The sequence below is a fragment of the Hippocampus guttulatus genome, chromosome 17 (genome assembly GCF_054856545.1).
Source record: "Hippocampus guttulatus isolate MCC_2025c chromosome 17, RoL_Hgut_1.0, whole genome shotgun sequence".
NCBI classification, from domain to species: domain Eukaryota; kingdom Metazoa; phylum Chordata; class Actinopteri; order Syngnathiformes; family Syngnathidae; genus Hippocampus; species Hippocampus guttulatus.
This window is the reverse complement of record NC_141277.1, coordinates 14,585,045-14,657,133: the sequence shown is the minus strand read 5'-3', so window position 1 is coordinate 14,657,133 and position 72,089 is coordinate 14,585,045. Positions and strand designations below refer to the sequence as shown.

The following is a 72,089-nucleotide window of genomic DNA, read 5'->3' as shown; positions in this document are numbered from 1 at the left end:
GGTGCAATGTGAGCTGGGCAGCAGCCAAAGGCAGGGACCCTGGCGGTCTAATCCTCGGCTGCAAAAGCTAGCTCTAGGGACGTGGAATGTCACCTCTCTGGCAGGGAAGGAGCCCGAGCTGGTGTGCGAGGTAGAGAAGTTCCGAATGGATATAGTCGGACTTGCCTCCACACATAGCCTGGGTTCTGGTACCAGTTCTCTCGAGAGGGGTTGGACTCTCTTCCACTCTGGAGTTGCTCACGGTGAGAGGCGCAGAGCAGGTGTGGGCATACTCATTGCCCCCCGGCTCAGTGCCTGTACATTGGGGTTCACACTGGTAGACGAGAGGGTTGCCTCCCTCCGCCTTCGGCTGGGGGGACGGGTCCTGACCGTTGTTTGTGCATATGCACTAAACAGCAGCTCAGCGTACCCACACTTTTTGGTGTCCTTGGAGGGTGTGCTGGAGAGTACTCCTGCTGGGGACTCCCTTGTTCTGCTGGGGGACTTCAATGCTCACGTAGGCAATGACAGCGAGACCTGGAACGGCGTGATTGGGAGGAACGGCCCCCCCGATCAGAACTCGAGTGGTGTTTTGTTGTTGGACTTCTGTGCTTGTCACGGATTGTCCATAACGAACACCTTGTTCAAACACAAGGGTGTCCATATGTGCCCTTGGCACCAGGACACCCTAGGCCGCAGTTCGATGATTGACTTTGTGGTTGTATCATCGGATTGCGGGCGCATGTTTTGGACACTCGGGTGAAGAGAGGGGCGGAGCTGTCAACTGATCACCACCTGGTGGTGAGTAGGCTCCGATGGTGGGGGAAGATGCCGGTCCGTCCTGGCAGACCCAAACGTATTGTGCGGGTTCGTTGGGAGCATCTGGCGGAATCCCCTGTCAGAAAGAGTTTAAACTCCCACCTCCGGCAGAGCTTTTCCCATGTCCCGGGGGAGGCGGGGGACATTGAGTCCGAATGGTCCATGTTCCGTGCCTCTATTGTTGAGGCGGCCAATCTGAGTTGTGGCCGTAAGGTGGTTGGTGCTTGTCGTGGCGGCAACCGCCGTACTCGCTGGTGGACACCAGCAGTAAGGGATGCCGTCAAGCTGAAGAAGGAGTCCTATCGGGCCTTTATGGCCTGTGGGACCCCAGGGGCAGCTGATGGGTATCAATTGGCGAAGCGGACCGCAGCTTCGGTGATCGCTGAGGCAAAAAGACGGGCGTGGGAAGAGTTCGGTGAGGCCATGGAAGCCGACTTCCGGACGGCTTCGAGGAAATTCTGGTCCACCATCCGACGTCTCAGGAGGGGGAAGCAGTGCACCACTAACACTGTGTACAGTGGGGATGGGGCGCTGCTGACTTCGACTCGGGACGTTGTGAACCGGTGGGCAGAGTACTTCGAAGACCTCCTCAACTCCACCAACACGCCTTCCTCGGAGGAAGCAGAGTCTGAGGACCCTGAGGTGGGCTCTCCTATCTCTGTGGTTGAAGTCACCGATGTGGTTATAAAGCTCCTCGGTGGCAAGGCCCCAGGGGTGGATGAGATCCGCCCGGAGTTCCTCAAGGCTCTAGATGCTGTGGGGCTGTCCTGGTTGACATGCCTCTGCAGCAGCGCGTGGTCATCGGGGAGAGTGCCTCTGGATTGGCAGACCGGGGTGGTGGTCCCTCTTTTTAAAAAGGGGGACCGGAGGGTGTGTTCCAACTACCGAGGGATCACACTCCTCAGCCTCCCTGGTAAGGTCTATTCAGGGGTGCTGGAGAGGAGGGTCCGTCGGGAAGTCGAGCCTCAGATTGAGGAGGAGCAGTGTTGTTTTCGTCCTGGCCGTGGAACTGTGGACCAGCTGTACACCCTTAGCAGGGTCCTCGAGGTTACGTGGGAACTTGCCCAACCAGTCTACATGTGTTTTGTGGACTTGGAGAAGGCGTTTGACCGTGTCCCTTTGGGAGTTCTGTGGGGGGGTGCTTCGTGGGTATGGGGTACCGAACCCCCTGATACAGGCTGTTCGGTCACTATACCACCGATGTCAGAGTTTGGTTCGCATTGCCGGCAGTAAGTCGGAATCGTTTCCAGTGAGGGTAGGACTCCGCCAAGGCTGCCCCCAGTCGCTGTTTCGATTCATAACCTTTATGGACAGAATTTCTAGGCGCAGCCGAAGCGTTGAGGGGGTCCGTTTTGGGGGCCTCAGTATTGCATATCGGCTTTTTGCAGATGATGTGGTACTGTTGGCTCCTTCGAGCAGGGCTCTCCAACTCTCACTGGAGCGTTTCGCAGCCGAGTGTGAAGCAGTTGGGATGAGGATCAGCACCTCCAAATCTGAAACCATTGTCCTCAGTCGGAAAAGGGTGGAGTGCCCTCTCCGGGTCGGGGAGGAGATCTTGCCCCAAGTGGAGAAGTTTAAGTATCTTGGGGTCTTGTTCACGAGTGAGGGCAGGAGGCAACGAGAGATCGACAGGCGGATCGGTGCAGCGTCTGCTGTGATGCGGACGTTGTCTCGGTCTGTCGTGGTAAAGAAGGAGCTGAGCGAAAGGGCGAAGCTCTCAATTTACCGGTTGATCTACGTCCCAACCCTCATCTATGGTCACGAGCTATGGGTCGTGACCGAAAGAACGAGATCCCGGATACAAGCAGCCGAAATGAGTTTTCTCCGCAAGGTGTCCGGGCTCTCCCTTAGAGATAAGGTGAGAAGCTCGGTTATCCGGGAGGGGCTCAGAGTAGAGCCGCTTCTCCTCCACATCGAGAGGAGCCAGATGAGGTGGCTCGGGCATCTAATTAGGATGCCTCCTGGACGCCTCCCTGGTGAGGTGTTCCGGGCATGTCCCACTGGCAGGAGACCCTGAGAACAACCCAGGACACGCTGGAGAGACTATGTCACCCAGCTGGCATGGGAACGCCTCGGGATCCGCCAGGAAGAGCTCGAAGAAGTGGCTGGGGAGAGGGAAGTCTGGGCTTACCTCCTAAAGCTGCTGTCCCCGCGACCCGACCCCGGATAAGCGGTGGAAAATGCATGGATGGATGGATGAATCTTTGTTATCCCGTGATGGCTGTAGGTCTGGGGATAACTACAGCACTCCCGCTATCCAACCCGACCACTTTCGTTCGAATCCGATGTTGCATTTGGGAATAAAAGGCCTCCAAAAAGGCAAAATATGACCTGGGTCCCGACAAGTTGGCCTGAACGCCAAACATGTTGACATCAGTGGCGGATGCTGGTCTGTCAAAGAGGGGAAGCTCAATTTTGGCCGACATCATAAAATGTGTCGTGTGTGTATGTGTGTAAAAATTATTTATACGTGAATTCTACTCTCCATTCCTTTTCAAGAAAATGATCTGTGACCCTGTCATACCAGCAAGGTGTCTTTTCCAGGGACTTAATTAGTGTCCTATAACTACAGGAACTACAATAAAACCCACCAGAAATAAAAGATTAATTTGTCGCTAGTTGTTTACAACAAAGAGTGTCGCTAAAATGATTAGGAGAAGTCTCCAGCTCAACTCAGAAGAGAATGCGATTTGAAAAATTGCTTACACGGATGCCGACACTAAAAGGTCGGTGATTGGCTCATTTCGATGTCAGTCAAACTGGCACACAGGCTCAGACAGATCATCCAATCTGATGCAGAAAAGCCTGGCATCCGGTACCCTCCCACAGCCATCCAGTCCCAGAGATGCCGAGCGTCCGTGGGCGGGACAAAAAACAGCTTGTATCAATGACTTGTCTCCGTTCAACGCATTGGGACAACCTACCCTGAACTCTCGAGACGCTCGGCGTCCGGGCAGTCGATGCTGTGCGGACGCTCAGCGTCCACCGTTTAAAGCACAGCGAAACTGCGGGAATGAATGAGAAGGGAGTCGCGTCGTAACCAGTAAGAAGAAGCTGGTTCAACGATGTAAATACAGCTATGGAAATCAAAACAGATGTCACCAGGGATTTGTATTTTCCGAACACGACCATCCAATCGTCCCAGAAAGAAGTGTCTACTGCCGAGTGTGACTTCATCTCAATTGACAAGGCGCGCACGTTTTGGAGAGTTCGGGTGAGGGAGCCATTGGGTGCAGTGTTGTTAGGAATCACTGTACAACACTGCTCCCCGAACATTGCGCAGAGGCCTCCTTCTTTTGTCAATAGCATGTCTACCGCAATATGTGTTTGCATTGTCATCAGGGAGGTGGCTGCCAATTGGGCATTTACTGCCTCAAATCCATCCCTGGTAAAATTCGTGAGTCGTTGTTGGTTGTAGTGTAGGTAATTTATCCTATCTACATTTTTGTTCTGAGTTATCGGGAATATCGCAGCGATAATGGGAATGTTTTCGAAACCCGCATGGTTGTACCAATGCTAGGTGATGGAACGGAAATGTCTTTATGCGGTGTCAGGGGAACAACCCAAATGGGGTAAATAGTCGACACCAGGGCGCAACGGCCGGTCCAGGCTCCTGGGAGGATGTTGAAAAGTCTGGCGTTGCCGCAGTACCACCACACATCTGCTCCGCCTTTTGTCAGTTGGTTGGAGCCATCTGAGTCGCTCGTGGTCACGACCGATCTGCACATAGAAAGAGGTATCTGGCCTACATTCTTATGTCTCGCCCTTGTGGAACTATCCTTCTGAAAACAAGTGCTGTTGAGCTGAATGTGCCTGGCATTAAATGTCGGTGTGTGTGCTCTGGCGAGTGATAGTGGGTGGATCACGTCCCATATCTGGCACGACTGAAGGGGAACATCTTGTGACATAACAGGTAAAATGCATGAGGCTCCTCGGTCGTCATCTATCGGTGGGGTCACTAGATACATCATTGGTCTGGGCACCATACACACTAAGCAGTCAGTGTCGTTGTACGCCTCACGAGCTGCTACAGCTTTCTCCATCCATGAATTGGAGTTGAGGTCCATCACTTCAATGTGAGCTCAGCTGCTGTTGGATTGCAGTTTTCCTGGGAGGGAGTTGCTCTTGCGTTGTCTGTAGTTGAGTTCAATCTGGAATCGTCTGGCTCTGTTCAGGATTCGTCGAGCGTTGTTTCGAAGTCGTCAGGCGTTGTAGTCGTCCCAGGCTCGTCTCTCTGGCTGTTGATGTGATGGAAGCTGATCCCTGTGGGGCCTCGAGCTGGTCTGGTAGACGTCAAGTGGAACCACGTGTCCCCCTTTCCTTGCAGGCGAATGAAGTCCTCTCCGTCACCTTGTATTGACCCGTCCACCTTGGTTCCGACCACTTCCTTTTCAGAACCTTTAACCACACAAGTTCACAATCATTCATTAGCAGTGGAGCACCGGCCTGTTTTTCGGTCAGGCTGGAGAACGTAAAGGTCAGCTGTTGCAGCCCAGGTGGTCCCTCCACCTGCGATTCCTCCAGTGGAGCTGTTGGTGCCGGAAACGGTCTGTTGGTATGACATTCAAATGGTGTCCACCCTTTGGCTGAATTTAGTGACATCCTTACATTCATTAAGGCAATTGGGAGAGCCTGTACCCAATTTAGCTTAGACGATGCTAATGTTTTTGCTAATTTTTCTTTGATGTTCCTGTTCATTCTTTCAACTTGGCCTTGGGACTGTGGGTGGTACACTCAACCAAAAGAGTGTTTCAAATCCAGGGCCTTTTCTACTTCTTGTAGATGTTTGTTTTTGAAATGAGTTCCGTTATCGGACCTGATTTTCTTTGGGAACCCATGAGTTGGAATGTAATGATTGATCAAGTGTTTAGCCACAGCGTTCGCTGTTTCAGTTTTGCAAGGATAGGCTTCTGGCCATCCTGAAAAGGAATCCACTATTACCAACAAATACCTGTATCCTGACACTGGTTTGATCATGTCAGTGAAATCCATCGAAACCACTTGACCTGGAGCAGTCACGTCCGGATCTTCTTCGTAGGCATGCTGTTGTACCTACTGCAAACACTACAGTCCTGTAGTTCGCTTTTTACAATCGTTCTCATGAAAGGGTGCCACCAGGTGTGGAGTCGTCTTAGTGTTTCATCCACACCTACATGGCACACTCCATGGGCTTCACTTATCAACTGTTTCAACTGTTTTTGTGGTGGGATGCATTTCCCATCCCTTTTCCATATTCCATTATCACTCTTTGTACCCCCTTTCGACTTCCACACACTCCTTTCTTCCGGACTGGCTTGCTCTTGCCACAACTTGACTGTATCCTCATTCACCTCTTCCCTATCGGTTAATTCATTCTCACTGATCATTAGTTGCAATGTGGGAAGATAGCCTGCTGCCTCTTTTGCCGCCTTATCAGCCGAATCATTTCCTTTTGCTACAAAGTCTGAGCGTTTGGAATGTCCTTTGCATTTAATGATGGCCACTGCTTTGGGCAGCATTAAAGCATCTCGCAATGCTAGGATGTCTTGATGATGCCTAATCGGCGTTCCTACAACAGTCACAAAATCATTTCGTTGCCACTCAGCCATAGCCGTGTGTATTACCACGTGCACATATGCTGAGTCAGTGTAAATGTTGGCAGTTATTCCCTGGACTAGCGTTAAAGCTGTTTGAACCGCAATCAGTTCAGCTCTCTGTGCTGATTGAGGACTTGTTAATTATTTTTGCTACTACCGTCGTGAAGTCGTCATCCGTCATTCGTGTCACAGAGAATCCCGACTGGAGTCCTTGTTCTCCTTTGAAGCAACACCCATCTGTAAACAGTATCATGTCTGGATTATTCAATGGTGTCTCGCGTGTTTTCGTCCACTATCCGCTGTGTGCAGCAGTGTGGTTTTCCTTCCATCATTCCTTCCGCCATGTTGACGCCTTCGTGCGTAAACAAGATGTGGGGTTGGGTTAGTATTGTCTCGATTTTTCTTTGTCTCCCTCCTGTCATGGTGAATGCCTGGCTTGTGACGTATTGTACAGTGCTGTGTGATGTGCGGATAGTGAGTGGATAATGTAAAACTATGTGCGATGTTTTCTGAACGAGCCGAGCAAGAGCTGAGGCAAAAGCCGCACATAAAGGATGTCGTTGTTCATATTTGTCAAGTGGAGTGGATGCATACAAGCAAGTGTATCGTTCACTATCTCCCACTTTCTGAAAAAGCACAGCAGACACACTGCTTGATTTTTCAGACACATCAAGAAAGAACATTTTGGTGTAGTCTGGAATGGCCAACGAGGCCGCAGAGGAAAGAAACTGTTTCAAGCTGATGAACGATTGGTCTGCATCAGAAGTCCAGGTAAGAGAGTGAGTCAAGTTTCGCATGCCTTGGTCATTAACCATGGCGCGCAAAGGGCGAGTGAGTTCAGCGGAGTCTGAAACATGGTGTCGAGAATAATTACAAAGTCCCAGGAAGGCAAGCATTTGCTTGACATTGGTGGGTTTGGGATGGTGCAAGATGTCATCCTTGTGTGAAGGTGTGTTATATCGTGAATGCGGAATTTTGCATAGAACACCCGCTTTTAGCAGCCCATTTATTGTGTCTGTTATGCCGAGACGCCCCGATTCTTTAGTTGGATACTGTGGAATATAAATCGGTTCGGGTTTTATTTGAAAAATGACTGGAGTGATGTCGCATCGTCCCACGTTTGTTGAGTCGGTGGCCCACAAGTGCTGTGGAAGTTGTTCGAGCATGGATAGAGCGAGATCACTATCGGTCATTTCTCTGCCATGATGCCTGTCCAAAAGATTATGTTCAAGAACAGAAAAGGGATAAAATGCATCAGATTGGATCCAGTAGGCATCGAGAGATTTGGAATACAACAAGTTTTCGTGTATTGTTTCATACCAATCAGTCGCCGTTGTACATTCCCTCATGAATGGACCAAGATCCTTGGCTGTGTGTTGTGGAGAAACCATCAGCCAGATATGTGGATGGCAGGGTGGCATAGACGGGTCGGACGGATCTGCCATCATGTACCATTTTTGTTGTTCGTCTGTTAGAGAAACCAAAAAGGCTACTCCTGGCTTTCCTACAAACAAATCGCCCATGTTCAATTGCCACGTGTTTCCCTCAACTTCCTTAAATGCTTCACTGTTACACTTCATCACTTTTTCTGTCATAGTAGAGTGTGCAATGCATGCAGTCCGACACCATATCATAAGTGCAAAGGTTGCGAACCCAAGGCGACCATTTCATCCAGAAACTCTCCGCCTTCCTCCAATCAGTCGAATCCGTGTCCATTCTTGCCCAGTAGATGTCAGCTGTGGCACAGGCAATTGCAGGTGAAGTACCGTATTTTCACGACCATTCGACGCACCGTATGGTTGGGCGCAGTCTCATTAATGGGTGCTATTTCTGTATTTTACACATAGACAAAGGCACTGTATTATTGGGCGCGATTTTAAAGTGGTAAAACATACGCCAGCTTAAACATACGGCATGCATGCGCGCACGCTAAAAACACGTTAGCTTGTAGCATACGGTAGCATGCCAAGACATACAGATACAAGCTAAAAACACGTTTTTAAAAAGGCAACGAAGCAAAACGGAGTTCCGTTGTATTTTATTTAGCCATCGTACAATGTACTCACGTTTTTCGATCAATCATCACCCAGAAATCCATCAAAGTCCTCATCCTCTGCATCAGAATTGAACAATTGTGCAAGTACCACGGTAATCCATCAAAAACGCCGTGTTCCCTCTCGTTGTCAGTCACTCTCATTGCCATGTGGCTCCACAGAAAAGATGCCGGCTTTGCCAAAAACCCGAACAACAGTGCAAGCAGACACGTTCGTCCAAGCAGCCACAATCAATTCGCAAATTGTGGCGTAACTCGCCCGGCGCTGCCTCTCACTCTTTGTAAAGTTGTGTTTGCCATCGATCATTCATTGTTCCCATGCCGCTCGCAACTTTACTTTGAACGCCCGGTTGATGCCGATGTCCAGCGGTTGGAGTTCTTTATTCAAGCCTCCGGTAATAACGGCAAGCTCAGAGTTCATTTGCTTGACTTGGTTTTTCACCGCTGCTGTGAGATGGGCACGCATGCCAAAAGCATAACCGATGGCTTGAAGTTTGAACTGAGCTTCGTAGGCGTGTCTCTTTGTAGAATTTATTTTCGGGGGTTCTAAGAAACCAAAACCGAAGTTGTTTTGCAACAATGCACATAGCCACACTTTATACAGGTGTTGGTACCTGCTTGTAGCGTCGCTTTAGCGTCCACTTACACGCCCACCCTTCACTCATTGGCGGCCTGCTTCCCCGCATGCCTGTCACTCACGTCTGCCTTTTCTCTCTCTTTCTCTCCATATATGTATATATACACGCCCACCCTTCACTGATTGGCCGACTTCTTTGCCGCATGCCTGTCCACAGTCACTTCCGCCTTTTCTCTATATAAACAGCGTGTCGGCTGTCAGTCAGGTTTTGGAACTCAGCGCATAGACAAGACGCTCCGCATCATAAGGCGTCCTGTCCATTTTGGAGAAAATTTTAGACTTTTAATGGCGCCTTATAGTCGTGAAAATACGGTAACTTGTCCCTCGAACAGCTGAAGTAGTTGAGCGTCTGTGTAGACAGATTGAGTAGAGCAGTGGTAGGAGATCCCATCAGGGAACTCCAAAGTGAGTCCATCAGGGCTGCATTTTATGATCAGGGCCATCTTGATGAGGAGATCACGACCCAACAAGTTCACTGGACAATTTGGTGCAAAGACAAAAGAGTGCATCAACGTTTGTGAGTAACATTGAGTGCGGATAGGGGTAGTCATGTGCAGGGTGGTTTCTTCTCCCTTGAATCCAACTAATGAGATGCCGCCGGTAGTAAGAGAACTTTCTGGTGGTAAGGTCATGACGGTGGAATGTCGCGCTCCAGTGTCGACCATGAAAGGTAGAGAAGTTCCTCCTACCGTCAAATTGATCATCGGTTCCTGCAGACCGCGGCTAGTGGATCCAAGGCCCCATCATTGCGAATATTGACCGGCAGTCGGTGGCAGGTATTGCTGGTTTGGTGGTTGAGGAGGGCCAGGTTGGAGAGGTGGCATGACAGTCTGTTGTGGTGGCTCGTTGTAGGATTGTTGGTTGTAGTCTGCCCTGCCACGTGACTGTGCGTAGCCTCCTCTGTCGTAGCTTCGTTGTTGTCCTTTGCCTCTGCCCCTCCATCCTTGTCCTTGTGGTCTGGCTCGGCAGTCAGGTGCCCAGTGGCCCATTTTGCCACAGTTAAAACATTGTCCTTGGTCACCAGGGGGCACTCTCTGACCCCTGAATGGTCCCGACTGATACATCATGCACTCGAAAAAGACAGAAGGTGATGAGGTGTTAGCAGCCGGTGGAGTCACGGGCTCCTCCTTTTTCTGCAAGCTTTGGAGCTGCATTATAGTCAATTGGGATTCAACGTTCTTTCGCTTTTCATTTTTGTTTCATTATCTTTACTATGTCTTCGTAGATGGTGCTTCAGGTGAGACAGCCAGCGAGCGTGGTCAGTGCCAGGGAGGTCAGGGTTTGACTCCATGGCCTGGACTACGGATTTGGGAACCCCTTTTAGCACAGCCACCCTAAATACTTGGGAATGAAGAGAGGAGTCAGTGGGTTGATGACCTGTTTTTAGCGCAAAATCAACTTGAGCGCGATCAATAAATACTGCTGCATTCTCATCTGACTTTGGAGCAAACACCAAGTCAGAGATAACGACCTCGGGTATGGGGAACAAAGCGTCTAATGCTGTCAGTACTTTCATAAACTGTGTGCTAGTAAATGCGATGTTGTCCATTATGTCTGGAAGTCCCGATTGTTTCAGGAGAGTCTCCAACTGAGACAGCGGGCACGATTGCGTCATCAATGCTCTTATGTCACCTGCTGTGAGAATTTGACCTGTCGTGGCACGCTGGATGGCTTTCAGCCAGCTCTCTCCACCATTCTACATGGGAGGATGTTTCTGCAACATCAGACTGAGGTCAGAGGGGGTAAATGGTTTATAATACATTGCTTGACATCCCGACACAGGGTCCACCTTGGATATCATGGAAGCTTGGAAAGCAACACCTCCCATAGAACGAGTGTACATGCCTCGCGGACTCTGTGAAGCATCCGCATGTAGTGAGGTGTCAATTTCAGTGTGTCGCGATGTACTCAGTGGTGAGTCTGGATGTGTATCTTTAAAGCTCTGTAACTCGCTTTTCATGTCAGTCATCTCCTTCTGCAGCTGGGACATGTATACGTGTGTATTCACAGTCGCCATATCCTTTCGCCGTTCCTCCTCCTCTATCTCCTTCTGTCTTTTTTCAAAAATAACATCTCTAGCCTCACGGCTGCGTCTCAACTCTTCCTCTTCCTGTCTGTGTGCATTCTCCTCTGCTTCTTTTAAGAGTGCGAGTAGCTTGTCACTAACATTCCTCGGCAATTACTGATGTCTTGTCAACAAACTTTTAAATTTTATAGCTCTGTCTAGCAATTGTCGCGGCTCACGCCTGTATTTCATTAGTTCGTCAAATTCTTTTTGTATCATGTCGATTGAAGCAGTGACTCCTGCAGCCAGTGAGTCCGCAGCTGTCTGTTTGTTTGCGTCAGGAGGTGGTTGACCCGCAGCGCCAACTCCATCCCAGTCCACTTGTAGACTGCCTCCATAAACTGACAAAATAGGGCAAACTGGTACAGATGGATCTTTCAGCATTTGTCTTACGTTTGCATAAGGTGAGTCGGTGAAAGGGTTAATAGGCACGCTCTGTCGCCCCACGGCAGACTCACAATAGGGTGGCGGCGCAGAGGGCAGCTGCTTGACTTCCACATTGCCAGCAGTGTGGCATTTTTCGTCCATTTTTCAACTTTCTTTAGACTTTCTCTCACTTTGCTGCCTCTCGGAGACAACTTGTTTGTTCTTTTCACATCTTCCTCCAATTTTTCCTTTTTAGTCAAACATGCTTTTTCTACTTCATTCATCAGTCACCAAGCACGCAGCCGAAGACATCTGCGGGAACCAGCCCTTGTCACAACATTCTCTTACCCACTCTCTCAGTTCATCCCTTTTTTCTTCTCTACTTTTCTCCGGCAAAGCGCCCACACACACACTACATGCACTTCTCACATGATCACTTAGCAGCACATTACGACCGTGGTTTGGAATAACACGGATATCGAACCACTACAACTCCCTATCGAATTCCCCATCCATCTTTATACTTTAACACCAACAAAATTCAATAACACAAACTGTAACTCCAATTTTTAAGAATTTTTTCAAAACGGTCGAAAATGTCAACATTTGGCATTCAGCCCAACTTGTCGGGACCCAGGTCATATTTTCCTTATTTGGAGGCCTTTTATTCCCAAATGCAACATCGGATTCGAACGAAAGTGGTCGGGTTGGATAGCGGGAGTGCTGTTGTTATCCCCAGACCTACAGCCCTCACGGGATAACAAAGATTCCATTTTTAAGATTTTTTTTTTCTAACGGTCGAAAATGTCAACATGTTAGGCGTTCAGATCAACTTGTCAGAAATCAGGTCAATAAGGAGAGGAGCTCAAAATGTCATATTTAAGAGGCCTTTAAATTGGTAATGGAACATTCGATCTGAATGCCAGTCCTGTGGTTGTATACCTGGCGTGCCCTAGTGTGTCGACAACCTGGTGTGGTTGTCATATGCTATCAACTCTAAACCTACACCGCCCCCTGTTGGCTACATGTATCATAATCACATATCAAGACATCACCTTTTCTTTATAAGAAAAATATACTGTAGTTCCACATACGTATATGCAAACATACAAATGTTTTTTTTAGTTAGCTGAAACTATTTCTTCATTATGAACAACTTTCTCTTTTTTTTTTGAACACCTGTCCATCTACAAAAATAATGTAAATATTTGCGTCTTCACAAATCAAGCCTGACAGGTTTCTTAATATTACGCTTGGACCTCCTTAAAACAGGTGAAGTAGAGGTATCATTCTCTGACGATGGTTCATGACCTTTCTCATTCGGTTCAGTCATTTTGGCTCAGTTGGAGTAGACACAACATCCTCACTTGACGTTTCATCATTAGTCTCTTGGAAGTGTTCTTTGGTCACCTTTATGCACACCTTTTTCTGCTTGTGCATGCAGGGGACTAGATGTTACATGACTAAAGCCATACTGTATTGCGAACTGTTGCCATTCTCTGCAGTTATAACAGGGTCCATTGTCACTAACCACAATGTCTGGTATCCCTTGTCTTGCAAAGAAGGATTTCACATCTGTTATGACATTGGTTGCAGTTGTGCTTGTGAGCAAGGCGATTTCGGGATAGTTGGAATAGTAGTCAATTACCAGCAAGTAATCTTTTCTATTCTAATGAAACAAGTCTGTTCCAACTTTCTTCCAGGGAGCGGTGGGAAGATCTGGAATCAGCATAGGTTCCCTTGCTTGCTTGCTCTGATACTTTTGACATGTTTCACATTTTGCAATTTTTGCAATTTTCAATTTCCTTGTTGATGCCTGGCCAGTATACGGCTTCCCTGGCACTTCTCTTGCATTTCTCGACTCCTAAATGTCCTTCATGTATCCTTTGCAGTATGTCTGTCCTCATACTGTGCGGAATGACAATCCTTTTGTCCCTCAGTAATAGTCCATATGTAACACTGAGCTCTGACCTGATGTGGTAATACTTTATTAATGACCCTCTCAGCCAGCCTTCTCTCATATGTGTCATCATCGTCTGCATTTCTGTGTCTTTCATGGTTTCCTCCCTTATTTGTTTTGATTTTGAATCTAAGTCCGGCAGGGACTCCACAATGAGGTTTACATGAGCCTCGACATCACTTTCAGTGGAGCTTGTGTGGTGTAGCTCATGATGAGGCGCTGGACACTTGGCGACATCTTGCTCAAGTTCTTCTTGATGATGGATATTAATGGGCGATGATCTGTCTCAACTGTGAATGTTGGAAGGCCATACACATAGCAATCGAAAATGTCCGGTCCATAAGCCAATCCCAAACATTCTTTCTCAATTTGTGCGTATTTAGTTTCAGTTCTTGTCATGGATCTAGAAGCAGAAGCTACAGGTTTCCAAATTCTCTTGCTCATGTCGACTTGTCCATTTAAACTCTGTAGCATCATGAAAGTAGCTCTCTCATGGCTGATGTTTTCACTGACAGATTCGGAATAAACTTTCCAATGAAGTTAATCATTTCCATGACTCGTAGTACACCTGTTTTGTCTGTGGGGCGAGGCATGCTGAGGATGGCTTTTATTTTATTTTCATCCGGCTGAATGCCTCTGTTGGACAATTTATTCCCCAGAAACGTTATCTCCTGCACACCAAACTGACATTTCGCACAATTCAGTTTCAATCCATTTTCACGTACTCTTTGTAGCACCTTTGCCAGTCTTTCATTGTGTTCCTGTAAGGTTGTGCCCCATATGACGACATCATCCACATAACAGCGAACCCCTTCAAGTCCTTCTAGCATATTGTCCATGGCTCTGTGAAATATCTCTGACGCTGAGATTATTCCAAATGGCATTCTCAAGAACCTATACCAGCCAAACGGAGTATTAAATGTGCAGTACTTTGAGCTTTTCTCTTCGAGTTTTATTTGCCAGAACCCTTGTGCTGCATCAAGCGTTGAGAAGTACATGGCTCTGCCCATTTCACTCACAATCTCCTCTCGGTTCGGAATCTGGTAATGCTCATGTTTGATGTTTTGATTTAAGTCACCAGGGTCCATGCATATTCTCAGATCTTTGTTTTTATTCCCTTTGTCCATACAAACCATCGAGTTGACCCACTCAGTCGGCTCTTCGACTTTAGTGCTGACTTCAAGTCGACACATCTTGTCCAGCTCCTTTTTAAGCCTTTCTCGGAGTGGTGCCGGAACTCTTCGAGGTGCATTCATCACTGGTGTCGCATCCTCTTTCAGTTGGATTTTGTATTTGTAAGGTAGACATCCAAGTCCTTTAAATACATCCTGATATTGTTCCACAATATTTTCCACTGACTGTATACCTGGTGAGAAGCTGATTTGGTAGACTCTCTTAACTAGGTCTTGTCTTCTTGAAGTTTCACCACTAAGAAGTGACTCACGCCCTTCAGGTACAATTATGAACAATACATTGTAGTCTTTCTTCTTTACGTTAACTTTTAATCTCCACTGACCTTTGCTTTCAATTCTTTGTCCATTGTAGTCTTTTAGTAGCACTTTCTTGTTGGTAATCTTGGGCTTTTCCTTCATGGCACCTATTTCCACCACGCTGATGAGATTTGCTTGTGCCCCGGTGTCAATTCTCAGTGCCACTTGTGCTCCATTAATTGGTAGCGACACTATCCATGTATCTTCATTTTCTTTGCATGTGTTATTTTCTACATTGTCTGTGCCACGATGCACCATGCCTACAAAAATGTCTCACTGAAGTCAGGTTCTTTAACTTGTCTCACAGAACTAGATTTTGCTTTTGATAGACACTGCTTGACAAAGTGATTCTTTCCATTACCTTTTGCACACTTTTTGCCATAAGCAGGGCACTGCCTGGGCTCATGTTTAGAACCACATTTGCATGAAAATGTATTTTCTGAGGTTTTGTCTTTAGTTTTGTTTTTGACAACCGCTATTTTGGCGCCATCTTGAGGATTTGACTCATTGAAGTTCTTGGCATGGTGTTGAGCTAGCTCTGTAGCATGACATATCCTTTCTGCCTCCTCCAAAGTGATCTTAGCCTCTCGAAGTAGCCTTTCTCTTGTCCTCTTCTCGGATATACCATACACGATTTGGTCACGAATCATTGAGTCTTTAAGATCACCAAACTCACATGACTGGGCTTTTAGCTTCAAATCTGTGATAAAACTATAAAAAGTTTCTTCCTGCTGCTGCACACGTGACCTAAACACGTTACTCTCATATACGGTGTTCTTCTGCGGTGAGCAATGAGCATCAAAATTTCCAATAACTTTAGTATAGTCCTTGTTGTCGTCAGCTTGATCAAATTCAAAAGTGTTGAAGACTTCAATGGCTTGAGGACCAGCGACAGTGAGTAGAAGCACAATCTTCCTGGCGTGGGAGCTTCCCTCCAATCCCAAAGCAGCTAGATATAGCTCGAACTGCTGCTTAAAAGACCGCCAGTTAGCATCCACATTACCGACAAGTTTGAGTCCTTCCGGTGGCCTTAGCGTCTCCATCTTGAAAAAAAATGCTGCACGACTTGGTATTCACTACAGATACCATGTGTTGTTCATCTTTATATGATGACCCATCATTGAGTGAACAAATGAGCCTGAGCTCAACTTTATTGTTGCCAGCATGAATGGTGATCTCTGTGAACTGAGTTTACCGGAAGCCTTGTGTTAGAATAGAAAAAGACAATGTTGTCATGTTTTAAAGTTTCATCTTGTTACATGCTTGATTGACCTCGAAATGCTTGTGTTCAGGGCGGCCCGGTAGTCCAGTGGTTAGCACGTCGACTTCACAGTGCAGAGGTACCGGGTTCAATTCCAGCTCCGGCCTCCCTGTGTGGAGTTTGCATGTTCTCCCCAGGCCTGCGTGGGTTTTCTCCGGGTACTCCGGTTTCCTCCCACATTCCAAAAACGGAACGGAAGGGAGTACTCGAACACTCCATCATGAGAAAGGGTCACGAGCCAGATTACAGAAGCCGCTCGTTAAAATGTACACGTGTCTGTTATTTTGGATGTTGGTGCTGGTACCAAGAGAATGCTTTGTCTGAGGGGCGACCCAATGGGGCCGTCCAGAGGTGTGTCATGTTAATGAAGATGGGACTGTTTTTCTGATATATTCCTTGTAATTTACATATACAGTCAATAAAAGGGCCGGCAGAGGTTGCAGGGGTCGGGTGACAGTGGGAAGCGCACACTGAGTGGCTTCATGGAGAACTGCACCTCCTGCCGGCAGCGAAAGTCGATCTGTTCCTGCGTCAAGCCTTTGTCATATGAAATCTTGTCATATGCTATCAACTCTAAACCTACAGCGCCCTCTGTTGGCTACATGTATCACAATCACATATCAAGCCAGTAACGTGTGTTGGTCCACACCTGCTGCGTACCTGCAACCTGGTTAACAGTGTGTGCAAAGCATTCTCACATGCGGACACGTCCCCAGAACTCAGACTTTTCAGGAGCACATGAAAAGCATGTGGAGGGAGGGAGGGGGCATTTTGCCCCAGACCATTGGCTCCTAGGATCAATGGGACGCACAAATCCCCCACGATAAAAGGGAAATTTAAAGTTGTTTTTTTTACTTTACAGTAATACCATACATTCTTTTCCTGACAGATTTATGATGCTGGGGAGGTGTTTGCAATCATCCTAATTCAAGAAAATTATGATGATAGTGGAAAGACTGGTGAGTGCACGGACAAGGACAAGCCTGGAACGATGCGCTCCGAAGGGGTTGTTTCCTGCCAGAGTGGACTGCAAGCTTCACAGCCAAGATATGGCCGAGAAGTCTTGTTAGTTTACAGACTTTACACCACGCCCCAAATTACTATGCAATGAGATCAGCGGGAGAAGAATTCTTGATTTTCATTTTTTCAGTAGGGTTAGTTTTCATCGATAGATCCATCTTCTACCGCTTATCCGGGGCCGGGTCACGGGGGCAGCAGCTTTTACAGGGAAGCCCGGACTTCCCTCTCCCTAGCTACTTCTTCCAGTTCTCCCCAGGGGTTCCCAGGCCAGCTGGGTGACATAGTCTCTCCAGCGTGTCATCCTCGGGTTGGAACACACCCTCCGGTCCCCCTTTTTAAAAAGAGGGACCACCACCCCAGTCTGCCAATTCAGAGGCACTCTCCCCTCTGACCACGCAATGTTGCAGAGGCGTGTCAACCAGGACAACCCCACAACATCCAGAGACTTGAGGAACTCTGGGCGGATCTCATCCACCCCTGGGGCCACCGAGGAGCTTTTTAACCACCTCGGTGACTTTGACCACAGAGATAGGAGAGCCCACCTCAGGGTCCTCAGACTCTGCTTCCTCCGAGGAAGGTGTGCTGGTGGAGTTGTGGAGGTCTTCGAAGTACTCCACCCACCGGCTCACAACGTCGCGAGTCGAGGTCAACAGCGCCCCATCCCCACTAACAGTGTTAGTGGTGCACTGCTTCCCCCTCCTGAGACGTTGGACCAGAATTTCCTCGAAGCCGTCCGGAAGTCGGCTTCCATGGCCTCACCGAACTCTTCCCACGCCCGGATTTTTGCCTCGGCGACCACCGAAGCTGCATTCCACTTAGCCAGTCGATACCCGTCAGCTGCCTCTGGGGTCCCACAGGCCATAAAGACCCGATAGGACTCCTTCTTCAGCTTGATGGCATCCCTTACTTCTGGTGTCCACCAGCGAGTACGGGGGTTGCCGCCACGACATTCCGCCAGACGCTCCCAACATCCATCCATCCATCCATTTTCCGAACCGCTTGATCCTCACTAGGGTCGCGGGGGGTGCTGGAGCCTATCCCAGCCATCTCCGGGCAGTAGGCGGGGGACACCCTGAATCAGTTGCCAGCCAATCGCAGGGCACACAGAGACAAACAACCATCCACGCCCACACTCACACCTAGGGACAATTTAGAGCGTCCAATCAGCCTACCATGCATGATTTTGGAATGTGGGAGGAAACCGGAGCACCCGGAGAAAACCCACGCAGGCCCTGGGAGAACATGCAAACTCCACACAGGGAGGCCAGAGCTGGAATCGAACCCGGTACCTCTGCACTGTGAAGCCGACGTGCTAACCACTGGACAACCGGGCCGCCCACGCTCCCAACAATCCCTCACAATACGTTTGGGAATGCCAGGATGGACCGGCATCTTCCCCCACCATCAGAGCCTACTCGCGACCGGGTGGTGATCAGTTGACAGCTCCGCCCCTCTCTTCACCCGAGTGTCCAAAACATGCGGCCGCAAATCCGATGATACAACCACAAAGTCAATCATCGAACTGCGGCCTAGGGCAGTGGTGTCAAACATACGGCCCGCAGGCCGGAACCGGCCCGCAAGGAGGTATGAAACTACCGTGTGAACGCAAGTGGAGCTGCACCAACGCTGTGCCGGTGCTGACATGCTCAGCGGCTTTGTACGTGTGAACGCTCCAGAAAATTTGCTCCGGTGTAAAAAATATCGCAACAAAATACATCGTTGCAGCGCCAGAGCAAATGTGTGCCGTGTGAACACCCCTTGAGAGCGAACGACGGTAGTTGTCCCGATGATCACACACTCCAAGTCCCTTGTCCTCCTGTCGGACATTTATTGTTAACATATGCAAAGTACAAGAAAACCACTGCCCCCGAGATTTGCATACCGCGCCCCCCGGTCCGGCCCCTCGGTAGTGATCTGATCTACCCGAATACACAAGTCACAGACTTTGCTGATGACAAATGTCCACCTGGGCGCGCCAGCTGTTCCCAAACCGCCTTTTGGTGTTCAACAACTCCTTGTTCCCAATTCGTTTATTCCCACTTTGTGATTGAGTCAAGCCTTTTTCCATCTGTTCGCCCCCTTGCTTTGACGTGATGATTCAAAAAAAGGCCCTCCGCCCAAACGGCCGACACATCTGCGCTGAGTATGTCAGACATGCCCAAATTAACCGAAACTTTAAACATGATACAATTTTGCTCATAGATTTCTCTATCAGTTATTTATAGCAGAGTATGGTATAATTTTTTAATGGTCCGGCCCACTTGACATCTACCGAGGCCGTATGTGGCCCACAATGTGAAATGAGTTTGACACCCCTGGCCTAGGGTGTCCTGGTGCCAAGTGCACATATGGACACCCTTATGTTTGAACAAGTTGTTCATTATGGACAATCCGTGACGAGCACAGAAGTCCAATAACAAAACACCACTCGAGTTCTGATCGGGGGAGCCGTTCCTCCCAATCACGCCCTTCCAGGTCTCACTGTCGTTGCCCACGTCAGCATTGAAGTCCCCCAGCAGAACAAGGGAGTCCCCAGCAGGAGTACTCTCCAGCACACCCTCCAAGGACTCCAAAAAGGGTGGGTACGCTGAGCTGCTGTTTGGTGCATATGCACAAACAACAGTCAGGGCTCGTCCCCCCACCCGAAGGTGGAGGGAGGCAACCCTCTCGTCTACCGGTGTGAACCCCAATGTACAGGCACTGAGCCGGGGGGCAATGAGTATGCCCACACCTACTCTGCGCCTCTAACTGTGAGCAACTCCAGAGTGGAAGAGAGTCCAACCCCTCTCGAGAGAACTGGTACCAGAACCCAGGCTGTGTGTGGAGGCAAGTCAGACTATCTCCAGTTGGAACTTCTCTGCCTCACACACCAGCTTGGGCTCCTTCCCTGCAAGAGTGGTGACATTCTATGTCCCTAGAGCTAGCTTCTGCAGCCGAGGATCGGACCGCCAGGGTCCCCGCCTTTGGCTGCCGCCCAGCTCACATTGCACCCAACCCCTTTGGCCCCTCCCATGGGTGGTAAGCCCGTGAGAAGGGGGACCCACGTTGCCTCTTCGGGCTGACCCCGGCCAGGCCCCATGGGTGTAGGCTCGGCCACCAGGCGCTCGCCAATGAGCCCCACCTCCAGGCCTGGCTCCAGAGGGGGCCCCCGTGACCCGCGTCCGGGCAAGGGAAACCTAGATCCATTAATTTCAATCATCATAAGGCATAGGTGTCAAACTCAGGTCCTGGAGGGCCGCTGTCCTGCATGTTTTCCAAGTCTCCCTGTTGCAACACACCTGATTCAAATGATCAGATCATCAGCAAGCTCTGCGCAAGCCTGACATTGAACCTGTTCATTTGAATCAGGTGTGTTGCAGCAGGGAGACTTGGAAAACATGCAGGACAGCGGCCCTCCAGGACCTGAGTTTGACACCTATGTCATAAGGGGTCTTTGAGCCGTGCTTTGTCTGGTCCCTCACCTAGGACCTGTTTGCCATGGGTGACCCTGCCAGGGGCATAAAGCCCCAGACAACTTAGCTCCTAGGATCATTGGGACACACAAACCCCTCCACCACGGTAAGGTGACGGCGCACGGAGGGGGAATGAATACATATCACAATTAAATTTTTTTAAAAAGAACTGAGGGTACAATAATAGAAACAAATATTGGCAAACATGGTCAAATTTGCAGATGATTTTTATTTTTTACCAATATGACAGCGTTTAGTATGTCTGTGTGTGCGTGTGTGTGTGTGTGTTTTTAATCGTGTAGTCCAATCGCTAAAATTTGTCAGGGGGGGGGGGGGGTTTAGGGGCAAAATAATTTTTGTCCACGCCCATCTTTTTTTTGTTTGTTTGTTGAGAACTTTCGAGTTTTTAATGAGCTTTTGATGAAAACATGTTTTGTGTCTGCGGTATTTTCCTGGTGGACCACGCTTGGACGTCTCATGTTGATCCCGCTCGTCAGCAACTGCAACAGATTCCTGGCTTGCTGTCCAGAATGGCGTCAGTAATGGGGCTGGATTTGAGTGAGAAGAAGAACGATGCTGATGGAGTTGACTTGGTAATGGAGCACATGTGGCTCTTCAACCAGACATATCAACTTTTGCAAGGGGTACATCGAAAATGACACGCATTATAGGTCCCCAATCTTTTTTGCCCCACGGACCGTAAATCCATATTTTAAGTAGAACTCCTAATACTGTCGTATTAAATGTAGCCTTATTTTTCTGGGAAGTCGTAGCTTCCTCTTCTGTCTCCTGGCTGGGCCTTTTCCTCTTTCCAAAGAAACTTTCCAAAGTCGTTTGTTTTTTTTACTAACTTTGCTAGCTCCTGGGTTTCATTTTAGCGGTAACCTATCACATGACCGAGAAACGCCGCCTTGACCTGCGTCAAGAGTGACATACTGTAGACCAGGGGTGTCAAACTCATTTTTGGTGCAGGCCACATTTTAGTTACTGTTTCACTTGGAGGAGATGACTGAAACCATACAAAGAAGTCAAGAATAACTGTTGATTCAAGTATTGCTTAAATGATAGTCACATGAGGGGTTTGATAACAAGAAAATGCTTAGAGTATATCTCTTATTTATTACATATGAGAATTTAAAAATTTGGAAGACATTTTAGAAAGGATCAAGGAAGTTGACATGTTTGAGCTGCCGTCGCCGCTCAAATAAAATGATGTGGTGGGCCAGATCTGGCCCTCGGGCCTTGAGTTTGACACCATGCTGTAGATGGATCAAGTCATTTTTCTAAATAAAACAATTCAGATTCTGAAACAAATAAAACAGAACTAATGTAAGTTCGTTCTGTGCGTCTCGGTACCAAATGACCCACAGACCGGTACCGGTCTGCAGGCCGGGGGTTGGGGACCACTGGTGTAACTGACGTTACATGTGATGATTCTTTTCCATGTGTCCAATTTTAAATTCAGTACCTGCAATTTGCACTATTTTTTTTTCCACCTTAGCTCTTGAAAAGAAAAAAGAAAAAAAAATAAGGGCCTAGGATTGAATGGGTGGAGTCTGAAAAGACGCGGAAATAGGTCGTAGGGAGTTAATGAGTTTGATTTGTAGTAGTGCAATGAAATCATTCTTTCTTTTAGAAATAAAAGTTACTACTTGCATCTAGATGAAAACCTCTAACTCTGAAGACAAACCATGATTTTGTTTGATTTATACAGAAAGAGTGATCAGTCACTGCTTCCAAAACTGTCACTCATGCCAATATGCGAAGGAATGCTGTCGATACGGTGCTGAGAATGTTCACTGTACCCTACGGGTTGAATGAAAACGCGCTTCTTTCTAATCCTAATATGCTGCGATGTTCAGTGTGCGGAGGAGAAGATTGCAGTGGCCTTCATTGTACTCTCGCCTCTCAGAGATCTGCAAAAGGAAGGTGATGGCAAACGTGTATCCTGGACACAGATTAGGGATGAAAAATATGGAACATTACAGATTATCGCAACTGCTGGTGCCAATGATGGCGCCCCCTGAGTGGCTGCCTCTCCAGCAGCACATATCCCTGTTTGAGTTTCTTTTCGTCCTTTTACTTTATTTATTTCTTCTTCCCATTTTGTTTTGCGTGGTTTTGTACCCCAAACCTACGGGGGGGAGAGGGGCAGCTTCATTTCTCTCATCATGGGGAATGTAAGATCACTCCCTAACAAGATGGATGAGCTGGCGGCGCTAACGCGACATCAAAGGGAGTACCGCGAGGCTAGCCTAATGCTACTCACGGAGTCGTGGCTAACAGCGATCACTCCGGACACACATGCCGAGTTGGACGGCTTCCAACTCATATGTGCGGACAGGAATGAAGGGAGTGGAAAGAAAAAAGGTGGGGGACTGGCTGTTTTTGTGAACGACAAATGGTGCAATCCAGGGCATATCACGATCAAAGACAAACTCTGCAGCCGGGACATTGAGCTGCTAGCCATTAGCCTCAGGCCCCATTATCTCCCGAGGGAATTCTCACACGTCATAGCTGTACAGTGTACGTCCCCCCGTCGGCTAATGGTGATGCAGCGTGTGATGCCCTGATGACTGTCGTGAGCAGGCTGCAAACACAATCCCCCAACGCCCTGCTGATCATCTCTGGGGACTTCAACCATGTCTCTCTGTCGTCCTCCCTTTCAACCTTCACGCAATATGTAACCTGTGCCACTAGAGACAATAAAATTTTGGACTTGTTTTATGCCAATACCAAGGAGGCATATAAACCTCTCCCCCTCCCCCCTCTTGGAAGAGCAGACCACAACTTGGTATTTCTCGAGCCTGTGTACAAACCCCTGGTGCACAGGCAGCCAACTGTGACCAGAATGGTCAGGAAATGGTCCACGGAAGCTAAAGATGCTCTGCGGGACTGCTTCGACACAACCAGGTGGGAACTCTTCAGCGAGGTTCACGGGGAGGACATTGATGCACTCACTGACACCATCACGGACTACATAAACTTCTGTGAGGAGATCACCGTACCCACCAGAACTGTGCGGTGTTTTTCCAACAACAAACCATGGATTAATCCCGACATAAAGGCCCTCCTGAAGGAGAAGAAGAGAGTTTTTATGTCGAGAGACAGAGAGGAGCTGAAGGATGAAATTGGAGGACCAGTTGCAGGCCAGCAATGTCACTGGTGTCTGGAGGGGCCTGAAAACCATCTCAGGCCATGACAGCCCAAAGACATTGACTGAGAAGGACAAGAACTGGGCAGATGGACTGAACCGTTTTTTCAACTGTTTCGACCAGTCGTCTGTCCCTTCCCCCAACCACCAACTGCAACCACTCTCACTGAGGACTTCTTCTCCTCCCCCTCCTCTTTCGACCAGCTCTCATCAACCCAGTCTGTCACCTGGTTCCTGCCTGTCCGTCACAACAGAGCAGGTGAGGAACCAACTGAGGAAGATGAATGTGAGGAAGGCAGCAGGTCCAGACAAGATCAATTCCCGGCTCCTCAGGACCTGCTCTGACCAGCTGTGTGACATTGTCCAGCACATGTTCATCCTGAGCCTGAAGCTGGGCAGAGCTCCACAGCTGTGGAAAACTTCGTGCCTGGTCCCAGTGCCCAAGACCCCCCACCCTAAGGAGCTGAACAGCTACAGACCGGTGGCGCTGACGTCTCACCTGATGAAGACGCTGGAGGGACTCGTCCTCGCCCACCTTCAACCGCTGGTGAGCCCGGCACTGGACCCGCTGCAGTTTGCCTATCAGCCTGGCATCGGCGTGGAAGACGCCATTATCTACCTCCTCCACTCAGTGCTGTCACACTTGGAGAAGGCTGGGAGCACTGTGAGAATCATGTTCTTTTATTTCTCCAGTGCCTTCAACACCATCCAGCCCACTTTACTGGGTGACAAACTGCAGAACACTGGAGTGGACCACCACCTCACAGCATGGATTACAGAACCTCACAAATTGGCCGCAGTACGTGAGGGTACAGAGCTGTGAGTCGGACAGGCTTCTCTGCAGCACTGGAGCGCCGCAGCGGACTGTTCTGGCTCCATTCCTGTTCATCCTCTACACCTCGGACTTCAGACACACCACTCCAAACTGCCACCTTCAGAAGTTCTCTGATGACTCTGCGATTGTAGGCCTCATTACAGAGGGAGACGATCGGGAGTACAAGGGACTGACAAAGGACTTTGTGGACTGGTGCCAGCAGAATCACCTCCAGATCAACCCTAGGAAAACTAAGGAGTTGGTTGTGGATTTCTGCAGGAAACAGTCCTCACCTCCAGTGATGAACATCCAGGGTATGGACATAGAGTACCTGGGTGTTCTTCTAAACAATAAACTGGATTGGTCTACAAACATGGACACCCTGATTAGGAAAGGACAGAGCCGAATTTTCCTACTCAGGAAACTGAGGTCTTTTGGGGTTCAGGGGTCGCTCCTTAAGACTTTCTATAACTCGGTGGTGGCCTCGGCCATCCATTATGGCATTGTCTGCTGGTCAGGCAGCATCTCAGCCCGGGACAGAAAGAGACTGGAGCGACTGGTCAGGAAGGCCAGTTCTGTCCTGGGCTGCTCCCTTGACACTCTGGAGGAGGTGGGCAACAGAAGGATGCTAACTAAGCTAAAAGCTATGATGGACAGTCCCTCCCACCCTCTCCAGCCCGCCCTGACAGCACTGGGTAGCTCCTTCAGCCAGAGACTGTTACACCCGCGCTGCAAGTAGGAGAGATACCGACACTCGTTCCTACCGACTGCTGTCAGGCTACTGAATAAAAATAGCAACAATAATATTAATAATAATTAAATGATGTGAAAAACAACTGTAAATAGCACTGCGATTTATCCATTTTGTATTTATATTGCACTTAATTGAACGGTGTTTGTTTGTTTTTTCTTCTTTCTTCTTTCTGCCTACATTCTTGCTGCTGGAGGCTGTAAATTTCCCCAGTGTGGGACAAATAAAGGATATCGTATCTTATCTTATCTTATCTTATCTTATCTTATCTTATTACCATTGAAATGCATTAGGAAGAAAAATATTTTATTTATTCTAGATTAAAATATTTTTTTTTTTTAGGTAATCGACTGAATTGGTAATCTGCATTTTTTTTCAACAAACAAACGAGGCTAATCGAAGATCCTCCCCTACATGCAAAGCTTGTCTTTCCAGAGCTCGCGACTGTGACCAAAATGGTTGAACATTCCACACGTTTTTTTTTTTTAGTGTGCACAAGAATGAATTTCATCTGGTCGCGTTCGTGTGAGTGGCTAACAATACAGTCAGGCACGGTGCTCGGCATACGCTGATCACGCACTACGCATAGGTCACCCACAACCTGGGGGGATGGGGGCGCACCAAAAAAATAATGAAAATCAAGCTCGTAAAAAAATCATATTACCGCAATATATAATAATAACAACATATAATATTTATTATTTATTATTTTTGTGAACTTTTTCAAACATTAATATTGACCTGTCATTTTGTCAAATCAAGCAAAACTGACAAATACTCAGATATTGTTCATTTTTGTTAGGGGTGGTGCGGGTGGTGCGGGTTTTGTGGTCACCGAAGGTTTGTGACCAACCTCCGGTGACCACAATGGCTTGCGCCGATCCTGAACATGGTCATTGTATTTGACGTTGTGGTTGAAAGTCATCCTCTTCTTCAGCCTTCAATTTGACCCCCAATTTCTCCATTTTGTAATCCGAAAATGCATTCATTTCTGAAAATCACACCGTCCAAAAGCCAAAAGTCAAATTCACCCAGAATATTTATGCACTTGTATTTTCTCGAAACAAATTACTGAATGATTTTAATTTTACAGATGAAATAATCCGTGACTTTGCATACAGCGAGGTGGACCCGCTGCTTCGACAGTGCCGTTTGTTACCGTGGATATCGGCTGACCTTTAAGGGGTGTGTCCAAAAATTACAGAGCCAGCAGATTTGTATTATGAGGTGAGGACCATGACTGTATTCATACATAAGGTTTTTTTGGATTGTGGAAAAATCTTCTTTTCTCCAAGTCCCATTCTGTTGAATTCTGGGTTCCTCACTGTTGCGTCTGTGCCATAATTTAGGCTGTTTTATGGGAGAACAAAGAGCAACTTCCTGTGGAAATTCATCCCCCCGCACCACCCAAGGGCCAAATCCTAAAGTTTGTATTTTCATATGAGAAAACCGTTTGATTTTTGATCCCCCCCCCCCCCTGCCACCCCCCCCTTGTTTTTTACGCGTTGTTTGTCTCCAGGGTGTACTCTGAAATGTCGCAAGTGATTAAACACTTGACGCGTGCTGGTTTTGAGCTGACGGAGAATGAGGAGGAGGCGGATGTCATTTGGAGCTACAACCACATCAAAGACTACAGGTAAGAAGAGTAGTTCCCCCGATTTCATCGTGTACCCCAAAAATAGACACCTTGATCTACATTCTGGCAATTGGAGGCATTTTTTTTAAGTTGACAAATTTGTGACACCAATAGCATGAATGGCACAGCAAAATACAATATCCTAGTTGTCAATGACGAACGATTATGTCAAAGTGATACTTTCGAGAAGCTTTCTCATAGCTTGTCAGTTGCATTTATGGTTGACATTGAAGTGAGCAGAAGTCATAGTCGAAAGACTGATTGAACCATCAGATTCCGACATGATACACACATGGACAAAATCGTTGGTACCGCCCCCCTTCATGAAAAAAAACCCATAGTGGTCACCGCAATTGCTTGAATCTGACTAAAGTAGTCATAAAAATGTAATGAAAATTAGCCACCTGAGATTGCTTTTGAATTGGGGTTCAACAGAAAAAAAAATGTCAACTTAATGAAACAGACCTGGTAAAAAAAAAATGATGGCCACCTCAACTTAATATTTTGTTGCACAACCATTAGAAGCAATCCTTAGTGAGCATTGCAGTTTCTCCGAAGGAATTGATTTGGCATATCGATATTTTACACATAACCGCAGTCAGGGTTTGTTTAAATAAAGTGGCAAATAGATAAATAAAGTTACAGCTGGGCCACAATATAAGTTTATAATGAACAAAAGGTTTTACTTTTTGGTTTTAAATGGCTTACATAAACTAGAATCTCGCATCGCATTGTGGCCGAAGCTTGAATTCTGGTCAGTTCTTGCGCCTTTTGCTGGCTGTAATTTGGAATTTTCAAAACATTCCTCAGTAGCACCCTTAAACTTTTCGACAAGTCTGAGAATGAATTTCACGCCATCATCGACGAGTGTTCTCTGCCATCTCCACTTCAAAGATGACTGCTTTCTCAACCGGTCTGCTTATGATCAAGGATTTGCAAAAAAAGTAAGTGTGATTTTTGGATAGATGATGATGATTTTGTCAAAGCATAGCTGCCAACTCTTGTGGAATGAACAGTAGCATAGCTGCCAACTCTTGTGGAATGAACAGTAGAAGGTAGCGACGTTAGCCGAAAGCTAACTCGAGAAGCTAGCAACGTTGAACAGAAGCTAGCAACGTTAGTTTTCGGCTCGAGGCAAACGAGCTAATGATTTTGTCAAAGCATAGCTGCCAACTCTTGTGGAATGAACAGTAGAAGGTAGCGATGTTAGCCGAAAGCTAACTCGAGAAGCTAGCAACGTTGAACAGGAGAAGCTAGTGATAGCGACGTTAGTTTTCGGCTCGAGGCATACCCTAATCGATGCTATTCATATCAGCGATGAGTAATGTTAAAGAATTATTCCGCTAGAAGTAGTAGTAGAGCATTGTTGAGGAATTTCACCTTGCTATGAGAACTATTGATACTAGTCTCTGTCCTGAACATCTGCTGAAGTACTTAAAACAAAGAACGTAAGATCTTATTTCCCCTTGGTTAATTAACAGCCCCCCGAGGGTTTTCTTGCCTCCACCACCTCGTAAAAGTCCCTGAAGGCTGTCAAGTGCCCTCAAAGAGGAACCCTAATCTCAAGATCTGTGACCAGCGGCAGTGGTCTATACTTTGTCATCATATCAAGATCGAACTTTGCTTGGCCTTCTTTGTCTCTACTTTTTACGTAGTTAGGTTTAATGATTATGGTGTTATTCCTCTCTGTTAGTTGTGTATGTTCAGACACTTGAAAGAAACAATGTAGAATGCTGTTGAAGGCATTTCCTGCTCACTGTTTTTAGAATCACCTTTAGTGCCCTCGAACCCCACCACTTTAGGGCCCCCCCTCCACAGGACATGTTTAACATCAAAAGAGGAACTGTTATCTCAAGTATCTGTGTTCCTGCCATCACACCAAATGGTGGGTAGTGGTGGTCTGGTCTCACCTCACCGCTCCCAACTTCTTCCAGCCACACCGGGTCAGATGACATGTTACTTTCTTTGTTTCGGGGATTTGCATGAGAGGCGTACCTCCCCGCCTCTCATTATCATATTGTCTCTATATAATCTCATGAATGTGTTTCTTTGACGCTTCCTGATGAAATCCGAGACTCACAGGAGCCCGAATCGATTCGTGTTGCGTTGTGATAAACTGAAGAAAAGACAACGTGGTGTTGGGTCTTTTTCCACCTTATAGAGAGATAAACGAACCTGTGTCCAAGGAGGGCTAAGAACAATTTGACAGCTCCCATTCCTCAACAAATGGCGTCACGAACAGGGTCTCTCTGGAAAAAGACCGACACCGGTTTCAGGACCTTCAGACTCAGGCAGTAACCAAGGAGCGCTCCACTATAACCAGGTAAGACACACCTGTTCCTGTTATTACGGGCAAAGTGTCAAGATTTGGCTTATGTCCAATAAGGACCGATCAAATCAAACTGCTCTGAACCTGAATGTGTTGAACCAAGTATAGTGATTGGATCTTGTAGGTGGCAAATAACAAATTGATAATGAGTTCTAAGGGATTTAAATGACTATGGAAAAAGGAAGTACTGTACAGGAAAAAGGAATTAAAGAGTTGGTGTGAGGTATATTCCAAACAATATACCGTCCAAAATTTGCCACTGAGTAGTAGATAACTGAATTGGCACAGTTATTGAGTCACCAAGTCGGCGGTTTAAATTAGGTAGAACCGTTGAGATGTAGGTTTGGCTAGTAGCTGACGAGCAAAGACCATACTGAGTCAATAGGCAATTAAAAAATTAGTGGTTAATTGCTGACACAGGTCCAGGTAACTTTTATTATTCTGGATGCTGTTAAAGTATAGGACTGACGACTGGAGATCGGGGTCTAGGTAAACAGCTGTATTTTTAGGGCAAGTTAGGGACAGCTCCATTGTTACAATTGGAGATTTACGTGACGTCACACGGTCCATAAGGGAGTATATTGGACGGTGAGTATGATAAAAACATGGTGAACTGTAAGATGGACGGAAGGCCTGAAGGCAAGAAAATGGTTGAAATACCGTCTGGTGGTAAGTAGGAAAGAAAGGAAGGCATTGCGCAGAGAGAGAAAAGGGCGAATGCACTGCGCAGAGGGGTAAGTAAAGCAAGAAAACAAGGTTTTAAGAATAAATTGTAAGAATAAGACAATAGTTTGAAATATAAAAAGAAAAAGCTAAGTGAGATTCAATTCGAGCTATAATACTAATAATACATTTTATTTGTGGGCGCCTTTCGAGGAACTCAAGGACACCTTACAACAAGCAGTTAAAATCACGAATACAATGTTAAAAACAACATCAAATAAAATAAGAAAAAATACAACAACAAAAAGAATAATGGCTTTATGGTCCGAGTGAATAGGCTTGTCCAAACAGATGTGTTTTGAGGCTGGATTTGAAATGTGTTAATGAGTCTGTATTACGAAGGTCAGCGGGGAGTGTGTTCCAGAGCTGGGGAGCAGATCGACTGAAGGCTCTGTTTCCCATGGTGACGAGGCGAGCAGGGGGGACAGAGAGAAGGAGAGAGGAGTAGGAACGAAAAGAGCGGACAAGTGTAGGAATGTGGATGAGGTCAGATAGGTATGGAGGGGCTAGGTTATGGATGGCTTTGAATGTGTGGAGTGAGAGAAGAGCGGAGCCGGTGGATGTTTCTATGATGATAATGTGCAGAACGAGTGATGTGGTTCATATGTGAGGGGAAAAGAGAGGGTCAAGTTGACAAGTAGAGGTTTTTATATATATTGCATTTCATGGGCGGCTTGACCACTGCCTTCGACATCGGAAAAAGAAAAAAAATGAACAAACAAAGTAACTCCGACAAAGTTATGATAAACAAGGCAGCGATGATGCCTCCTCCACCGCATGGGGTGAGGAGCGCTAAATTTACGACCCCACTACAAGCGCCGAGTGGCCATTTGAACATAGGCGAGGAAAGGGGGATAACACATACTAGCCATTTTACTGGCCCCCACCCGAATCCATTGTGTGCCAAGCTTCCCCCTGATCTGCCCAGGGTGGTTCATAAACAATTGGTAAAATTAGAAAAATGTATGCAAATTAAACAGGATAATGAGAGCATGAGTGTTTGGGATACAACCACTTTTATAACTAAGGAGACTGAATTGATGAGGCAAATGTTGCTGGATTTGCCTAAAATTGACTATGACATACAGTTATGGGCAATAGACTGGCTTAAGAGTAAGTATTTACCCAAAGAGATTATGGACCTTTTAGAGGGAATAGCCTCTTGCAAATTTACTAGGTTGAATAATAGAAAATCAGACGCGCTGAGTTCCCTTTATCCAACAACATTGGGTCCTCTACAACAATTGGCGTTTGAATTGTTATCTGAGGTACACCCAATGACTTATTTGGTTAATTGTATAGATGCTTGGGTGACTGCAACTGGGAAGGACCCCAATAGTTATCCATTGAATCAAGCTTTGTTCAGGCAAGCAGTGCTGGGGGGTTGTCCGTCTGATGTGCAGAAAATGATGACTAACTCTCCCACTCTCCCCACTTCAGATGACGTGAACTGGCAAACTCATTTCCTATATTATGTGCAGCAATCTCGAATGAGAGCCGAGGAAGAGACTGAGAAAACATCCAAGCTACAGAACAACTCTTTGAGCCCACGAATAGAAGAGGCTAAGAGAGCCACCAGTAATGCATGCAAAAAAGAGAAACTTGGGAGATCTAATCAAATGTCAATCAGTGTCTCTCAACAGGCTCCACCACGGCTGATCACACCCCCACTGAAGCTCCAAGCCCCACCTCAACATTACGACCTGCCCACAAGGCAGGGCCGAGACGCATGGCTGGGGGGAGGTCCGAGACGGGAAGGTGGGCGTGGACGAGGAAGTCACGGGAGCCAAGCTGGCTGTTTCATTTGTGGTGATGTGAATCATTGGACACGGAAATGCCCGCACCGCCGGCACCCACCTGTTCATCAATCAGGCTATGATCAACAAGGCCCGACTCCTCCTCCACAAAACCAACAACAATGACAGGATACGGCACCCCCACATGGACAATACCCATCTGCTCCATGGGTAACCGAATCCCCAACACTGCTGGCCTCACTGAAAGACTGTCATGAACTTGAACATGCTGGACCACACTTGCTCCCAATGCCTGCTGATACAAGGCTGACTGTTGCTAAAGTAAGCCGATGACCCACCACTGAACTCTGTCTTCCAACAGTATCGGCTTTGGTCTCCTTAGACTTCCTCCATATGACCTTACCATCCGCTGATCGGTCCTTCCCACTGCACAATGCTTTTGACAAACTAGAGAATGTAATTTATCGCATGGCCTGGTTGGATGAAACACAAGGCAAATTATTTAATATTCCCTCCTCCTCAATTATTGTAGGTCCTGAAGGGTGTGGCAGCCAGAGTGGACCTGTCAGAGGATCTCATCTCATTGACTGGTATCTAGGCCTGACATGGCCGCGCTGCACGTACTGTTTTTGCCGTCTACTCAACTATACAAGAATTCTCGTTTGTACACATTTTTCTGTAATCGATTTAGCTAAGGTTGTTCCATATACCACTTTCAGGATCGTATAGGGACTTTTCTCATTCTCTCACCTTGGAGTTAGATTACGCTACACTCGTTTGCCCCACGTTTTCAATTTTGTCTTCTGGAATTTGTATTCAAGTGCTTAAACAGCTACTCTACGCTTTCCGACCTACGGATGGCGTTGTACTTGTTCGGTATGGTAATGTTCTTCTCGATGCATCATCTAAGATTTGCTGTTTGGATGCCGCAAGGTGGCTCCTTTGACGTTTGGCTTTTTGCAGTTTCAAACTATCGCATGGAAAAAATTACAATGCGCTCTGCCTTTAACTTTTAGGGGAGATTGAACACATCAGAAGGTACAGCGATGCCGGTTTCTTTTGTGCGGCCTGATTTAGCTGATTTACTTGGATGTTTCCGAAAAAGAAGGCTTTGTTTCTATAGTTCTTTTTCAGAAAAGAGAGGGGAACGTGAATGACAGGAACATGAACAACAGGGAAGTAAAAGACTAATTTTGATGAATTCTGACATACGTCAGCATGCAATTGGACCCAATTGAACAAAAACATTCAGCATGCATCAGATATGCGGCAGCACGAGGCAAAACTTTACAATAATTTTTTTTTTAAAAACTGCCACAGGAACATCGATTCAACATAGCGTGAAGAAAAAAACTTAGAGAGGCTCTGCTAAAACCAAAAGAAGTAGTTATTAAATGCAGGGCACATATTAGAAGGACTTTTCCCACGTAAAAGTAGGAAATGACAAAGCAGACTAGATGACTAAAGAGACAGCAGAAGACGACTTGAGTTGGTCAAGTGATGGTAGTGGAATCAAAAATGGGAAAATGTATGTTTTCCAAAATAACAACCTTATTTCAGACCAAGAGAGGGTATCCCGGAGGAGAAGAACTAACCGGGTAGCCAGGGATGAGACTGGTTTGTATTGGCATGAAAGTGATGGGCGTCCAGTCCTGTCGGCAACTAAATTAAAGACTCCAATTTGGGAGGCATGGGTTATTCATCTGCAATTCAAGGTAAGCTCGAACCAACGAATCAGAGGCTTATATCAAAAACTCCGATAGTGATGACCTCAGAGAAATTAGATTGGGATGAGGCGCTACCACTTGCGGTTCTCACCATGAGGTCCACCGTTAAGTCCACCACGGGTCTCACACCTTTTAAGATGGGACGTGACCGGGAGTTCCCCGCTCCATGGCAATCCATGGACCCGGGCGCTCTTCAACAAATGATTCCCCATGAAGCAGACAAGGAGTCATTGAGTGTTCTCGTCTCCTATTTTCAGGAGCGGACGAGACTCCAGGGTGAACACCCCATGAAACCACAGATGTATCCCGAGCATGTGTATCTGGGGGTCCTACAGCGGAAGTGGCACCAGCCGAGATGAATGGGACCACGCAGAGTGACACAAAGGACCCATCATGCTGTCTACCGGGAAGGAATGCGTCAGCCCCAAGAAGCATCTCCAACTTCAAAGTGACATTCGGAAGGACGACTGGCCGTGAAACCAAGACAAAGTTCTCAGGGGGCCCAGAACTAATAACATATCTTTCTGATTATACAGGTTTGGAACGTTTTGCGATCAGCGTTGCTACCGCGTAACTCGCCGCTGTGGTGTTCTCGTTTGACTCTCGAGCGCTTGCAAAATACTGCTGCTGTGAGATTAAATGAGCTTCAAACTGCTTCAATTTCTCGATGCGTTCCTTGCCTGTAATCATGTCGTACATGTCAGCGTGTCTTGTTTGGTAATGTCGCTTGACATTATAATCTTTAAAAACAGCCACTGTCTCTTGGCAAATGAGGCAGACACAGTTGTTGCGTATTTCAGTGAAGAAATAGTCCAATTTCCATCCATCCTTGAATTGTCGTCCCTCGCAGTCAACTTTCCTTTTTCTGTTGATTGTCGCCATTTTAGTAAACTGGGAGGTTAATATGTGCACGGAGTGATGTCTCGTTGACTCGTGAGTGACCTCTAGTGTCTAAATGCTATTACTCATTTAGCCACTAGAGGGAAGCAGCACTCTATGAAACATCACTCACCAGTCTACGAGACCTCACTCAATGCAACACGTTTCCCATTGCGCCCAACCTGCGGGCCAGTCGGCACAGATTTTATGAAAGAGGCCGAGGGCCGGATGAAATTTGACCGCGGGCCAAAGGACTTTGGACATGCCTGGTCTAGAGAGCAGCCCAGGACAGAACTGGCCCTCCTGACCAGTCGCTCCAGTCTCTTTCTGTCCCGGGCCGAGATGCTGCCTGACCAGCAGACAATGCCATAATGGATGGCCAAAGCCACCACCGAGTTATAGAAAGTCTTAAGGAGTGACCCCTGAACCCCAAAAGACCTCAGTTTCCTGAGTAGGAAGAGTCGGCTCTGTCCTTTCCTAATCAGGGCGTCTGTGTTAGTAGACCAGTCCAGTTTATTGTTTAGAAGAACACCCAGGTACTTGTAGGAGGTCACCCTCTCTATGTCCATACCCTGGATTTTCATCACTGGAGGTGAGGACTGTTTCCTGCAGAAATCCACAACCAACTCCTTAGTTTTCCTAGGGTTGATCTGGAGGTGATTCTGCTGGCACCAGTCCACAAAGTCCTTTGTCAGTCCCTTGTACTCCCGATCGTCTCCCTCTGTAATGAGGCCTACAATCGCAGAGTCATCAGAGAACTAGAAAGGTGGCAGTTTGGAGTGGTGTGTCTGAAGTCCGAGGTGTAGAGGATGAACAGGAATGGAGCCAGAACAGTCCCCTGCGGCGCTCCAGTGCTGCAGAGAAGCCTGTCCGACTCACAGCTCTGTACCCTCACGTACTGCGGCCGGTTTGTGAGGTTCTGTAATCCATGCTGTGAGGTGGTGGTCCACTCCAGTGTTCTGCAGTTTGTCACCCAGTAAAGTGGGCTGGATGGTGTTGAAGGCACTGGAGAAATAAAAGAACATGATTCTCACAGTGCTCCCAGCCTTCTCCAGGTGTAACAGCACTGAGTGGAGGAGGTAGATAATGGCGTCCTCCACGCCGATGCCAGGCTGATAGGCAAACTGCAACGGGTCCAGTGCGAAGCTCACCAGCGGTCGAAGGTAGGCGAGGACGAGTCTCTCCAGCGTCTTCATCAGGTGAGACGTCAGCGCCACCGGTCTGTAGCTGTTCAGCTCCTTAGGGTGGGGGTTCTTGGGTACTGGGACCAGGCACGAAGTTTTCCACAGCTGTGGAGCTCTGCCCAGCTTCAGGCTCAGGTTGAACATGTGCTGGACAATGTCACACAGCTGGTCAGAGTAGGTCCAGAGGAGCCGGGAACTGATCTTGTCCGGACCTGCTGCGTTCCTCACATTAATCTTCCTCAGTTGGTTCCTCACCTGCTCTGTTGTGACGGACAGGCAGGAACCAGGTGACAGACTGGGTTGTTGTGAGCTGGTCGAAAGAGGAGGGGGAGGAGAAGAAGTCCTCAGTGAGAGTGGGTGCAGCTGGTGGTTGAGGGGAAGGGACAGACGTCTGGTCGAACCGGTTGAAAAAACGGTTCAGTTCATCTGCCCAGTCCTTGTCCTTCTCAGTCAATGTCTTTGGGCTGTTGTGACCTGAGATGGTTTTCAGGCCCCTCCAGACACCAGTGACATTGCTGGCCTGTAGCTGGTCCTCCAATTTCCTCCTGTATGTCTTCTTCCCCTCTCTGATCTTTCTTCTCAGCTGGATCTGCACGGCCTTCAGCTCCTCTCTGTTTCTCGACATAAAAGCCCTCTTCTTCTCCTTCAGGAGGGCCTTTATGTCGGGATTAATCCATGGTTTGTTGTTGGAAAAACACCGCACAGTTCTGGTGGGCACGGTGTTCTCCTCACAGATGTATGTAGTCCGTGATGGTGTCAGTGAGTGCATCAATGTCCTCCCCACAAACCTCGCTGTAGAGCTCCCACCTGGTTGTGTCGAAGCAGTCCCGCAGAGCATCTTAAGCTTCCGTGGACCATTTCCTGACCATTCGGGTCACAGCTGGCTGCCTGTACACCAGGGGTTTGTACACAGGCTCGAGAAATACCAAGTTGTGGTCTGCTCTTCCAAGAGGGGGGAGGGAGTGGGGTGTATATGCCTCCTTGGTGTTGGCATAAAACAAGTCCAAAATTTTATTGTCTCTAGTGGCACAGGTTACATACTGCGTGAAGGTTGAAAGGGAGGACGACAGAGAGACATGGTTGAAGTCCCCAGAGATGATCAGCAGGGCGTTGGGAGACTGTGCTTGCAGCCTGTTCACGACAGTCATCAGGGCATCACACGCTGCATCGCCATTAGCCGACGGGGGGACGTACACTGTACAGCTATGACGTGTGAGAATTCCCTCGAGAGATAATGGGGCCTGAGGCTAATGGCTAGCACAGTGGTGGGCAAACTACGGCCCGCGGGCCGAATCCGGCCCTTTGGTCTTTTTAATCCGGCCCGCCGAAGGTTGGTCCACAATTAAGGTTCGATGTGAATGATTGCATTCATTTCAATTGGACTTGTAATGACAGGCATTTCACCGCCAGGTGGCGCATTGACTTGAAGTTGCAGAACACGGGGGGGCGGGGCAATCTTTTCGACCACCTAGTACCTCTGTATCGCTCTACTTCTACTGGTCTGATCACAACCCATCTGCAGCGATGCACAGGCTAAAATAGGTCATCAACAACACTTTTGTCATTTAAAAAAAGTATATTAATGCCGTACTTTCATGCTTTTGTTCTGTTGATGTTTGATATGGACTGTCAACAAATGAAGGGTTTTTTTAATGTATCATAGCTCGTGCTGACCTGGCCCTTCTGTCAAATTTTTAAAGTCAATGCGGCCCCCGAGCCAAAAAGTTTGCCCACCCCTGGGCTAGCAGCTCAATGTCCCGGCTGCAGAGTTTTTCTTTGATCGTGATATGCCCCGGATTGCACCATGAAGCACCTAAGATTTCCTTAGACAAATGTGCAATTTACTTTTATCATTCACATATATGTATTGCAACTGATCCCACTGACTGTACAAAGGCACAAAACCATAACAAGTAATTGGTATTGAAAAATATAGTAATGCACTTTTAAGATTAAACGAGATTTATAAAGAAATGAATTTTTAAACCATTTACACAAGCATATAAAATCTAAATGTAATCCCTGCCTACACCTTACAAACTCAGGAGAGTGCTATAATATAAGATAAGATAAAATAAGAAAACATTTATTAGTATCGCAATGGAGAAATTCCCAATTCACAGCAGCAAAGTTATGAAAGTAAGAAGTAGAACAACAAAATATAGGAGCTGCTGGAAAGGCAGCCAATATGTGTAAAGAATAAAGTATTCACATGTCCTTGATAGCGTCTGCTGTGTTGGGTCTGTCTCTGACAGACTGAGGCTGCTGTTGTCTTCTTCTTTGATCAAAACAATGTTGTCTTTTCCTCTGATCAAAACAGTGTGTCCCTATAGCGGATATTCCATGAATTGCACCTTATTAAAAACGTTCTTTCTGTGTCTTTTATGCATTTTTTCACTTTTAAATTATCCTGCGGGCCGGATCAAACCTCCTTGCGGGCCAGTTCCGGCCCCGCGGGCAAGATGTTTGACACCTCTGGTCTCGGCACACAGCATTGAGTCCAGGATGGTCGGTGATGCAGTCCAGCACCTGATTGAAAGTGTTCCTCTCCTTGTCGACGTACAGTCACTACTTTTTGAATTTCATGGCAGCAAACACATTTAACTGCTGTAGGCATTTGCTGGCATTTACCACAAGTACACCTGAAATTAAAAAAAAAAAATTTAAAAATACTGAGCGATGACAACATCAGCATAAATTTTATTAAACAAGCGTATTGCTCACAGTTGTCACTGGGTGGTACCACCGCACTACGGTTCACTTACATTACGGAATGTCCTGCCATACTTATTTGTCCATACTTATTTGTCATGTCCTTGTTTATGATGATACTAATGCAGCGTGTTATACCGGAGACAAATTCCTTGTGTCTTCTACATACTTGGGCAACAAAGACGATTCTGATACGATACCCATCAATCAATAATTATGTTGTTTATGAAAACATTTGATTCAAAATATACAAGTATATGGATGGAATACTCTACAAAAGTAATTATAAAAATCTCTCAAGTACACGTCAAAAAATTATTTGCTAAAAAGAATACTCAAGTACCAAGTAGGCTAACTGCTTGAACATGAAGTCAGATTTTTTTTTTTAACAATGTCATCAGATAGACAAAAACATAAAATTATGTGCCTGCATCTTCAAATCATAAAAATAATACCAGCCTATATATTACCAATCTTGTGATCTCGATGGGTCTTGTCTCCATTCCATGTCAGGTCGGCTCATATATGTAAGGTTCAACATGGAAAATTCCAACCTCCTCTTCTTCCTCCAACTCTTCAAAAACTTGGATATCCTCACTTGCGTCCGATCGATCGCTTGTATCGCGGTTTGAATCATTGTTTGAAATGCTTTGCATGTGGCTGTATGGAGCTCTGCCATCGCTGTTCTCCATGTGACGTATCACTTCCAGGTTCCTCCCCTTTCAGGCTGGAACTTCGGAATATCGATTATTTTGTCAAATATACAACATATAGATTATTTTTTCATGCTTTATTTGGTGGACAATGTTTAAGTACTTTCATTGTGACCCTATTTGGCATTTCATGAAATGACTTCACACTTGGCCTTTAAGTGCCTCAACATGGCCCAGAGCTGCGAGGGTCCTTTTATTGCTTTTTACTGATGTCAGATTCAAGTTTTTCAGTGATCATTGTGGTTTTTCTTTGGGTGTCAATAATATGTCGTGGGTTATTAAAGGGAAACATTGGACATACTCTGACTGTTAGAGTGATACATTTTCTATTGAAGGGCTTCCACAAAGAGCCTTACCAATAACATTATTTCCTGACAGAAAGTTCAGCATGGAGTGACCTCATGTGATGCTGAATCAGTTCCCCTGTGAGAACCTCATCACTGTGAAGGACTGCCTTGCTGCCTTGGCCCGGAGAGTGACGAGTGCTTCAGATGTGATACCGATGACCTTCAACCTCCATACAGAGCTTCCACAATTCATAAGACACTATTAAGATCAACAACAAAGTTTTTTTGTTATTTTTTTAAATAGCAATCAAATACCAACAAAAGAATGGAATGTATAAACATCAGAATCTTCAACAAACATCTATAATTTTGAAAAGTAAGGCCAAGTAAACCTAACTAGCTTAATGCTAACATATAACGAGAAACGCTATTGACGGACGAAGGGAAATGAGTGTTAATATTACAGCGATGATACCCTTCAAAGAATACTCACAGGCATGTAGAACTGCATTGTCACCCTTTGGGAGCGACAAGCTTTATTGCCGGTTAGTTGGGGACCTTCTCTGACTTGCCTTCTTGTGGTTATTTATGTTCCGACTCTGCCCAGGAGACTTCAGTGGAAGTAGAATATTTAATTCACAAGACTCTTCCCAGCCGCTGGCAAATAATAAATAAAAAAAGGTGGCTATATTTTATTTATTTATTTGTTTATTGGTATTATTTACAACCAATCTGAGATTTGTTTTTGATATTAGGGGCCAAGATAACCACTGGATATGTAAGCCGTGGAATCTGGCCCATGGAATGGACATACACATCACCAACAACCTGAACGAATAATAATAATAATACATTTCATTTTTAAGCGCCTTTCACAACACTCAAGGACACTTTACAACCAAGAGCAAATAATAAAACAACAGATTAAATTATAAACAAAGAAGAGAAAGATTTAAGGTGGATATGCAAATCTGAATAGGTGGGTTTTGAATGTGGAAAGAGAGTCTATATTACGAATATTGGGTGGAAGTGAGTTCCAGAGTTTGGGGGAAGAGCGGCTGAAGGCTCTGCACCCCATTGTACTGAGACGGGCAGAGGGTAGAGAAAGGTGGAGGGAGGATGAGGACCTGAGTGAGCGAGAGGGAACGGAAATTTGAAGATCTGACAGATTGGGGGGGGGGGGGCAAGGTTATGGATGGCTTTGAATGTATAGAGAAGTAATTTGAAATTAATTCTAAATTTGACAGGGAGCCAGTGGAGCTGTTGGAGGATGGGGGTGATATGATGGAAGGAGGGGGTTCTCGTGATGATCCGGCCTGCTGAATTCTGAACAAGTTGAAGTTTATGGAGGAATTTGTGATGGACACAGAAGAGAAGTGAATTGCAGTAGTCGATATGGGCGGTGACGAGACTGTGAAAAAGGATAGCAGTGGTGTGAGGAGTGAGTGAGGGACGGAGACGGTTGATATTACGAAGGTGGAAATGTGCGGACCGGGTAATGTTTTTGATGTGGGAGTGGAAGGATAGTGAGCTGTCAAAGATGACACCCAGGCTCTTCACCTGGGGGGAAGGAGATACAGTGGAATTATCAATTTTGAGGGAAAAACTGTCGGCTTTGTGTAGAGTAGATTTGGTACAGACGAGGAGGAGTTCTGTTTTATTGCTGTTTAGCTTGAGGAAATTGTGAGTGAACCAAGATTTGATTTCTGAGAGACAGTGAGACAGGAATGAGGGTGTGAGGGAGGCGTCGGGTTTGCTGGAGAGGTAGAGCTGGGTTTAACATTTGATTAATATCTTTGGTCCTCTAAATACTGTCACTTTAGTAATGACTGAAAAGTTAAGAAAAGAAAGAGGAATGCTATATTCCCTTTAAGCATTCTATAAGCTTTTGCTAAACCTTCATCATTTGCTGATGGCATAATTATCTCATAAGTCTTTTTAAGGAGCATTGACTCTGGTATGTATTTTTAACCGATACATATTCTTATTATTTTATTTTAACTCATGGTTCAGGATTTGCAGGGCTGGCTCTTATGGCTTTTATGATTACTCTGCTGTCATCTAGTGTCCAATTTAGGAATTGTACCAGGACTTTAAACCATCTAATTCCATTTCCTTATTTTTAATGCTTAATTCTCTGCGTGGCGAGGCGCGTTACCTTGACAATGGGGACGGAAGCCGGACTGGAATTGTTCATAGAGACTATTGACGGTGAGGTGGGAGTGGAGCTGAGAGGCAACAATTTTCTCAAGAATTTTAGAAATGAAAGGAAGATGGGAAATGGGGCATAGGTTATTGAAATCATTGGGATCTGAACCAGGTTTTTTCAGGATTGGGGTGACAGCTGCAGTTTTGAAGGGGATAGGAACAATTCCAGTAGACAGAGAGGAATGGATAATGGCTGAGATGAAGGGAAGCAGAGAGGGTAAGCTGGATTTGACTAGGACTGTTGGGAGGGGATCGAGCTGACAGGAGGAAGTCTTGGATTTGATGATGAGGTCTGAGATTAATGAGAGATGGGGGAGTTCAAAAGAAGATAACAGTTGGCAAGGGGTAAGATGGTCAGAGGAGGGGAGAGGTACAGAGGAGCCCAGGTGCTGGTGGATTATGTTGATTTTTTCATTGAAAAATAGGAGAAGAGCGTTGCAGGTGTCAGAAGAGTAAAAGTGAGGTGGTAGGGAGCAGTGTTGTGTCCAAGGACCGGCAACCCGAGGCCAAGGCCAAGGACTTGACTCCGAGGCCAAGGCCAAGGGCAAGGACTTGGAAAATTTTCCGGGGCAAGGCCAAGGCCAAGGACTTGAGAAATTTTCCGAGGCCAAGGCCAAGGACCAAGGACTTGGCTCCGAGGCCAAGGCCAAGGACCAAGGACTGATTTTGAAACTGAGGCCTAGCCGAGGACATGTATAAAACAATGCTATCATACCACTTGGCAGGTCTTCATGATTTGCAACACCCCTCCATCATAACCCTTTGCACTCCCTAACGCTTGAATGAAGTGTTTTTATTCAAAGAGTAGAACAGTCAGGGTACGTGTTATTTATACTGAGAAAAAAAATAAAATCACATGGTATCCATTTATGAATTAATGTTTTAGTGCAGTAGTTTCTTAATATGAAGTAAATCAACACTCAACAGGCATGACATGGCACGGAACACAAGTTGAGAAATAACTTTGCATCGAAGTCAATCACTGACTGCAGAAAAAGCGGTAATCTCTCAGTGATAATCTTACAGTTTACCGGCAGCGAGTCCCAGGGACTCGCTGATCAGAAAAGTATGAGTGCCATTATGGATTGAGAGAGTCCCGAATTTCGAATTCTGAAAGGGTCTACTTATTCAATTGCATATGATAACAACACAAACAACAACATATACATACAATGATAAACAAATGCTGCAAAAATTTAAACAATTCAGGAGCAGTTCTGAGGATTTCGGAAATTCATGGTAACTGTTTTTCGGTTCCGTCGGATTACCCAATGGGAAACCACGAAAACAAATGTTGGGTTGGGTAAACGTTCATCATGGGAACCCATTTTTCTAATTTGACTGATACTGATAATCAAGAATTCCGAAACTCAAAAGTATAATGTTTCAAGGGTCAATGTTTGAAAACTATGCATTAATAATGAACATTACATCAGCAGCTGTGTACTCCAGGTTTATTCCAAAAAATAAATGTGTCAAAAACTGGTGTACTCATGTGGCATCATCAGAGTATTTTTTCCAATCTCACACTGCAAAGATTAATTGACTGGTAATCATTAATACAGGTAAGTATTGATGTGGCTCTACATCATGGGTGGGCAAACTACGGCCCGCGGGCCGGATCCGGCCCGTTGGTTTTTTTAATCCAGCCCGCCTAAGATTGGTGCACAATTAAGGTTTGATTGCATTCATTTCGTTTGGACTTGTAATGACAGGCATTTCAACACCAGGTGGCGCAGTTACTTCAAGTTGCAGAGCACAGGGAGGGAGGGGAAGACGAAGAAAGAGGGAGGGAGTAATGACCATGGAAGGGAAAGTGATATGTACAGTATCTGATTAAACGAAGCGGGTAACAAAGTACGAAAAATTCAGGAGACGCCTGGAGTCGGAAAGACTCAAATCTACGATACTTTGAAAAACAAGGAAGCGATTCTTACTCAGTCCGATTCTGGCAATTTCCATGCTCAGAGTGAATTGCTTGTGGCTCGAGTAAATGAACATTTCCTAGAATGGTTTGATTGTTATCATGTTAAAAACTTTCCGCAAACTGGACCTCTAATAAGAGTGGAAGAGCAGTCAAATGTGTAGAGCGTGAACAACAGGGGGCTCAGTACACATCCTTGAGGAGAACCGGTGCTGAGTGTGATGGTTGAGGAGAATGTTACATTATTACTGGCATACAAAGACATTGTGCTATCTTCTTTATTTTCTATTTCTCACTTTTGGCCCGGCCCTCCACAATATTTTCTGCTTCTCATTTGGCCCCCCCGGGAAAATAATTGCCCACCCCTGCTCTATGAGTACCATATTTTCCGCACTATAAGGCGCTTTGGAGTATAAGGCACACTTTCAATGAATGGCCCATTTTAAAACTGTTTTTGTATATAGGGCGCACCACGTTATAAGGTGCATTGAATAGATGTTCCAGTAGTGGCTGCCATTGTGTTATGCATACAGCTTTATATATAGCCCTGACTGTAGTTGCGTTATGCATTCACTCGATGGAGCTAGGCTAAAGGGAATGGAATATAATACAGCTTTATTTATATAGCACCTTCACAATCGCTGCAGCTGCAATAAAGGGCTTTACAAAACATTTCAAATACCGTATTTTCCGCACTAAAAGACGCACCGGATTATGAGGCGCACCTTCAAATGTAAAAAATGTTCATACAGTGGACACTTCGCATTATAAGGCACAATCTACAATGCCTCCACTAGATGGTGCTACGCTCCTTCCATTCAACTCAAAAGGCGTTCAACTTGAGAGGCGTTCATGACCGCCTCTGAAAAACGTAAATTAACTATGACTGTAATTGAAAATAATGCATCAAAACAGAAAATCAAGCGAGGAAATCACAAAATAAATTCTATATCCCCCCTCCAGAATTTCTTTTGTGATTTCCTCGCTTGATTTTCTTCGTGGTTTCATTGAAGTAATAATTAATTTACGTTTTTCGGAGGCGGCCATGAACGCCTCTCGAGTGGAACGGACGAGAAGGCACGGAGACGGACAAAGACGTACAGTACCTGTATTTGTTGAGACTGTGAAAACCATTAATAAAATCTGCGTTTAAAAATAATAATAAAAACCACAACCACAGCTCTCCTTTTTTCAACAAATACAGGTGTGTCTTTGTCCATCTCCGTGCCTTCTTTTCTTCCGGTAAAACTCGAGAGGTGTTCATGACCACCTCTGAAAAACGCATTGGCATTTCCTTGATCCAACAATACGATCATGTCATGTTCCGTATTCGGCAGCAGGTGGCACGCGTTCACTCCTGCCGCCTGCACACCTGCTGCCTATTTGTCAGTGATTGCACCTGCTTTATCTAGGCGCTCCGACGGTCAACCCATTGCCGGCATGCCGTGCCACTGCTGTTGCCTATGATTGTAATTCTTATTCGATACCATTCGCTGTTGGTTAAATTTTCGTCGTCCCAAGGGAATCGTTATATTAGCGTACGTGAACTAGTACTTGTCTTAACATATTTTCCGTGCCATTTTTTGCAAGCGTTTTCTGTTGTCGCGTTTCCTTATTTCCTGGTTCTCGTTTTCACCAGCGCTTTCTGTTGTTTATTTGACAGGGTTTTGTTTGTAATAAATATTTTTGTTTTGACGAAGTCCTTGTCGGTGTCTGCTCCTTCGGGGATCCACTTATTCTCTGTTACGTACGAAGCAGTTCCCTTTTCCTGCTTCGTGCGAAACGTGACAGATCAGATGTCAGTCATAGTTATTTATTCCTTTGTAGTGGATTCACAAATGATGAAATCACAATATAAATTCTGTAGGGGGCGGCTATAGAATTTATTTTGTGATATCCTCGCTTGCTTTTCAGTTTTGATGTATTATTTTCAATTTTTGTAGTTTCATTGAAGTACAGTTATAGTTAATTTACGTTTTTCAGAGGTGGTCATGAATGCCTCTCAAGTTGAATGGACACCTCTCGAGTTGAATGGAAGGAGCGTAGCACCATCTAGTGGAGGCATTGTAGATTGTGCCTTATAATGCGAAGCGTTAGTTTACGTTTTTCGGAGGCGGTCTTGAACGCTTCTCGAGTCGAATGGAAGAAGGCACGGAGACAGACAAAGTCATACCTGTATTTGTTGAGACTGTTTTAAAAAATTAACACCACAGCTCTCCTTTTTTCTGAGCTGCAACACAAACTTATTTAATAAAGCAGCGACACAGTTCACTGAACCAACAGCAAGTTATAACATTGGAAGCATGTCTCTAGGAAGGAGCCAACTTGGAGTCGACGTATTACCGTAATGACCATACACAAGACGCACTGGATTTTAAGGCGCTCGGTGAGCTTTTAAGAAAATGGAAGACTTTTTGGTGTGCCCTATGGTGCGGAGAATACGGTACTATGTCTACGAAATCAGAATATTGATCCATATGTAAAATGCATCGGATTATAAGGCACAACTGTCAGCTTTTAAGAAAATGGAATGCTTTTAGGTGCTCCTTATAGTGCTGAAAATACGGTATATATGCAGTAAATTCCCTTTTTAGGATCTGGCTCAGGGTGTTGCCTCTGTGGGACAAAGTCAGACAACACGAAAGGCTGTTAGCACATACTGAGTCACAAATTGCTTTTTTAATGAGCACTTTTGAGAAGTTTCATCGTACGATCCAAAACAGAAGCCAGATGACCGGATTTGTTCTTCCGCTTGTTGTGTTTATGATGACATCTAAATCCAGTGAGAGAAAAGTACGTGCAACATAATGAAACAAATACTTGTCTTGTTTTGAAATCGTGGCAGGTCAGCGCGTCGTGATTCCTCAAATTCTTGAGTTCAACTTCAGCCCCGACTGCACCTGGGCGTGCTTCACCCACCCAGATTTTTACAATCACATGTTCCAGACACTCTTCTTGGACCAGCCTAAAGATTGCCCTGTCACACAGATTGCATGATCACGTAGTACACCTGACAGGTAATATTTCTCCTTCTCCACCGACTTCCTTTGTTTGTAAAGCTGGAGAAAGTTCGTTTCTTTGTGCTTTTGGGAAGTGAAAATACAGATGAAGTTGTCAAAAAAACTATGGGTATTTCATTTGTGCTTCTCAAGTTAATCTTTGTGAATTTGATCAAGATGTACATGCACACCATGCGCAACAGCAGATTCAGAGAGCGACAGGTGAAATGTTTAGAATAACTCATTCTAACTGTTTTACGGGTTGACGCTATGATCAGTGTTTTCAGGAAGCTTTACTGTTATGTTTTCCAGCATAGTAAAATAGAGGCACAGACTTCATTCTTTTTTTTCTTTCATATTTATTCGTAAAAAATTGTACCAGACCTGCCGGCCATGCGTCATACTGTCAAGGGCCAACATACCACCGTTGATGTCGCACCCTGTACCTTTTTCAAGACGCTATTATCAACATTGATTGAACATCACCAGTAAGCCATTTCTACCACTCCTCAAGAGAACAAAATGAGGTCTGCTCGATATTTCAGCACGAACTTACTGCCACCTGGAGACCTGAAGCTCGAGCTGCTTTGAACTGGAACTTGACACAGAGTGTAGTTGAAGAAAATAATGAGGCCAGGGGTGGTGGGCGTGGCCAGTGATGTTTTAGGTTTGTGTCACAGTGTGTGATGTTGTGTGGATGCTGCTGTGGGGTACAAGATCATCTTCGGGGGTGGGACAAGCGTGACAGTGGAAAACAGTAGGTTATTTTTGTATATACCGTAGCTCGTATTTTCCGTCACTTATGCTGACGTCATTGCCTGCGAACAAATGAACTAGCCTTTCTTTCATCGCTCCATTCTTATTCTTGGATGATTGAGCTGCTTGCTTGTGTCGCACGCCTCAGTGCCATAGCACCATATTGAGTGTGTTGACGAAAATCTACCAAGCTTTCATGGTATCATACGCACACGGGAAAGGGGTGTCCACTCGACATGGACGTCAAGTAAGTCAAGCGGGATGAGGAATGGTGCCCTGAGGAGCTCCACTGTTAGGACGGGTTACATCTAAGGGGGGAAAAAAGCTGACAATGAATTTTAGATTGAGTGCAGCACCTGGAAATAGAACTCAATTGGTGCACGGATGATATCATTTGTATTACAGTACTAGTTTTACTGTAATGATTATTGTCTAGGGAGATGCTTGTATAGCCCAAATTCCACCTTCAATGCATTGAAGGTGCTTTCACACACTGTCCTCATTCACCTGCTGACGATGCAGGAGCAATTGTGGGGTTATCTTGCTCAAAGGACACTCGGGCTAAGAGACTCAGGATTGGACCCCCAGCCCATGTGACACACGAGACAAAGATGATGCCAAAGGTGGTTTGTGGAGAAGAAACAACTGACGTGTGACCCGCAATTACAACACTTTAATTCTTGGAAGTGGGACCAGAGTGCCAGTGGAAGCCTGGAAGTGAAAAAAATATATTTTAAAAAAGACAATTGCTTTGTCCTCATTAAAAGGCATACTTGATGTTTGGAAGTGGAACCAGAGTGACCGCTCAATTTGATAGTATGGCAGATGCTTTTGCCACAAGTCAGAACATGAAAGGACTGTGTTTTTCATGTGGCATCAACTTAAATGTTTGGTGTTCTCTCTAACTAATTTTCATTTGAAAGTTGTTGTAGTACAGTCCAAGCCAGATCTGCATCACTCAGTGAAAAATGTAGAAGTTTAAAAATATGCTGTTAGGTTGTTCTATTTCCAAATACATTTATTTGTTTAATTTGAAATCCAACATGGGAAAATAAAACCTGGCATGCGGATGCAATGAATTTTATTCACGGCAACTTGAGTCAGAACCACAAGTTGACGTGTTTGCAGACGAGGTGAGAGCTCTTTCCTTTGTATACTTATTTGTTTTTGTAAGAACGCAACACTTTTTTTCCGGGTTCTTCGAGAAGTTAGTTCGGTTCTTATTGAGAAAGACTGTTTTTTGGAAGCTTCAAAAAGCTTTCATGCTACACAACTCAAATCACACCGTGCAATGAAGACATTGGAAAGGTGTCAGCAGAGTTTTATTTACGCACAAGTTGCTCTTTCTTGAGTGGGCATCCGGCTCACCTGTTTTTATTAATTAGAGACACTGCGCACCTGCGGGCAAGTCCCTGATTGTGGTCACGTGACATGCACCATCGACCGTCACAAAACACAAAGAATCATATCATATTTAACAAAATGAAATGAGAGCATAGCAACAAAATGGGGGAGGTGCGGGGGTAAAATACAAAACGGCTATTTTGTTGTTTGACTTGGAGAAAATTTGACTGCTGTTAAGTTGGATAAATCATTAAGGACGACTTTGGCTGTGTCTTGGTGCTATGTGAGACGTCTCTTTTTTTGTGGGAAGAGACTGAATCGCAGTGTTAAAGAAGAAACTTCTCTCACTGTCAGCTTTTCGGCTAACCAGAGAGCTCTTGAAAACTGAATGACTTAGAACTAGTCCCCAACCTTCCTGGGGACTACACCGGTGCTGGTCCGCGGCTCATTTGATACCGGGCCGCACAGAAAGAATAAAAGAAGATGGCGCTTCTCGGTCACGTGATAGGTTACTGCTGAAATGAAACCCAAGAGCTAGCAAAATGAGTCTTTGCAAAGTTCTTTAGGGAAGGGAAAAATGCCCAGCCAGAAGACAGAAGAGGAGCCTACGACTTCCAAGAAAAATAAGGCTACGTTTAATACGACAGTATCAGGAATCCTACTTTAGATCCGGATTTATCTCCATGGGAGATTTCCACGCACCAAGCCTACTCTGCATAACATGCGGCTCTGGTGAGTCCTATTTGGTGTTGCTTTAGGGGAGGACGTTGAGCCATCCTTCTACAAACTTGAGGCCAGCGACCTGACGGCGTGTCTTGCCACCGGCTTCAGCCGACACAATGCCACGGAGAGGGTGGGAAAAGGGCACATGTTCGAGGAGTCTCGTGCCGTGCGAATATCAGACGGCTCGGTCTACAACCAGGTGGCACTGATAACAGCCGCACATGACGACACGTGCGAGGAAGGTGAGGAAGGTCAGGTGAGGCCTCCAGTCATCTTAATGGAGTCACCGCCTCATGTCTGCTTCCTGTTTGGTCGCCACAGGTGAAAGTGGACCAGGGCAGTGCCAGGACGCGTTGGTGCCAGGTTAGTATCGAACATGCGAGAGGCACGCAGTCTGTTAAATGTGCATGTCGCCGGCAGACGAGAAGGTGAACCTCCTGTCCCTCATCGTCCTCACCCTCCGCCTCATCTTCGCCAAGACGCTCGCCATCAACTGTGTCATAACACTGGGCCTGTGGTTCGGCGCATCAGAGTAGCCAGCGTGGAATTCTCACCACCTTCCTGATTTCAAATACCTAAATGGAGGAAAACAGCCGCAATTAGTTTGGATGGATTTGTTTGTATGTGTTTGAACTTGCCTGAGCTAGTTCTTCATGTCACTGAGCTACCAAATCGATCATTAAATCAATTTGAAAAATACTTTGAAATAAAACCAATAGAAAACGAATAAAGGTGATTCATTTCTGTTTACAATGGTGAAAGGGGACGTCAAAAAGAAAGTTGTTTTTGTAGTGTCATGTTAGCGCCCAACAAAACCCGTGATACATGCAAGTTAATATGTGTGTGTGCATTACAATGGATGTATGAGCGTTTGTTTAAGAGCAAAGAAGCAAAGGTCCAAAATGGTGTGTGCATCTGTTGCACTGTCTTTGTTTTTGCTGCTCTTTGCACAGGAAGTGGTCACCTTGGCACCTGTGTCACAGATGACAGCATTTCAGTTCTGGTAAAACAGGTCACACCACCTCCTTCAAAGGCTGAAATAACTGGCGTTCCCCTGATCTCATTCTGATATAATGCCTAAAATACTGGTTCCAAGTTTTCATGTCCGTTTCAAGTGAACGATTCAAGGAACAGTGACAAATGACACACTCGCACGTTCATTCACAGCAGGTTCCCTTGCTGATCCTTTGTCCAACATGTTGAATGAAGGTTGTTTGTAAAGCCTATTGGATATCCATCCATCCATTTTCTAATCCGCTTATCCTCACAAGGGTCGCGGTGCATGCTGGGGTCTATCCCAGCTGTCTTTGGGCAGTAGGCGGCGGACACCTTGAACAGCAGGGTACACAAAGACGAACAAACATCCGCGCTCACACTCACACCTCGGGACAATTTAGAGTGTTCCATTAACCTGCCATGCATGTTTTTGGAATGTGGGAGCAAACTGTACCCAGAGAAAACCCACGCAGGCACGAAGAGACCATGCAATATCCACACAGTGCATCTGTTGCACTGTCTTTGCTTTTGCTGCTCTTTGCACAGGAAGTGGTCACCTTGGCACCTGTGTCACAGATGACAGCATTTCAGTTCTGGTAAAACAGGTCACACCACCTCCTTCAAAGGCTGAAATAACTGGAGTTCCGCTGATCTCATTCTGATATAATGCCTAAAATACAGATTCAGTTTTCATGTCCGTTTCAAGTGACCGATTCAAAGAACAGTGGCAAATGACACACTTGCACCTTCATTCACAGCAGGTTCCCTTGCTGATCCTTTGTCTAACATGTTGAATGAAGGTTGTTTGTGACGCCTATTGGATATCCATCCATCCATTTTCTAATCCGCTTATCCTCACAAGGGTCGCGGCGCATGCTGGGGTCTATCCCAGCTGTCTTTGGACATCTTGAACCGCAAGGTACACAAAGACGGGCCTATTGCATTCTTCTTCACATAACATCCTTCCATCCATTCATCCAAGCATTTGCAGTAAAAATCCCAGTGCTTCATTTGTTTAATGCAACATGTGACCTCTTCCCGAATTTTCAAGGAGTATTCCCAACACAAATTTGTCCCATTTTGGACAGACCTAACTTCAGATCAGAAAGAAGGAGAGGACATTGAAATACGTGAAGGAATCCATATGGAGTCTCAAATCAGATTAGGAAAGGAGCACATCTGAGACTCATGACAGAGTGAGCGGCAAGAAAAATCTAAAAATCATCCTCAGTGAGTTACAAAGTATTTTTTTAGGCCCGCTGGGCCACAACGGGACAAAACAATATCATTTTGAGCACGAAAACAGTCTGTTGTTAGGCTGAGTTCCAGCTCTGCGACAGTGTGACCCATCTCATCCTGTGAGGCCACGCCCCCGATGTATGTGACGAGATGAGGCGGTTGCAAGAGTTTTTGTGCAGGCACGCCAGTGGATGTGTCAACGTGGGCTGCAAGGCGCAGTAGAAGACTCCCGAGTCGCTGGGCTTCACGCGCTCGATACGGAGAGGAGCTTGCTGAGCACTGGCATTCATGCTGCAGCGATACCTGTCAGCGTACTTTTCTGCCGTCTTGCCTTGACCAATCTTAAATCGGCTCAGGATGAACTCGGGAGCTGCGTTGGCTTCTTGTTTGTACCAGAAGATGTAGTCGTTGCTCACCGATGTGACATAGCTGCAGTCCAGCGTCACTGTTGCACCCTCCACAGTGTGGACGTCCACTTTGGGCTGGTGCACGGTCTGGCCGCTGCTTCCTGTCACAAAAAGGCAACAAATGCAGTGGAGACATCAGTTGAAAGTGCCGTTGACCGCAGATGACCTTACCAAGACTCCAAGCAGCCATCAGCACAAATACAAGCACCCGACTCATGTCTGCACCCGCAGTCTGCATGAACGCTGACTTCTGGCTGAGGAGGCGGGGTCTTCATTTCCTGAGGCAGTGACATCACACCCGCACATTGGAAGCCTGGCGCTGCTGTGAGAAGAGGAAGAGTGACTCCCTGAGTCGCAGCAGCGCACTGTGGTTCTTGTGTCTCGTCTAAACGTCATCTTTTGTCTTATCTGCATCTTCTTTTTGAGAATACTGGCCGAGAAGCGGCCAGTGGTGGAGGGGAAAAGAAGACTTCCTCTGGTACACAAACAGGCGGACAAGTTTCCCTCAAAATCACAATGTGGTCTTTTGCTGATGTCACACCACTGTGACAAGAAATCTATCAACAGATGTCAAGGAAATTGAAAATCCTACTGTGTTGGCAGAAATTGCTCTGTGATCTGATTCCGTTTCGTTCATTCTCTCAATTGAAAATCATGCTTCATTTTAATAACATACAGACTTTAAATATATATATTTTTTCCTCAAACATCACAGCGATTTGTGATTGAATGATCATGAATGCAGAGGTGGGAGCTTCACCCACATATGCAACAGCTCCCGCCTTTAGGTGCGGGAGGAATGCAACAAGTTTTCAGATTCACCATTGCCAATGATGGTTACACAGTGGGATATATCCAACCACTCGTCCATGCCAAGACCGCCGCGGTATCAAAAATAGTCCGGAAATAGTGGTCATTCTTCGATGAAAATTACGGACGAAACTCGAATTGTCGGCAAAAAGGAGCATCCGTCACTCGAGATTGCACTCCATTTCTTTAATACATTTTGGCAAACGACATCATGACATTTTGCACAGATTGAATTCTACCTTCCGCATTATTTATCAATAATCTTTCTTTTTTTTTTTAAAAAATCAATCCATGTCAATGATGGAATGTAGGCTCCGGATACGTCTGCAAACCCTTTGTACTCACCACCAAACAAGCCAATGCCGTATGCGGCCATAGAATTTGGCAAACAAGGGTCGCCCCACGCCACCCCCAGTCTCCAATAAGTGCTTTCTCCAACCTCAACATCCCAAGTATGCGTTCCTGATGCCAAAGTCTTGTACCTTGTACCAGTCAAACCTCTCGGGATTCTTTGGACGCAAATGTCTTTTCTGGTCAGATCTTCCGACAGACTGAGTTCCGCATCGGCCGTGTTCGGGTCCAGGATGACGGGACTGTAGGAGACCATGTCCTTCATTCGTTCCCACGCGCTGAACTTGAGGTTGCCCACGTGTTTGGCTTCGTCCAGCAGAGCTCCTGGGAGCAGCTCGGGCTTGGTGGGCAGGTTCTGGATTTTGGTCTTTGCAGTCTGCAAGTTTTTCATCAAGGAAAGAGGGTCAGAAGTCAGCTGCTCCTCTGCGCTTCTGATCGCCTCTGAGAGAGCGGCCATGTCTCTGTCAAGAGCCTCGATCTTCTCCTTCATCGTCCAACTCTTCTTCTGCTCCACGTCCCTCACAGCAGACAACCTGGCCTCCTCCTCGACCCGCAGGAAGCGACGAAGCTCCTCGAAATCCTTCTTAATCTTGCTTTCCACCCGCTGCCTCTAGATCTTGATGTATGCCGCTTGTTCATTGCAGTCGTCTCAAATCTCGTTCAAAACTTCCAGTCTTTCCTTTGCGCCCTGCAGACCTTCCCAGAGTTTCTCTTTGTTACTTTTGAGAATTTCCTCGAGGGGACGGAACGTGTGGCTGCCGTGTTTTTCTGCATCTCTGCAGACGAGGCACACAAACTCCTGGTGGTCCAAACAGAAGAGTTTCAGTATCTCCTTGTGCAAACTGCAGACGTCTTCCACCTCAACCGAGGCTTTTGAAAAGGCCTCACACACATTCCTCAGGGCCAAGTTTAAAGGGACATCCATCAAACTAAACTCAGTTCTACAGACTGGACATGACTGATGTCCCTTCCGCTCCCACCACTGCTGCACACACGCGCGGCAGAAGCTGTGACTACAAGGCAGTACGACGGGATCTGTAAAGATTTCCAAACAGGTCGGACATACTAGGTAGTCCGCAACTCTTCTCACCATGGTCCTCGCGAAGACACCCAGTCTGCAAGCTTGCAACTTTGGCTGTCAGGAGAGCTGCCGTGCGTTGGCCTCAGTCATGAGTGAAGGAATCGTTTGCCACCAAGTGGACTTCCTGGTTTTCGTTTTCTGACTTGACGGCAGCCAAAAGCACACCGTTATCTGGGATCAAACAAAATGTGTTTTTTATCACTCGCGCATGCACACACACACACACACACACACACACACACACACACACACACAGAAGCGCGCACACTCACATGAATGCGCACAAAAACATTCCAATAAAACAAGTCACACCGAGCAAAATCAAATTAGGATTCAAGCACCAAAAAACACTGCAACAAAGTTTCCCCGACGTTGAGCTGCAGGAGAAGAAAACGAAAGCAAAATGCAGTCCTGAAAGCTAACTTGCTCGGAAAAGAAAAAGAGGATAAAAAGGGCTTGTAAGGAGATGGCAGCTTAACTGTCCCGCTTTGTATTCAATGTGCAGGGAGCGACGAAAAAAAACACAATGAGCTCACTAAAACAACGAACCTGCCAAACTGGCTTCACCACACTACAAAAATAGCAATACAACTGATGAACTAAAATGAATGACATATAATAATAATAATAATAATACATCACATTTGCAAGCGCCTTTCATAACACTCAAGGACAGTGTACAACCAAGAGCAATAGTAAAACACAGATAAAATAATAAACAAAGAAAGAAAGATTTAAGGCGGGTAGGCAAGTCTGAATAGGTGGGTTTTGAGCTGGGTTTTGAATATGGAAAGAGAGTCAATATTACGAATGTTGGGAGGAAGTGAGTTCCAGAGTTTGGGGGCAGAGCGACTGAAGGCTCTGCACCCCATTGTACTGAGACGGGCAGAGGGTGTCACGTTCCGTATTTGACAGCAGGGGGCAGGCGTTCTTGCTTGACGCCTGCACACCTGCCACCCATTTGTTGACGATTGCACCTGCTATATCTAGGCACTCCGACAGTCAACTCACTGCCGGAGTATTTCCACGCCGTGCCATTTGCTATCGTCTATTCCTTCTCGGTTAAAACTCTGACTTACATGACTATATTGCGTGCCTTGATATTCCTCTCGTGTTTGATTAGTATTTTACTTAAGAACTTTCTCCTTGCCGTTTTTGTTTCGCAAGCGTTTTCTGTTATTTCCTGGTCCTCTTTTTTGACCAGCGTTTTCTGTTGCTTCCTTATTATTTCCTGGCCCTCTTTTGACCAGCGTTTTCTGTTGTCCGTTTAGACGGGGATTTTGTGTTATAATAAATTTCATTTTTTATGACAAAATTCTTTTTCTGTGTCTGCTGTTTCGGGGATCCACTTACCTCTAGTAGTTGTGCACGAAGCGATTATTCTGTCGCTTCGGGCCCAACGTGACAGAGGGAGGATGAGGACCTGAGTGAGCGAGAGGAAATGAAGATTTGAAGAAGATCTGACAGATAGGGGGGCGCAAGGTTATGGATGGCTTTGAATGTATAGAGAAGTAACTTGAAGTTGATTCTAAGTTTGACAGGAAGCCAGTGGAGCTGTCGGAGGATTGGGGTGATATGATGGAAGGAGGGGGTTCTCGTGATGATCCGGGCTGCTGAATTCTGAACAAGTTGAAGTTTATGGAGGAATTTTTGATGGACACCGAAGAGGAGTGAGTTACAGTAGTCAATACGGGAAGTGACGAGACTGTGAACAAGGATAGCAGTGGTGTGAGGAGTGAGTGAGGGACGGAGGCGGTTTATATTGCGAAGGTGGAAATGAACGGACCGGGTAATGTTATTGATGTGGGAGTGAAAGGATAGTGAACTGTCAAGGATGACACCCAGACTCTTCACCTGGGGGGAAGGAGATATAGTGGCATTATCAATTATGAGGGAGAAACTGTCGGCTTTGTTTAGAGTTGATTTGGTACCGACAAGTAGGAGTTCTGTTTTATTGCTGTTTAGCTTGAGGAAATTATGGGTGAACCAAGATTTGATTTCAGAGAGAGTGTGAGAGAGTTGAGGGTGGGAGAGAAGCGTCGGGTTTGCTGGAGAGGTAGAGCTGGGTGTCATCCGCAAAGCAGTGAAAGTGTAAGCCAAATTTGCGGAAAATGTTTCCGAGCGGAAGGAGGTAGACAATGAAAAGGAGCGGACCTAGGACAGAACCCTGGGGAACACCAGAAGAGACGGTGGGGGGCGGGGGGGGGGGATTGTGAAATAAAAGAATCAAGTTGAATGAACTGAGAGCGGCCAGAGTCTGCTGCCATGCCACCGTTTGTGGTTTTTATGAGGGCTGTTTCAGTACTGTGACGGGGACGGAAGCCGGACTGGAATTGTTCATAAAGACTATTGTCGGTGAGGTGGGAGTGGAGCTGAGAGGCGACAGTTTTCTCCAGAATTTTCGAAATGAAGGGAAGATGGGAAATGGGGCGTAGGTTATTGAAGTCATTGGGATCTGAACCGGGTTTTTTCAGGATTGGGGTGACAGCTGCAGTTTTGAAGAGCACAGGAACAATTCCAGTCGACAGAGAGGAATGGATAATGGCTGAGATGAAGGGAAGCAGAGAGGGTAGGCAGGATTTGACCAGAACTGTGGGGAGGGGATCGAGCTGGCAGGAGGAAGTCTTGGATTTAATGATGAGGTCTGAAATTAATGAGAGATGGGGGAGTTCAAAAGAAGAGAACAGTTTGCAAGGGGTGAGAAGGTCTGAGGAGGGGAAAGGTACAGAGGAGCCCAGATGCTGGTGGATTCTGTTGATTTTTTCGTTGAAAAAGAGGAGAAGTGCGTTGCAGGTGTCATGAGAATAAAAGTGAGGTGGTAGGGAGTCAGGGGGTTGAGTGATTCTGTTCCAAAGGGAAAAGAGAGTCTTAGTATTTCCAGCATTGGAGCAGATGAGTCCAGAGTAGTAATGTGATTTTGCTTGAGAGATGGAATCCTTGTAGAGGGATAGTTGAGCTGCATAGATGTCCTTGTGAGCAGTGAGACCGGTTTTCCTATTAAGTCTCTCAAGCTGCCGGGTTTGGGATTTCAAGGAACGGAGATGAGGGGTGAACCAAGGGGCAGACTGAGTAAAAAGGACAGAGTGGGACTTGACAGGGGCGAGCGTATTGAGGATGCTGATGAGACCAGAGTTATATCCGAAAACCAAATCATCAGGAGTGGAATCAATGTCCGGAGTCAGGGTGGTCAGCCATGCAGCGAGAGAGTCAATGTTAATGTCTTTAATATTACGGTAAACGATGGTCCGGGGTGATTTGGCAGTTGAGAGCTGGAGCGTAATGTTGAATGAGATAAGGAAGTGGTCCGTTATTGGAAGTTCGTCAGCAGTACAGTTGGAGGGGGAAATACCAGAGCAGCAGATCAGATCCAGGGTGTGACCTTTGATGTGTGTGGGAAAATCTACAAATTGATCAAAACCAAAACTGTTAAGTGAAGAAGTGAAGTCAATGGTGAGAGGAAGAGCAGTGTTGTCCATATGTATATTAAAATCTCCCAGGATTATTACATTTGGTGACAGAGAGGAGAGATGGGTGAGGACAGCAGACACTTCATTTAAGAAGTCGTGGTGGGGTTTGGGGGAGCGGTACACTGTGGCAATAATCGTGGGAATGGATCCGGATATTTGACAGGCAAGGCATTCAAAGGAGGAAAGTGGAGGGAGAGAAACCGGAAGTACTTTCCACTTCTCACGGTATAGTATCGCGAGACCTCCTCCGCGACCAGAATCGCGGGGCTTGGAAATGTAAACAAATCCCGGGGGAGTGGAATCGTTCAGCTGTGAGAAGTCCCAAGGAGTTTGCCAGGTTTCATTGAAGCAAAGAATGTCAAGCTTACGGTCCGTGAGGATATCTTGAATGAGATTACCCTTCCCAGTAAGCGAAGTTGACGGCGGCAGTCTCGCTGCTGCGGGGACCGTTAGCCGACCTAGCCAAGCGGGCTAACGCACGATGGTCGATGGATCGGCCGGCGTTTCTGGATGGCCGACGGGAGGAAGACCAGAAGGAGGTGATGGTGTTAGATCGGTTGAGGCAGAAGCCCCGACGAGACCCACGATGAACGTATTTCCGGGAAGGAAAGCGAACGATGTCCGGGAGCAGGTGTAGAGCAGGAGGAGGGCCCAGCCATTGGAAGCGGAGCCTAAGGAGCTCAGTCACCGAGTACTGGAGCAGACCCTCGACAGGTCGATGGAGGAGCGACAGGTTGACAGGTAGGACGCTGAGACGTCGGGACGAAACAGTCGAAGATGGTTGAGAGTGCGAGGCAGGCGTGGATGGGGGCTGGAGTGGAATGACTGTGAGATGATGATAGTGATTCCGTGCGAAACAGTAAAACAATCGAGCGTAAAAACACCGTTAAAATACAAGTGTAGAATGACTGTGAGATGATGATAGTGATTCCATGCGAAACAGTAAAACAATCGAGCGTAAAAACACAGTAAAAACACAGTAAAACACAAAAGTTTGTGGGAGAGCAGCGGCAGCCAAAACGCTTCAGCGTTCACTCAACTCGGAAGTCCCACAATGCACCTCGGAAAGTACTGTCTTACTTTGCTTGGCCTGCGGGTTAACGCCATGATGTGATAAAATGAACTAAAATGTTGACCTCAATTCCTTTTGCCTTTCTTCTTACTGCAACTCGCCGAAGATCCGCTCTGGGACGGCAAGAATTTTTCATTTGTTTTATTATTATTATTTTTTTGTATTTTGCTTCCAATATTTGTAGCTGAGGAAGCGAGGAAGAAAAATCATTTGACACAAAAAATGTGAACGCATCAGCAGCCCCCCCCTCCAAAAAAAAAAAGAAAAAACTAACACAAGTTTTAAGTCATTATTTTTCGACAACACAGTCGAAAAATAATGACACAGAGAGCAGAGCAGTGAGGGAGATGAAACAGAACCACTGAATTAGTCGAAGTTATCTTGGTTACAAAGACAAACAAATACAATGATTTTTTTCAGATGTGGGTCACTATCACACAACGAAATGTCTACAAAATCATTTGTTGCGAAATATTTGAACTAAAAAATTCAATTTGTAGCATCTGCAACGATCGTGGTGGCCTGCCACAGTACCACACTGGGCCAGAGCCATTAGGCCACCGTGAATGTCGGACACTGTGCCATTTTAAAGGCATTACTTACGGCCACCTGGTCACATCAAGTTAGATGCGATCTATCTTTTGAGTACAACAGAGCCAACGTGATGTCATCAGTCGAAGAACAGAATGAGGCCAGAGCTGTTGGGCATGGCCAATGTGGTTGCACCTTTCTGTCACAGCGTGAGTTGTTGCAAGAAGGCTGCTCTAGGCTACAAGATTTTCTTTGGGGGCGGGACAAGCATGGCATTGGAAATGGATATAACAAGATGTAATATGTTCTCCATGTGATCATGCAAACAATGTGATTATATAATTTACGTGTAAGGTTCAAAACAGATCACATGCGGTTCTTGTTAAGGGAGCAACTAATGTGTGACAGGATGCAACAGGTTGTTTTTTGGAAGTGGAACCACGTGCTCCTACAGGTAAACGTCTTCACACCGAGAACAATTCCAGGGTTTGTTGTCAGTGTGACATGTCAGATCACCATCAGGCTCTTCATCCACATCATCATTCTCATCATCATCGTCAATGTTTGATGATGTGCTGTCACCATCTTTCGTGCAAGGGTGCTCTGGCTCCTCCCGTCTTTTAATGTCAGGGGCCGACTACTCCTCTTCTTCTTCTTTGAAGTGGGAGACCTCTTTGTTCTCCTCGTCCTCTTTCATGTGAGAGGGGCTCTGCATCCAGACGCTCAGGACAAACATCTTTGCTGATGTCTGAAAGACACAAGGAGGCAAACACCCATGGAATTCTGGTTTAAACTTCAAATGAAGGTTACAAGGAGAGCCAGATGAGTTCAGATTTTACTCACTATGTGACATGAGCAGAATCACTTCTTGTTGGTGGATTTTTATTTCTGTCTTTATTTTTATCCTTGGCAGTGGTTTATGTAAGGGTTTTTTTTTAAATCCATGGTTGTTTGTGCAAAGATTTGTACAGAGACTGGACTGACTGAGCGGTAGATAAATCCAAAGCGCAAATTCTACCTTGGACTGCCAGCCCCTCAGCATTGTGGAGTGTGAAGGGTTTCAAGAAACTGATTTAGGTCCTAGAACCCTCATATGTTTGGCCAACAAGAAAGGCTTGTGTGGAGCTTAATAATAATAATAATAATAATAATACATTTTATTTATAAGCGCCTTTCACAGCATTCAAGCGCACTTGAGATCAAGAGCAAAAACAATAAAATCACAGATAAAATTAAAATCAAAACAAAATGAACAATCGTTTTTTAATTCTTAGTCTAATCTGTTTTCAAATGTAATATTCAATGACCAAAAGAGACACGGACCAGAAAACTCTGGGAAATGAAGTGTGTATTCTGCCCATATTTAGTCATGCTGTATAGCTTTCCCATGCCCGCAGCGCAACTTGGCGTCCTTGAATCTATCATCATTTAAAATTGGAACACTCCCTACTGGAGACCTTGTAGAGATGCACAGACAATGGAATGCACCAGTTGATATAAGCTAAGAATTAGTTTAGGAGAAACGAAAGTCCTGATGCCTCACCATGAGTTTTGGTACCGCCCTTCTGTTGATATAAATATGTTGTGAATCCCTTGCTTCTTTGCACTCGTGACCACCGCAGCCATTGTCTGTCAACTGCGGGTGTCCGGTATATTCTGCAAATAAACCCTTCGAAGGAACTGTTCATCGACTCCAGCCTGCATATTGATGACCAACATTCTCCTCGTCCGAAATTCAACGAACACGTGGGGGAAAGAAGGCCACTTTGCCCCAACACTGCCATCAGAGAACAGTTGACATAAATGAAAAAATAATACAACACATGTAAGACACAGACCACCACCACAACCACTTTTCTGCATACACATTGTTTGAAGCAGTGATAGATGAAAGAGGAGAGTATCAAAGTGTCCTTTCATCAGTGGATCAAAGACATCATGCTGAAAATGTGCACACGTCTACAATTGGACCACACACACCAATTGGATGGAATGCTTTGATGCTTTGTCTTAATATTCTAACTGTCTTGTTCTGATTATCTCCTTTTTTGTCACATGCTTTTTAGAGTGCAACTCTCGCTGTCATTTCTAAATATACAGCAACTAACCCAGCAGAGGTGTCAAAGCCGGGTCAAGAAAGTATAATCAATTTGGCTTTTGCAATAGCTGCTTCAACTCAACTGGCAGGTGAACAAGCTCTCGGGATGCATGATAATTATCGGACCAATATTGTGAAAAAGAAATTACATCATTTTTTCCTGTAATCGGACCGATGTTGAAAGCTGCCAGGCACCTTTTGGACGGAGTCATGGGTTCATCCCAATGAAAAATTTCTGGTTGCACCCAGGAGTGTCGCATGAAAAATGTATGAAGAAACAGTTACTGGTTCCCTCTGATTAAATGTATTTAGTAACGTAATCCACGTACCAGGATATCAAAGTAATGGAACTTGAATACTTTGAATAATTGTGAGATTATGCCATATCAAGTCAAGTCAACTTTATTGTCAAATGTGCTCAATGTGCAACATACAGCAACAGAAATCTATGAGGCGTCTCGGGCGTGGCGGATCACAGCTCTGATAGACTCGGGGGTCCGATGATTGTTTTATCGATACCGACCTTGCCTCAGAGATAGGCTGTTTAATCGAGGAGCTAGCCGAAAAGAAGCGTGTTCATGATCTCGATGGGCGCCTTCTGGCGGTAGTGACACAAATTACAGAACCACTGAAGCACAAAGTATCTGGGAATCACGTCGAACACAGACGGTTTTATTTAATGCATTCCCGAGCCGTTCCGGTTATTCTCGGTTTACCCTGGCTCAAGACACACAACCCCATTATTTCATGGGAGTGCCCGGCAATAGAGATTTGGAGCCCGTTTTGTTACGAGCATTGTTTGCGATCAGCTGTAGGGCGTGTCGGTAACGATTCCCCTGAAGTCATCTGCCTTGACGGAGTGCCAAATTGCTATCACGATTTGCGACAGGTTTTCAGCAAGGATCGCGCCCGCTCTTTGCCTCCGCACCGTCCGTACGACTGCGCCATAGACCTGCAGGTGGGCGCTCCACTGCCGAGCTCTCTGCTATATCAGGTGTCTCACCCAGAACAAAAGGCATTAAGGGAGTATATAAATAGCTCGCTCGCTGCAGGTCTTATCAGACCATCGCGATCACCGTTAGGTGTGGGATTCTTCATCGTTGAGAGGAAGGACAAGTCGTTGCGGCCGTGTGTGGACTATCGTGGGCTCAATGACATCACCATCAAGAATAAGTACCCACTGCCATTGTTAGACTCCGCCTTCACTCCTTTACAATCGTCCACCATTTTTTCTAAATTAGACTTACGTAGTGCGTATCATTTGGTTCGCATGCGGGAAGGGGATGAAAGGAAGACAGCTTTTAAAACTCCATTAGGCCACTTTGAGTATCTAGTCATGCCTTTCGGGTTGACTAATGCTCCCGCTGTGTTCCAAAGTCTGGTCAGCGACGTGTTGAGGGACATGCTGAATGTATTTTGTTTTGTTTATCTTGATGATATTTTGATTTTCTCCAGGTCATTACAGGAGCACAAACAGCACGTCAGACTCATTTTACAACGTTTATTAGAGAATAGGCTCTTCGTCAAGGCAGAAAAATGTGAGTTTCATGTACAAACCATCTCTTTCCTGGGGTTTATCATCGAGCAGGGTAAGCTGAGAGCCGACCCCATTAAAACGAAGGCAGTGGTGGATTGGCCAACCCCTGCTAGCCGTAAGGAACTGCAATGTTTCTTGGGGTTTGCAAATTTTTATAGAAGATTTATTCCCAACTATAGCCAAAAGGCTCTCCCGGTTGACGTCCATTAAGATCCCGTTCAAATGGGACTTGGATGCGGACTCAGCATTCGCGAATTTGAAAAGAGCATTCACTAACCCCCCTGTGCTGCAACATCCTAATCCTGACTACCCTTTTGTTGTAGAAGTGGTTGCCTCGGATTGAGGAGTGGGGGCAGTTTTGTCCCAGCGTTCTCCGGTCGACCAGAAGTTGCACCCCTGCGCCTTTTTCTCTCGTCGACTCAGTGCCGCCGAGTCGAACTACGACGTGGGAAACCGAGAACTGCTGGCTGTAGTTGCATTGGTTCGCATTGGTTCGCATTGCCGGCAGTAAGTTGGAATCGTTTCCAGTGAGGGTAGGACTCCGCCAAGGCTGCCTTCTGTCGCTGATTCTGTTCATAACCTTTATGGACAGAATTTCTAGGTGTAGCCGAAGCGTTGAGGGGGTCCGTTTTGGTGGCCTCAGTATTGCATCCCTGCTTTTTACAGATGATGTGGTAGTGTTGGCTCCTTCAAGCAGGGCTCTCCAACTCTCACTGGAGCGTTTCGCAGCGGAGTGTGAAGTGCTTGGGATGAAAATCAGCACCTCCAAATCTGAAACAATGGTCCTCAGTCGGAAAAGGGTGGACTGCCCCCTCCGGGTCGGGGAGGAGATCTTGCCCCAAGTGGAGGAGTTTAAGTATCTTGGGGTCTTGTTCACGAGTGAGGGCAGGAGGGAGCGAGAGATCGACAGGCGGATCGGTGCAGCGTCTGCTGTGATGCGGACTTTGTATCGGTCTGTTGTGGTAAAGAAGGAGCTGAAAAGGGCGAAGCTCTCAGTTTACCGGTCGATCTACGTTCCAACCCTCATCTATGGTCACGAGCTATGGGTCGTGACCGAAAGAACGAGATCTGGATACAAGCGGCCGAAATGAGCTTTCTCCGCAGGGTGTCCGGGCTCTCCCTTAGAGATAAGGTGAGAAGCTCGGTCATTCGGGAGGGGCTCAGAGTGGAGCCGCTTCTCCTCCACATCGAGAGGAGCCAGATGAGGTGGCTTGGGCATCTGATTCGGATGCCTCCTGAACGTCTCCCTGGTGAGGTGTTCCGGGCATGTCCCACCGGGAGGAGACCCCGAGGACGACCCAGGACACGCTGGAGAGACTATGTCACCCAGCTGGCCTGGGAACGCCTCGGGATCCCCGGGGAGAGCTGGAAGAAGTAGCTAGGGAGAGGGAAGTCTGGGCTTCCCTGCTAAAGCTGCTGCCCCCGCGACCCGGCCCCGGATAAGCGGTAGAAGATGGATGGATGGATGGATGGAAGATACATTGTCATCCTTTTGTTGACGTCCCATATCCTATGTATCTATGTATCATATCCTGCCTATCCTTACATGAATCCTGATTCCTGTGCCTATGACATGCACAGAAGGATTCTCTTTCATATAAACAGCGAAATATTATTTTCAACAGCGCAGTTCTGTACTCAGCGAGTGAGTAAGAAGTCAACAAACCTGTTCTGCGTACTACAGCACGTGGCTGCTGACAAAGAACTTCCAAGAGTTGACGAAGACGTTCGTTTTCCTCTTTTGGGCCATAGAGTCCCTCCATGTACTTTGTTAGGTTCCTTGCGTACATTTTCACACGAGAACCCCAAGCGTCTCCCACTGGATCTCTGTTCAGCGATGTGTTGCAGTCTCTTTGACAGCTGCGAAGCGAGTCACATTCCTCTAACTCGGGGGTTGGCAGCCTGTGGCTCTGGACCCGCATGCAGCTCTTTAGCGCCGACCTAGTGGCTCCCTGGAGCTTTTTCAAAAATGTTTGAAAAAACGATACAAACCAAATATGCTTGCAAAAGGCAAGGGAAAACAAAAGAACACAAAATCAGAACAAGGAAAAGTCAATGGCAGGAAAACCAAAACACATCAAGGATAATGCTCCAAATCAAGAACAATGCATGAATGGAAAAAAAATAAGGAGATACTTAACCGGACTGTGACGATGAGCAATTTCAAAGCAGGTCGAGTTAACAAGCACTTGGCATTGGTACGAGAGTTGAGAGCAAGGCAAATTATCCAACAATTGGTGATAACTTGGAGGTCTCTTTTCACAGGTGCAGAACGGGAGAGAAAGAACCTCCACTGCCAGCTGCTGGAGATGAAACAAAACCACGACGGTTTTCCCACTACCCCACCAATGGACGCCTCCCGGACAACCTACAGTACTTAGGAAATTAATTTTCCTCAGTAGAGTTACCACTCTACTTCTGAAATTAATTGGTTCTGGAAGAAATTTTTTAATATCTTGAGATTTCTTTCGTAACTAGAGGCAATAATTTCCTGTTGAGGCGTTTCGTAACTTGAAAATTTCGTATGAAGAGACGTTTGTAAGTAGAAGTACCAGTGTAAAAGTAAAAGGCAGCTTGGGACTGGGCTTCACGTAATCAGGGAGGAGCTTCAGTCACGCGATGAGATTGTGAGTTCAGAGCTTGAGTTCAGAAGGAGAAGCAGAGTTGACGACTACAAAAGTAAAGTCCTTCAATACAAATATATTTGTAATGATTTTCTTTTAAATAAGGAAATTTTAGTTGGCACCAAATACCCAAATTAATATAAATAAATAATCATAAAAAATCCTAATAATTAATGCCACAACAATGAACAAATAAACACGGTGGATCATCTGAAACTTTCACTTGGACTTGAGTTCCTCATAAATATTGAAGCATTGATCCTGTATTCAGTAATACAAGACAAAATGTCCAGGGATTCTACAGTGAAATATAGTTTTGAACCAGGGTCCAAACATTTTCTAAATGATGTAATTATGTATGCCTATATTTACAATGCAGGTACATGACATTTTCAGGATTAATATTGTACAAAAATTATTGTATGAATTGAAAATTGGTGTGGAGTTTTTAGCAGTTAGGCGAGGCAATGAAACAGTGTGAAAATTTTTTATATTTTGGTCTCTGATCAGTCAAGGTGGTTTTTCTCTGGTTTCACAGAGAATCTTCAGTGAAAGATTCTTAGATTCTTTGTTCAAAAGCAGGTGGCCACAATAAACAACAAAAACATATTATGATGGTGTGTGTTAATATATTATTTTCCATTACAATGTGGATTGTCTTGAACAAGATATAAAGCTTTAAAAAAATAATAATTTAAAAATGTATTAATTTTTTTTTCAGGTCTGTGTCTGGATCTGTAGTTGGAACCCCGGGTGGCGTAGTGTGCCCGAGATCTGGTCTCGCTCCGGGATTGCTCAAATACATTTTGTTATGATTCATTTATTCATATTCCGAACCGCTTTATCCTCACTAGGGTTGCGTGGGGTGCTGGAGCCTATCCCAGCTGTCTTCGGGCAGTAGGCGGGGGTCACCCTGAATCGGTTGCCAGCCAATCACAGGGCACACAGAGACGAACAACCATCCACGCCCACACTCATACCTAGGGACAATTTAGAGTGTTCAATCAGCCTGCCATGCATGTTTTTGGAATGTAGGAGGAAACCGGAGTACCCGGAGAAAACCCACGCAGGCCCAGGGAGAACATGCAAACTCCACACAGGGAGGCTGGAGCTGGAATTGAACCCGATACCTCTGCACTGTAAAGCCGACGTGCTAACCACCGGACAACCGGGCTGCCTACAATTTGTTATGATTTTTGTTATTTCAAGCAGGTAAGATTTTAAACCTACCCCCCCCCCCCCCATGTTAATCCTAGGGGACGTAAATCACTGTAATCTGGATAAATCACTGTATGTTAAATGTGACATGAGAAACAACAATATCCTTGTTAAATGTAATGGAAATATTGTTATTTCACGTGCCGCATTGAAGAAACTGATGAAAGCCAGGCAGTGATTTCTCCAGATTACACGTGAGCCACGATAGTTAACACGAGGCAAAAGAGTGTCCCATGCCTCCACGTCAGGTCTTAGGTAGGAATGCGTGCATAATGTGTGCGCGCGAAGGCGCGTGGAAATTGATCGGTTCGTTGTTTTTCATGGATGAGTCTACTTTATGAACGGCAAAAGGAGAGATGGATTCCATTTGAACGCAGATTTATTGAAAGGAGAAAAAAAGAATGTCTGCACCGCAGCACGATCGAGAACACATGCAACTAAAACACTTCCGGCTTTTCTTCAGCCAATCAGACGCGATCAACATAAAAACATGTCTCATGAATTATTAAACAACAGAATATAATTTAGGTATGCTTGACATGAAATAATATGATGCTCAAACATAACATTTCAGTAATTAATATTATAACATAAGATTACATTACATATGTGAACGCTTTGCAATAAGTGTGTAAAAAAACAAACAGAAAATGAATTGAATGCATAATTTTATCTTTTATCGACATCTAGTGGTGTTTTGTGTTGAATGCATCCACAGGAGTGATGAAACTACTGTACTTAACCTCATCACTCCTGCTTCCAATGTTCTTTGCTTCATTTTCTCCCATCATATTAATATCTGACGTCATCATTTGACAGTTTACCGGAAGTTAGATTATCAATGCCCTTTGAAAAGGTGGAAAATTGGCCTCTCCAAGGGCACGTGATCAACTGCTTTCAAGCGCGGCGGTCGACCAAGCACCTCAGCAGGGCAACGGAGTTTGTCGCACTGAAGGAAATACAAATGCTGCATCAAGTCGATTGATGAAATCGACATCGTTTTACATGTTAGATTCGACATGTGAGTGTGAGTTTTATTTGCGCGGAATATCCAAATATTTTGTCGCTATTATTGTTGTTTTTCCTGCGAGTAAGGGCTAACATTAGCATGGTGACTGCAGCATTGAACGCCACTCGCCGTCTTGTCTTCACAACGGCAAGCTAATTTGATTTTTTTCCGGAATCTTTTTTTTTCTCTACTCCATAGGTTTGAAAGAAGAAGGCAAAATGAGTCTCAGAGACAAAAGTGATTTGAAAGATGGCTGTTCAGCATCTCCGAACAGCGTATACCATCAAGGTAAAGAAGTGGAACCAAAAAAACAAGTCAGTTACGAGTTGACAGCAACAAATTCAGTAAATTGGAGTAAACATGACCAGTCTCATTTCGATTAAAAAAGGCGACCGTCCCAGTGTTCCCACAAAGGTGATTCGACAGCAGCACAATAATATAATTCTGAGAAGCATTTCAACGACATATAAATGTGTATACACGATTCCTTAACAGTTAACGTTTTGGCTGGTGAGATTATTGTTGTGTCCGAAAAACGTGAGGACACGACTTACTTTTTCAACGGTCTTTATTCAACTGACGTAACAGGTGCGAGTCGTCACTCAACCAACCAATGCTTTGCGACACTGCCGTAACATCGTGTAGCAGTACGGCAAACGGCCGTATGCTACATTTACCCCCTCCCTTGATGGAATCCAGAAACTTCCCAAATGACAAACAACCTAAACAAGGGCTAGAACGAATCCCTTCCTGAGTTGAGCAAACCGGGTAGACTGCCGGTTTACCTGCTTAGCCTTGTGGGTTATTCTGCCACGCAACAGGCTTAGCAATGGCCAAAGTCTTAACATCAGAAGTCAGTGACGTAATCGTCTAAATAACGAGGCCGAAGGCGAACCCGAGCTGGACAAGGCCCTGGTCCCTCGGGCACAGCTGGTTCACCATGGTCTTGAAGGCGCCTCACCGGGGATCTAGGACAAGCAGCAGGAAAATCATAGTCATTGTCCGAGAGGTATGCCAACGCGACCCGTCGGCCAGACTGGTCCAAGTTGGGCAGTAATCTGGACCGGCGCTGTCCAGAATGAGTTCAATTTGCGTGAACGGCCCGGCCGGCGAATGCGGACCCAATCCGACACAGTAAGTGTGGGTTGCTTCGCCCGGCGCTTCTCATCAAATCGCCGCTTCATCCGCTGCTGCTCATTGGCCACCCTGCTGGCTGGGGAGGACGCCGATGCTGGAGTGGCTCTTGTTGGAGGACGGAGGCGATCGAGGGGAAGCTGCAATTCCCATCCCAGCATCAGGAATGCTGGGGAGGTGCCAGTTATGGCATGAGGTGTTGCTCTGTAATGTAACAGAGTGTCCTGTAGTGCGGAAGAGAAGGGAAGGCAGTCTGCCACGTGCGCTCTTAGTCCATTCTTTAGGGTTTGTTTGAACCTCTCTACACCTCCGCTGGCCTGGGGGTGGTACAAGGCAGTCCTGATATGCTTTATCCCCCTCGCTTCCGTGAAAGATGCAAAATCTGCTGAGATGAACTGAGGCACATTATCTGTCGTGATAACATCAGGCATGCCCCATCGTGCAAAAAGAGAGGATAGGAAGTCCGTGACGAGTTTGGTTGTGATTGACCCAGCAGGCAGAACCCCGGGCCACTTCAAGTGGAGGTCGTATGCCACCAGGAGGAATCGCTGGTGCTGATTGTTGTTGTTGTTGTTGTATTTTTTGTTTGTTTATTGAACATAAAACATATATACAGTAATAATTTGACAGAAAATAAGGTAGATAAAAAAAGTAAAAAGAAAGAAATCAATCTTCCTTCAACACAGTTATTATGTTCAAGGGAGTAGGAAGAAGTAAAAAACATATCTAGTCCTACCCCGTTATGTGATTGTATCTAATAAATCATTTTTATATCAATCAGAAAAGAAAAAAGTAAGAAGAAAGAAGTCTCCATTAAGGCTCATACTTTACCCTTAACCGTGATATTTTTACAACTTTTGGTTTGTATCGGGATTATATACTTCCACACCCTGACACTCTTGTGTCAATTTTCTCTTGTATTCATAATGGATATTTATATACCTTTCTCTATTTATCAACTTAGTTCTGATTTATCATTATATTTAATGTTTTGAATTTATCATTTTAACTCTGATTGATGTAGGTTGTTTGTACTATTTTTTTGAATTTGTTTTTGAACTCAGCAAGCGATTTACTCATTTTCAGGTCCGTTTCGAGATTATTCCACAGATTAACACCTTTAATAGATACACTTCTTTGCTTGATGTTTGTTCTTGTTTTGAGTTTTTTGAATAAGTTGGTACCTCTTAAATCATAGCTGCTTTCTCGAATTTCGAAAAACTTCTGAATGTTTTGGCAGAGCAGGTTATTGTGTGCTTTGTACATTAATTGGGCGATTTTAAAGTCAACCAGGTCATAAAATTTCATCGTATTTAATTTGATAAATAGTGGATTTGTGGGTTCCGTATATTTTGATTAATAATTCGAATTGCTTTTTTTTGTAGGTTGAGAATAGGGAGTGTGTTTGTTTTGCAGGCATTTCCCCATATTTCCACACAGTAGGTCATATATGGTAATAATAATGAAGTGTATAATGTGTACAAAGATCTCTTATTTAGCACTTCCTTGGTTTTGTAGAGGATCCCTACGGTTTTGGCTATTTTTCTTTTTACGTTATCGATATGTGGCTTCCAACATAGTTTTGAGTCTATTACTAATCCGAGAAACTTGGTTTCATACGCTCTTTCTATCTCAATTGAGTTTACCATAATTTTAGCTTGGTGTTTGATTGGTCTTGTGCCAAAAACAATTAACTTTGATTTTTTCAGGTTAAGTGGCAATTTATTTCTGTCGAACCAGTTTTTTAATTTGTTTAATTCGTTTTCTACGGTTGTCAGGAGCTGTTTCAGATTTATTCCAGAACAGTAGAAAGTTGTATCATCAGCAAATAGGACACATTTAAATTGTTTTGAGACCTTGCAGATATCATTTATATATAAGATGAATAGTTTTGGACCAAGCACTGACCCCTGAGGAACTCCGTGAGTGATTTTCAGTTGATTCGTTTTTTTATTGTTGGGTTGCACGTACTGATATCTGTTTTCTAAATAACTTTTTATCCATTTATAAGATACACCTCTAATGCCATATCTTTCTACTTTTTTCAATAATATACTGTGATCTATTGTGTCAAAAGCTTTTTTTAGATCTAGGAAAACCCCAACAGTAAATTCTTTGTTGTCTATATTAGTGGCTATTGCTTCCACAAACTCCATAACTGCCATTGAGGTGGTCCGTTTTTCCCTGAAGCCATATTGATTCTCACTTAACAGCGCATGCTTTTGTATAAAGCTATCAAGTCTGCGAGAAAATAGTTTTTCTAATATTTTTGAAAATTGTGGTAGTAGTGATATTGGTCTATAATTTGTAAACCGATGTCTTTCTCCACTTTTATAGATTGGAATAACTTTAGCAATTTTCATTTTTGATGGAAAGATACCAGCTTTGAATGACAGGTTGCATATGTGCGTGAAAGGTCGCACTACATATTCTATAATCTGCTTTATTATTGTCATGTCAATATTAAAGCAATCAGTTGACTTTTTATTTTTAAAAGTTTTTATAATATTTGATACTTCTTGTTTTACAGCAGTAAGGAACATCGTGGAGGAGTTTTTTTCTACATATCTATCTATTTCAAACAAGTTTGTTGGATCAGGAATTTGTTTTGCTAGGTTACTGCCGATGTTGACAAAATACTCATTAAATTCAGTTGCTATTTCTGCAGTTTTTTCCAAAATAGTATTTTTGCCTTTGATAAAATACTCTGGATAATCCATTTTTTTAGGACTATTTCTGATTACTTGGTTAAGTATCTTCCATATTTCTTGTGTGTTACCGTATTTTCACGACCATTCGACGCACCGTATGGTTGGGCGCAGTCTCATTAATGGGTGCTATTTCTGTATTTTACACATAGACAAAACGCACTGTATTATTGGGCGCGATTTTAAAGTGGTAAAACATACGCCAGCTTAAACATACGGCATGCATGCGCGCACGCTAAAAACACGTTAGCTTATAGCATACGGTAGCATGCCAAGACATACAGATACAAGCTAAAAACACGTTTTTAAAAAGGCAACGAAGCAAAACGGAGTTCCGTTTTATTTTATTTAGCCATCGTACAATGTACTCACGTTTTTCGATCAATCATCACCCAGAAATCCATCAAAGTCCTCATCCTCTGTATCAGAATTGAACAATTGTGCAAGTACCGGTAATCCATCAAAAACGCCGTGTTCCCTCTCGTTGTCAGTCACTCTCATTGCCATGT

General features: G+C 45.6%; 4 pseudogenes and 1 gene segment (V, D, J or C); 3 read left to right on the top strand and 2 right to left on the bottom strand.

Moving 5' to 3' along the window:
* Nucleotides 1–3,153, top strand: part of LOC147192210 (uncharacterized) — a 3,337-nt pseudogene extending 184 nt beyond the window's left edge.
* Nucleotides 3,154–4,969: 1,816 nt separating this feature from the next.
* On the bottom strand, nt 4,970–9,768 carry LOC147192209 (uncharacterized; annotated as a pseudogene).
* A 16,496-nt stretch (nt 9,769–26,264) lies between these two features.
* On the top strand, nt 26,265–40,184 carry LOC147192208 (tubulin--tyrosine ligase-like protein 12; annotated as a pseudogene).
* Nucleotides 40,185–47,168: 6,984 nt separating this feature from the next.
* On the top strand, nt 47,169–50,029 carry LOC147192207 (uncharacterized; annotated as a pseudogene). The gene is made up of 4 exons (XR_015103567.1): nt 47,169–47,232; nt 49,334–49,540; nt 49,620–49,661; nt 49,719–50,029. The product of XR_015103567.1 is annotated as an uncharacterized LOC147192207 (transcript).
* Nucleotides 50,030–51,291: 1,262 nt separating this feature from the next.
* Nucleotides 51,292–54,669, bottom strand: LOC147192206 (T cell receptor alpha variable 4-like). The segment is given in 4 exon segments: nt 51,292–52,041; nt 52,112–52,262; nt 54,192–54,353; nt 54,455–54,669. Coding segments are annotated over 2 exon segments (501 nt in total).
* Nucleotides 54,670–72,089: the final 17,420 nt, after the last annotated feature.